This window comes from Pempheris klunzingeri, chromosome 23, assembly GCF_042242105.1.
Source record: "Pempheris klunzingeri isolate RE-2024b chromosome 23, fPemKlu1.hap1, whole genome shotgun sequence".
NCBI classification, from domain to species: domain Eukaryota; kingdom Metazoa; phylum Chordata; class Actinopteri; order Acropomatiformes; family Pempheridae; genus Pempheris; species Pempheris klunzingeri.
The window spans coordinates 2631229-2690183 of NC_092034.1; the positions used below are offsets into that span (position 1 = coordinate 2631229).

Genomic DNA, 58955 nt, shown 5'->3' on the forward strand with positions numbered 1-58955 from the left:
TAAGGGACACGGCAGAGCCAGTGTCGCCAACTATTTTCACTGGAAAGTAGCTTAAGCCTGCTCAAAAAGTTGCTAGATAACGTCAAATATCCAAGTAAGTAAAATAAATCTAATTAAACTTAAATGACACTAACTACCTCCAATCTGCCTCCAATGTCAAAGTCTTCTTATAAAAGAGGATCCACACAATAGAATAAACTCTTTTGTATTTTGGTTTTAGTTAAGTACTAATAGTTAACTTACATACAGGGAAAAAGCATTTTGAAGATAAGTGACTAAAGTGGTCTTAGAAATGCTCGTCAGATGATCCAAGAGCATCTGAACCTGGCTTCCCTCAGCCGCTATAAACCCTTTTGCCTTCAGAGGTGATTGAATGACCCATCGAACAAACTTGTTTCATTGATTGGTCAATTAGTCGATCAACAGAAAATGAATAAATCACAGGTTATTTTATTTCACAGGCAAACGGTGCCAAACATTCAGCTTCTCACGTGAGGATTTGATGTTTTTCTTTGTCGTAAATGAAACTAAACTGAATATCTTTGGATTTTGGACAATTTAAAAACATAATTTCAGGTTGTTTGAAAGTAGAACAAACATTTTTTTCACTGTTTTATTACATTTTATAGACTTAATTTATTAGTCGAGAAACTCCGGCCTTTGGAAGCTACAAAGACGGCGAACACATCCTTAAAAATCTCAATCAATCATCCATCAGTCTGTCTTTATTCGTATTGCACCAATTCATAACAAACGTTATCTTATCAAACAAACTAGCAGGTCTAGACCAAACTCTTTAATCAATAAAGACCCAATGATTCAAGAATCCCCGCACGAGCAAACATCAGATGAGAAAAAACTCCCCTTTAACGGGAAGAAACCTGCTCAGGGATGAAAAGTAACTATATTAATGTTAAAAGAAATGTGACGATAATGAAGATATGGATACTAATGATCAACTAATAAAGGATAATGACTAGTAAATCCATTTTTAACTGGCCAGTATTGTTATTGTTTTTCATGGCATCTCACTCTAAAAGGCGGAGAAAGCGCAGACACAAAGGCAGCTTCACCCCCCCATCATGTTTTCATGTGTGTGTATATAGTTATTCTGATTTCTAATTCTGTGTTTGACTCGATACGATGATTTCGGATACATGAGGGAAGATTTTGACAAGTGCTTCAGTGGATTTAATGATCCATTTTAATCCATTTTCCACCCAAGTCTTCATTACGGTCCTCAGATGTTCCAGCTAAAGAATGATGTCTCTAGTTTCTTGAATTATGTGACATGAATCACAACGGAGGGATCTGCCTTTTTTTTTTTTATTATACTTCTACATGTTTAAAGAAAATCAAGTATATTTACTAATGACGACTCTTTTATCAAACTCTATTTTAAAACATGTGTAACTGCTAAAGTCTCCTGACAAAGAAGCCGAAACCTTCGAGCAACGTTAGCAGCGGTTATGAGAGGCTTGGGGTGCATTCACACTATGAGCAGCTTGGCTAATGCTTCACTCTTCAGAGCAGTTGTGTTTAGCACTTCAGGCTCTGGTGGTGCTGTTTCTCGGGGTTTTTCATACAGTGTTTAGAAAAAATATGTATTTCTGTTACATTACTGAATTACTTTGATGGGTAGCAGGTCAATTTCGACAAAATTCAAGATATTTATGGCTTTATTATACTTTGGAAAAAGTCATCGGTGCTTTAATACATTTAATTTGCTAATTCAAACTCCTAAAAGACGTTGTAAAATGTATTTTCGAGGTTACAGTAAGGTAATTGCATTTTTAAAAGGCAGCAAACATTTCGCACCTGTGGTGTTGAGTCTAAAATATTTTATTGAGTATTGCTAGTTTCCTCCATTTTGCGTTCAAGCAACAGTTTAGAGTTAGACAAAATAATGAAAATAAACTTCACATCTGGACAGTAAATATGAAGGTGTTTAGCGTAGCTTAGCATAGAGTTTGGAAACAGGGGGACCAGTCGGAGGGCAACCAGCAGAGTTATTTTCATTTTTTTGTACCGATTAGATAAATAAAGTTATAACCTCTTCATTGGTTTGCTTTAGAGGTGCTTGTAGATGAATCTTGGTACTTTTTGACAGAGCCAGGCTCGCTGTTTTCCCCTGTTTCCAGTCTTCGTGCTAAGCTACGCCAACCATCTTGTAGCTTTAGGTATGTGCTTGGTGCGTAGATATGAGCGGGATGAACAAAGACAACAGTTGTGGAGTTTAGTACCAAAGTCTGTGCTCATGTCACTCTGAACCATCAGAGAAATTCCAAATATTACGTTACGTAACTGTAATTTAGCCTTTACTTTACTAAAAAGCTAGAGAGTTAATGAGCTTTTGGTGACTTTGTTAATCATTTAGCTCGTGATGTGAATGCAGGTTTTCCTTCCACTGAAGCGGCCGCTGTCCGAGCTAAAAGATGCCTTATTTCTGTAGGTTTTTATAGAGTTCGAGATTGACTGCAGAAGGGGGCGGGAGCTCGGGGGGGAAGACTGGTGATGAATGTTTCTCATAGTCGCTTGGTAACCGCTGTCCAAACTCATCAGGCAGGTACACGTACAATACATGCTCGCACAGGATTGGTGTTTGTTAGCTGTACATAGGGAGGTCCGTGTTTTATATCGATGATGTGCAATTCTCATGAAGGGAATGTTACTGAAACACTTTTTTTGCTGTCGTTTTCTATCACACGCTGGGTAAAACAAAACAAGGTTTGAAATGTTTGCGAGAATCACGAGGTGTATGAGATTTAGAGAAGAGTGATGGAGGGAAAATGTGGTTATCTTTGCCTTCGTAACATCTGAATAACTTCGCAGACGTCGAATCTGCACCTCAAACGACTAAAAACATTTCAAACTGTGACTGTTTTACGTCCAGTTGGGTGTTAACTATCAGGGTACCGGCTCGCTTGTTTCACTCTGTTGAAAAAATGCAGTTGATGTGTTTTTCTGTTCTTTTTGTATCAATGTCGATCAAAAGGGTGCGCTTGTTTTACCACCGGCCACGTCAGTTAAAATCCAACGACGCTGACCCTGAAACCAAACAAGCGCACCCTGTTTGCTGTTTTTCTTGACAGCGGGAAGGAATGTGTGTACAAACGAAAAAAAAGGGCCTGAAATGAACACTCGGCCGCCAGCAAAACACCTCAACGTTTGGCGTCCAGTTATTTTTAGCCTTTTTGGCAATTCAAAAACCCAGAACTTTATTGGCTTTAGTGGGGAAACCACTGCTGCTGCTGTAGCTTCTAATTGTTACAAAGCCATTTTTAAAAGTAGTTAACCAGCCCTGTAAAAACACCAACCAAAGATTTACCACTTTTTGAAATGCAGTTTATAAATATAAAACCAATAAAACAGAGAAAGCTTCATAGCTCAAGTGTCTGAAGAAGCTGGTCACTTGTATTTAACGTGTGTTTAACCATTGAGGTCAATAAAAGGTCGTGTAGGCAGAACTTCGTCTTCATATTTTGCACATTCGGAGCACTTTGGTCCCTGAGGAATTTCTTCAGCTGATAAAAATCTGTGTTTGTTGGCTGGAATGGCCGAAACGTTAGTTTCACGCCCTGCGAACTGAAACAACAAAGAGTTTAACATCATGTGGCTTCATGATGAACAAGTTTACAACCGACCGATGTTTTATTTATTGTTACTATCTTGAAACCGTGACCTGTGTATTATTCCTAATGACATGCTGCTCTGGCTCGTTCAACTGGAAGTAAAACAAATGTCTTTTAAACTTCACTGGCTCCTTTGGTCTTTTTCACAAGCCTCTCATTTTATTCAAATTAGAATTATATTTATATTTGAGGGTTAATAAGCAGAAAATACAAACGTTAAATGGAGAAAAAAAACAGTTGTTAGTAACATACTCGTGTTTGTCGATGACAACCTCAAGACCAGGATTAAGGAGTTTTGACTCAGTTCAGTCACATGCCTGCTTCTTTAAGTTCCTACAGCACCTTCAAATAGAGTTAACGTTGTTTAAAAATACATTTTCAGCTACAAACGTCATCTTGATTCGACGTCACAAGACAAGACGAGGGCCCGACCGGCCGCTGCTCGTTGATCATTTCAGTTTGAGACGTCTAAGATAATAAATTATATAACAAAGAGTTAAAAGTGTCAAACATTAGTAAGAAAACACAGTTAACATAAAGTGAAAAAAAAAGGAAATTTAAGCATCAACTCCACGCACCAATTACTTCCATGTTCACTGAGTGTTGATGAAGATCATGTGATATGATCAAAAGCTGCTAAATGGTTTTCAAGGTCAAGAATGAAAGTTTGAACCTCATTAAAATCGTTTTTCTTGACGTGCACATGAGCCTTTAAACCAGACAATGTGAATATTCAACAAGCGCCGATGTGTTTCAGCTCCCTCAGGATCTGTGGCTGTGGCTCACAGTCTCCTCACGAAGGTCAGAGTGAAGAATGATGGGACCCCATGTCTCTCCAGTTCATCTCTGATCTGGAAGAGAAAACACACAGTGGTGCTCATGAATAAGAGACCAGTGTATGTGTACTTATAGTTATTACTGTATCGCCCAACATGTTGGCAAACAAGGGTGCCTTTCATACAATGTGAATGCAAAGTAATCATAATATACATTTCTATTGCTTTAATTTAATAAATTCACGCTATTTTCAACTTTATAGTTCTGGATTTTGCATCTTATTTTGCATTTGAATGTATTTAGGTTGGTACGAACGTTTTAACTGGTCTAAACAAAGACTGTAATCTAATCCTTTGTAGCAACGTCACCTGATCACAGTAGGTCCACTAAAAGAGCTTGTTGGATCCACTGACAGGCTCAGAGTGTTATTCTAAGTGTGTGACAGCATCATGGAAAGGATCCCTACAGAGAGAGACCTGGAAGATCCTTTTGGTTTCACCACAAACAGCACACACACCAGACTACATTCACTAAAACAGTGAACTAATAAGAGCTAATGCGCTGCGATCCCTCCAAGGTCAGCATTGTCTTTCCTTTTCCTTTTGCTGACACATTTCGCCATCTTAAAGGCTGAAAAGAAATTAAAATCTGCACTTCAGCTTCTTGTGAAAACCCCGAATCGGACGTTACACCCAATAACTGGAACTGCTGCATATTTGAAGCGTCTCTGCGTGATTATCTGACTCCTCCACGGCTCTTCCACTGATTAGAGCAGAGGCAGACTGACCTGTTCTATGACTTGACTCCTGATGTCCTCGTCAGTCAGTGGAAACGAAGAGGAAATCCTCACCCTCAGACCTATTACGACTAGACACACGGTGACTCAGAGTTACCACGAAGAAAATGTTTTTTGTTAAAATGAGTCATGGAGGTGAAGGTCAGAGCAAGAAACAAACAAAAGCTGGTTTGTTTGGAAAGTCCGGGTGTGTTTCACCTGCAGATTGTTTTCTTTGTTTTGAAGACAAAGCATGCAGTCATGTATGTAATATGTTAGTGATGCAGTTGTAAAGGGAAGCTGTTCCTACTTTGATCGGGTGCTGCCGTTGTTGGACTTGTGGTTTCTGTGGTTGCAGTTGCATTTGATGACGGTTCTGCAAACAAAAGTCCAGACAACAGAGACAGATTGGACACGACGTTCATCAGACATCAATTTGAAACATGAACAGACAAAAAAAAAAAGAGCTCTGCTCACCGTTTCCGACGCTTACAATGACACAGCGCTGCTCCGAGTGATACTTAGTTGAACTGAGGGAACAAATAAAGAGCTTGATTACAAAATGCTTCCACAACTTTAAACTCAGTCGTCACAGTTGTACCTCTGATTACAAGACTCTGATTTGAAGACAAAACACTGACTTGTGAACTGCTTGGACGACAAAGCAGATGGGGTAGCTTCTTCCGTCTTCCTCCTCAGACGGCGTCCATCTCAGGACGAACCGTCCTCCTCCTGGTGCAGTCTGGTTTATGTTGTACGGCCCGCTGTGCAGCAGCTCAGAGACCCTTCAACGGGCAGATAAACACTTAAATAACCTTATTTAAAAGCCGTCCCTGCTTCCAAAAGGAGTAAATTTACTGGCAAACAAGCTCCATTTAAACTTAAAAGGGAATAAAACACGTCAGTGTCTTGTTTTAGCTTGTTTTTATTGCAGGTTGAAGACTTTATAATACATAAATGTAAACTGTTCTAAACTCTAAACTGTTTCTGTTTGCTTTCTTTTGACTCACGTGGAGATGTTTGCCTCTGCGTTCACGCTGATCTCCAGGCTCTGATTGACGGGGGTGTACAGCCGAGCTCTGTTGGCCGGGGTTGGGGGCAGGAACCTGGGCAGGTAGAGTCCTTCTGTGCAGGACGGCACCGCAGGATCCACTGCAACAATGAAGAAACCCCAAATGTTCTGCCTCCTACATGATCTCCTCTCACCTAAGAATCTTACTTTTTACAACAAGCCATGTTATAAGGTTACAATTAGCTCTAATCTCAGGCTGCCAAAACAAGAGATCTTACCCCTTACAACAAACTGGACGGGCAGTTTGCTGATGGCGTCGTTGGTGGTTTTCACCACCTGCGAACCGTCCGTTTGGGTCAGAGTGATGGTCTGAGTGGGAAAGTCCTCCACCACCAGCTGGACGGCGTACGGACCTTCAGCACTGCTGTTGGTGGGGCTGAAAGACAACGAACAAGCCTGCAAAAGGATTTTAACAAAAGGATGTTTGTTAGTCTTTTGCAGGGATAATTAGGAACTGGTAGCAACCATGGCCGGTAATGATCTGTTCTGGTCAAAACATGGCTACTCACTGGTGAGAGGTTCAGGACAGAGGGGGGGTCGCAGGGGTTACACTCCATCAGCGTTGTGTTTCCGTATCTGCATCTGACCTCGTCTCCGTCGGGGTCAAACGCCAACAGGTCGAAATCTCTCGGACAGTTTGAGGGAACTCTGAAAAAGAGAGACATAAACTTAAGCTTTTGCGGTTTGCTTTGGTCTGACTGAAACAGAGACGGTAGTAGTAGTAGTAGTCGTACCTGACGGCTGGCAGGACGGTGGTCTGTGGTGACCTGTTGGCTCGGCCGGTGTCTGACCGGTTCCTCGGGTCCACCAGAGTCACAGCTGTCCACGCTACGATGTCATTTACGATTAAGTCTATCCAGTTACCACCAATCAAGCTGAAGTGAAGGTGTATTGGAAAGTCAGTTTTTACTTTGGTGTGACATTTACAATAAACTCCAACAACATATATGCACTATAAAGTCTTTGGACTGCCGAGAGTCACTGACATCACATCCCATCAATGGCGAGATTTGAATTGAATCTCCACTGTATTCTATATTTTGAATTGTTTAATTACATTAACGTGTACTTCTTCACACACAGAAGCTGCTGGAGGACAAAGAGCCGGGGATCGAATCACCGACCTACCGATTGTTGGGCGACTACCTCTGAGCCACAGATATGTGGCAACATAAAACCAAAACAATGAGGTAAAAGAGGTTGAAAATCCACATAGAGCTGCCTTTGATTTCAACACTGAGAGTGACTCTTTTCATTTTAATTAATAGCTGAACAGACCCAAATTGTCACCGGGATGTGGTGAACTTTTACCTCAGCTGAAACGGAGCGCTGCTGGAAACCCGCTGGGTCGTGATTCCTTCTCTCTGACACCACTCTCCACTGCTCTCACTGTCGACCACGTTCAGCTCTACAGCACTCTGATTCCCACAGTTCACAGAGGAGCACATCCACGTGTACACACCAGTGCATAAGTGGAAGTTGAGCTTGTAGCGAAGGTCCACCTGCGGTCATGAAATAACTTAAACGACACTTAAACACCCACAGTACACAGCAGGTAGCTGTGTGCAGGCCAATAGTGTTGACTGATATGAAACAGGGTTTAAACTTAACTTTTTGATGCAAGAATGCAATTATTTAGTTTTCAGAAGTGTTGGAAATAGCATTTCACTTTGCAAGAAGAAGAGAAGACAAATTTCAAAAGATAATAAAAAAGATAATTCATTAAATGTGAACATTTTCAGAAGGTACTGTCGTTATTTAAAGGTTATTATGCTGTGATTTTACTGGTCCGGCCCACTGGAGATCAATTTGGGCTGCATGTGGCCCCTGAACCAAAATGAGTTTGACCCCCCTGCTTTACAGCATTATAACAATCTTCAAAGTGTGTTCTGTCAAAGTTACATCATTATTTTTTTAATTTCTGAAAGCTAAATATGTTTTTTTGGACAGAGACTTTAATATTAGATGTACATACCGTAACAGATCCATCGGTGCTATGCTCTCTTGGGTAATAGGTCATCACCGTCCCAAAGAAATGAGTCGCCTGGGATCTGCGTCCAAGCAGCAGCAGCAGCAGCAGCCGAGAGAGCGACATGCTGAATATGGCAGCCCGTCCACTCACAGACAGTAACTCACTCTTCTTTTCTCTCCGTCTGTCTGTCAGACAGTGAATCAGGAAGTGAGCTGGTATGAGGAAATCTCTCCCGTCACTGTACTGTGATGAGACAATGATCAACCAGTGCAAGCATCACTGCTGCACATAATATAATTATCTTGGCACAGATATTTTTTTTGCATTTACATTTTTATTTATCTTAACAAAAAGGCTCACTGGCAGCATTTTGAGTATTCATTTTAAATGACATAGGTTGGATATAAAGAAATGAAATAAATCCTCCAGTGGGGGGAATTCAGTTGTTGCAAGGACAACAATAAGTACAGATATAGGATAATGAGACAAATAAAATAGGAGAAGAATCAAAAATAGAAGCTTTTTAAGAGCATTTGGAGACAAAATCACAAGGTGAAGTGACACAAGTATATACATGAAATAAATAAATGGCTAAATCAAAATAACAACACAAACAAAAGTGGTACAACCTCACAACAATGAATGAAAATGAAATGAAAAGAAACCTTTCCAGTGCACACAAGAGTCTTAACCATGAATCTAAACAATCTCAAGATCATCAAGACATCTGGTGGAAGACCACAAAAGCATCAGTAAAATAACTCTTATAAGATTTATTCTTCATTATAATATATATAATAATTTTTTATTTCACGAGTGAAGTCCTAGTTTATAAACATAAGCGAAGACAGTGAAGGTAAAGCAGCCGACCATGCAGGTTTAAATTTGGCAGAGAGTGTTCATGGTGAACCAGCAGGGGGTCGCTGTTGTTGGAGATTACAGCTGCACACTACTCACAAGGCGTAGAGTGGCGCTTGATGGCAGCCCACGTCTCAGGAAATCATCTCTAATCTGGAGAGGAAAAAGGAAACAGTGGAGATGATTTCTCAAGTACGATGGCCAAGTGTTCAGTGGAGCTTAGTTTGAGCTCAAAATGAATAAAACACAGATGTTGATCCTTTTCTCTCCTTTATGCTTCAGAGCTTTTGCCAAGATTCACCTGCTCATTGTGGTTTAATAGAAACAGTGGCTGCTTCTTGTCTGTTCACCAACAAATCAGAGCCGTAGGGTCGGTAAAATGGGATTTGATCCCCACCGAGAAATGACAAAGAAAATTCTGCCAGATTTCTTTTGTTTGGCTGCTTCTTTTCCTGCATTTTCCACCTCTTCAGTTTATAGTTTATTTGCTGAGCTGAAAAATGTAAAAATGTTCTCTTTGCAATATTATCAACAGTTTTTTTAACCTCCAGAGTTTCCACTCAGGGTTTAGGTGGAAACTCAATGAGTTTTGACAATAAGTTTTAATGATGACTGCAGCTGCTTGTCTTTAGTGCAGTACTTACCAGTCTTATCAGTGCTGACTTTTACTTTTTATCTTAATTTAATTGCTATTATATTGCACTTCTTCATCAGAAGTGTTTAAAGATGCATACACTGTAACACCTTTTGGGCACCTGGCTGTGCCAAGGAGGTTATATTTTAGGTTTTTGACCAGGATTACCAAAAAACTCCTGGCCAATTTTTTATGATCCTTGATATAACGGTGAAACATGGGCCTAAGAACGACCCATTCAGTTTTGGAGCAGAACCGGATCCAACTCACTAGCAAGCAATTAATAACAGATCTGGACTAGCAGCCTTGGCAGAGGTCTGCGCTCTCTGGTTGTCTTCTGGTCTAATTAGGATGAGATAAGGAGGAGACTGACCTGTTGTACGACGGTATTCCTGATGTCATCCTCTGACAGTGGAGACGAAGAAGAAATCTTCATTCTCAGCGCTACAACAACTAAACATTACAAGGGTGGTCAGTCTCCAACAAGGTCTTCCTTTAAGAGATAGTTATATCGTGAAACATCAACATTTGTCACACTCACTTGAGCTCTGGACGGTTAGAGGTGATGGGGAAGGTGTAGTAGCTGGTGGTGGACTTGCTGTTGTAGTTGGTGCAGTGGTTGTCGAAGGAACAGCTGTAGTAGTTGTAGCTGGTGTTGTTGTTGTTGGTGTGGTGCTGGTTGTAGCTGGTGGGGTTGTTGTTGGTGTGGTGCTGGTTGTAGCTGGTGGGGTTGTTGTTGTTGGTGTGGTGCTGGTTGTAGCTGGTGGGGCTGTTGTTGGTGTGGTGCTGGTTGTAGCTGGTGGGGTTGTTGTTGTTGGTGTGGTGCTGGTTGTAGCTGGTGGGGTTGTTGTTGTTGGTGTGGTGCTGGTTGTAGCTGGTGGGGTTGTTGTTGGTGTGGTGCTGGTTGTAGCTGGTGGGGTAGTCGTTGGTGTGGTGCTGGTTGTAGCTGGTGGGGTAGTCGTTGGTGTGGTGCTGGTTGTAGCTGGTGGGGTTGTTGTTGGTGTGGTGCTGGTTCTAGCTGGTTGGGTTGTTGTTGGTGGTGTGGTGCTGGTTGTTGCTGGTGGAGTAGTTGTTGGTGTGGTGCTGGTTGTAACTGGTGGGGTTGTTGTTGGTGTGGTGCTGGTTGTAGCTGGTGGGGTTGTTGGTGTGGTGCTGGTTGTAGCTGGTTGGGTTGTTGGTGTGGTGCTGGTTGTAACTGGTTGGGTTGTTGTTGGTGTGGTGCTGGTTGTAGCTGGTGGGGTAGTTGTTGATGTGGTACTGGTTGTAGCTGGTGGGGTCGTTGGTGTGGTGCTGGTTGTAGCTACTGGTGTTGTTGGATGGATAGTTGTAGCTGGTGGTGTTGTTGTTGGATGGATGGTTGTAGCTGGTGTTGTTGTTGGATGGACGGTTGTAGCTGGTGTTGTAGTTGGATGGACGGTTGTAGCTGGTGTTGTAGTTGGGTGGACGGTTGTAGCTGGTGTTGTTGTTGTTGGATGGACGGTTGTAGCTGGTGTTGTAGTTGGGTGGACGGTTGTAGCTGGTGTTGTTGTTGTTGGATGGACGGTTGTAGCTGGTGTTGTTGTTGGATGGACGGTTGTAGCTGGTGTTGTAGTTGGGTGGACGGTTGTAGCTGGTGTTGTTGTTGGATGGACGGTTGTAGCTGGTGTTGTAGTTGGGTGGATGGTTGTAGCTGGTGTTGTTGTTGGATGGATGGTTGTAGCTGGTGTTGTAGTTGGGTGGATGGTTGTAGCTGGTGTTGTTGTTATTGGATGGACGGTTGTAGCTGGTGTTGTTGTTGGGTGGACGGTTGTAGCTGGTGTTGTAGTCGGGTGGACGGTTGTAGCTGGTGTTGTTGTCGGATGGACGGTTGTAGCTGGTGTTGTAGTCGGATGGACGGTTGTAGCTGGTGTTGTAGTTGGGTGGACGGTTGTAGCTGGTGTTGTTGTCGGATGGACGGTTGTAGCTGGTGTTGTAGTTGGGTGGACGGTTGTAGCTGGTGTTGTTGTCGGATGGACGGTTGTAGCTGGTGTTGTAGTTGGGTGGACGGTTGTAGCTGGTGTTGTTGTCGGATGGACGGTTGTAGCTGGTGTTGTAGTTGGGTGGACGGTTGTAGCTGGTGTTGTTGTCGGATGGACGGTTGTAGCTGGTGTTGTAGTTGGATGGACGGTTGTAGCTGGTGTTGTAGTTGGGTGGACGGTTGTAGCTGGTGTTGTTGTTGGGTGGACGGTTGTAGCTGGTGTTGTAGTTGGGTGGACGGTTGTAGCTGGTGTTGTAGTTGGATGGACGGTTGTAGCTGGTGTTGTTGTTGTTGGATGGACGGTTGTAGCTGGTGTTGTAGTTGGATGGACGGTTGTAGCTGGTGTTGTAGTTGGATGGACGGTTGTAGCTGGTGTTGTTGTTGGATGGACGGTTGTAGCTGGTGTTGTAGTTGGATGGACGGTTGTAGCTGGTGTTGTAGTTGGATGGACGGTTGTAGCTGGTGTTGTAGTTGGATGGACAGTTGTAGCTGGTGTTGTTGTTGTTGGATGGACGGTTGTAGCTGGTGTTGTAGTTGGGTGGACGGTTGTAGCTGGTGTTGTAGTTGGATGGACGGTTGTAGCTGGTGTTGTAGTTGGGTGGATGGTTGTAGTTGGTGTTGGGCCTGTAAACAGAGGTGAACACTGAAGATGACCAGTGAAGTGAAGGCAGTTTCAAACAGCAGGAAACAGTGAAGAGCTCCACTCACCGTCTCCAACAGTCACAATGAGGCAGCGCAGCTCCGAGTGGAACTTGACTGAACTGTGGAGGTAAAACATCACAGAAGCTCATTCACACGTTATTTGAAGTTATTTCAAGAAGGAAAGTCGATTCACAGCTTGTTGTTCTTAAGATAAGATAAGATCAGCTTCAGCAACAATACAAAAGCAAATACACAATTACAGAGAGGAATTAAATAAAAATCAAAATAAGGTTACAAAGTACAAAGTGTGAAGTGTCTAAGTGAAAGTGCAGAGAAACAGAGCCTCACAAATTAAATTAAATAAGTACAAAATGTAAACAAGAAGCGGATAAACAGCAAAGTGAAACTGAGGGTTGCCTATGTCGTATTTTAAGGTTTTTCAGAAAGTAAGGTCTTGTCTACTGCCGACACCTTCAAGTTTCTGGGATCCACAGTTTCTCTGGACCTGAAGTGGACTCAGCACATAGAGACTCTGTCCGGGAAAAGGCCCAGCAGAGGTTGTACTTCCTGTGACAGTTCAGGAAGTTTAACCACAACCACAGGACGGGCACAGACTGCAAAGGACAATCAGGTCTGCAGAGAGGATAACTGGGGCCGATCTGCCCTCCATCCAGGACTCGGACCTGTCCAGGGTCAGGAGGAGGGCAGGTAACATCTCTGCACATAAACTCTTTAAACTCCTCCCGTCCGGTAGGCACTACAGAGCTCTGTACGCCAAAACCACCAGACACAGAGACCGTTTGTTCCCCCAGACCGTCACCCTGATGGGCTCTCACTAGTCTAGAGACTCAGGAACCACTGTGCACTAGTTCTAAACTGACTTGAAGTCTAAATACATGGCTCAGCTTGCAGGTCCACCAGGGAGATGGTGCAGACGGTTGCACACACTGAAATGACCCATCTGATACAGAGGTGCTGATAAGGGGACTTAGCTAGCTGTTTCCAGTGTGTATGCTAAGCTAAGCTAGCCCCATGGAGTCATCACAGGCTACTTTAAGGACTTTCAGGAAACTTGTTCTTCCCAAAACTCTGAAAAACTTTAACCAGAAGAAATAAGATCCATCTATGTGTTTCCCATGTGTGTGTTTTTCCGTGTGACGTTTATGGGATGAGTGACTGACTTGTGAAGTGCCTGGACGACAAAGCAGATGGGGTGGCTTTCTCCATCTTCGTCGTCGGACGGCGTCCAGCTCAGGACGTATCGGCCTGCTACCGATTCAGTCCGTATGGTGTTGTGCGGTCCGCTGAACAGCAGCTCAGAGATCCTTTAACAAGCAGATGAGGAAATACCCTTGTGACAAACAGCAAAACTATTTTCCATGACAACATAATTGGAATACCATATTCAGTGTCTGACTTCTTTGTAATTCTGTTTCCTTCATGCTGATTCTTCTGTGTTGTTGTTGCATTAAACGCTCAAACCTTACAGTATCAGCCTTTAAAACTGTAAGGCTGTGAAACAACACAGCTGCTTACACACAATGTGCTGAAGGAAGTTTGAATGTTTTCCTTTGGCTTTGGATGCATATTCCTGTTATTATTCAACAAACTGTGTGTGTTCAGCTGCTTCTGTTGCTTGGTCATCAGTTACACACTAGTTTTTGTGCACCTGAAAGCCGTTTATGTGTGACTGATGTCTTAATGTGATGTGATGAGTATTTCTTACCTGAGAAATCATTAATCCGGCGTATTTTAATGCATTTGTTTTATTTTTTGACTCACGTGGAGATGCTTGCCTCTGCGTTCACGCTGATCTCCAGGGTCTGATCGGCGGGGGTGTACAGCCGAGCTCTGTTGGCCGGGGTTGGGGGCAGGAACCTGGGCAGGTAGAGTCCTTCTGTGCAGGACGGCACCGTAGGATCCACTGCAACGGTGAAGAAAAGCATTAGGATGGCTACAAACTACAGAGTACAACATCTCAGCACATGTAGGATTCCCATGAAATCACAGACATTCCTGTCGTCCTAAGAATCGTTAGTGGTCCTCTGATTTGTCCAGTTTTCCACTGATTCACGTTGGTGCAGAGATTCATGGCTCCCAGACAGAGAAGACTTTTCCACCAGTGTGAAGACGAAGACTCATTGATTATCAATTATTCTACTGTTTGATGGTTTTAAGAAGCAGTTCGATAATTATCTTAATGAAGTAATTTGACCCTTTTTAACATCATTTTCATTTATTTTATTGTTTAAAAAACAGATCAAGAATTTATGATCTTGCTTTTAGTCGATCGCACCTTTATTCTTATCTATTGGTACATTTTGCATCTTACATAGGTTATTTTTAAATACCTTTTTTTCATTTATTTATTTATTTTGCTGTATAAATAAAGTTTATTGTATGAATATATATTGTGTAAAATTAATTACCCTCTAAACATCAGCATGTTGAACAAAAGAACTGTCATTGCTATAATATTGATTAAATGTACACTGTTGCCCATAAAGTTGGAATGAAATGTTTTCACCTCTTCTCATGAAATGATTGTGACAATGTGATTTATTCTTGATAAATAAAGTTTATATCTTCTCAATTTTATTGATCAAACTCTTCCAAACATATCGCAGTGAAACTTAAACCACAATGAACCAAACTGTGGATTCAGACTTTAACTAAATTGGGGGTATTGAACAATTATTCCAACTTCATGGGCAACAGTGTGTAATATATTTATCTAGTTTTGGTTTGACCTCCTCAGATTACAATGATCTTACCCCTTAAAAGAAACTGGACGGGCAGTTTGCTGATGGCGTCGTTGGTGGTTTTCACCACCTGCGAACCGTCGGTTTGGGTCAGAGTGATGGTCTGAGTGGGAAAGTCCTCCACCACCAGCTGGACGGCGTACGGACCTTCAGCACTGCTGCTGGTGGGGCTGAAAGACAACGAACAAGCCTGCAAGAAGACAAAAGGGGACGTGAGGAAATATTGTCTGTCAGCTAATGGATAAATATGACAAAGGAAGACTGTGCTCCAGTCTAAGTCATGACCAGGTTTCTGTTTTGTTCTCTCAGGTCGGACAGTGTGGACTACTCACTGGTGAGAGGGTCAGGACAGAGGGGGGGTCGCAGGGGTTACACTCCGACAGCGCTGTGTTTCCGTATCTGCATCTGACCTCGTCTCCGTCGGGGTCAAACGCCAACAGGTCGAAATCTCTCGCACAGTTTGAGGGAACTCTGAGAGAGAAAAACGAGAAAACAATTGGTCATTTTGACATTATGTAACCCTGTCCACTGATTCCCATGTGAAGCATGACTCAGGCAGCTAACCTGGCTGCACACAGGTGCCATTATGTAACCTGACTCACCTGTTCCTCCAAGTTTTAACCCAGAAACCTGCAAAACAAACTTCCCCTTTAAAGATGTTTTCCTGCCAAGAAGTAACTTTTCTATCTACCTTTTCTAAGCATCATGAATTTAACTTACATACATCTCAGTTATATATAGAACAACTGGACAGGAATGTTTGTTATTGATTAAACCAGCAAATTAAATACCTTTTCATCACATATATTTGATTTGATGAGCGAGCAGGCGTACCTCAGGGCTGGCAGGACGGTGGTCTGAGGCGAGCTGTTGGCTCGGCTGGTGTCCGACCGTGTCCTCAGCTCCACCAGAGTCACAGCCTTCCATGATACGATGCCATTTACGAGATTGTCTACCCAGTTACCACCACTGATCCTGGGGTGGAAAGTAAGTTTTAACTCAACCTGTGTGTGCTCATATTAATAATGATAATTATAATAATAATAATATCTTTCAAAACTACTGTTGCTTCACAAACATCACATGAAACACAGTCAGCAGATAAAACTATTAGAAAGTATTAGAAAGTGAAAGTAACACCTGAAGCATCTGTATAAAAATGTTTTATTGGGAGGCGACAACCTAAATGTTTGAATTAACTTGTGTCTGGTGGAGATTCAGTGTGTTTTCTGTCCAGAGTTCACTTGAACTACAGACAGCTGCTCGGACAGACAGAAAATGAGGTTTTTCATGTCTTGCTTTGCCACTGTGGACTCACTGAAGCTCAAACGGAGCGCTGCTGGGAACCTGCCGGGTCATGATTCCCTCCGTCTGACACCACTCTCCATCGCTCTCACTGTGGACATCGTTCACCGCTATAGAAGTCTTAACCCCACAATCCCCGCTCTGGCAAGTCCACGGGTCTGTTCTGACACAAGAGTCGAAGTTCCGCTTGAAGCGAATGACCACCTGTGGAGTCACAGTAAAGACACGTTATGGCTTCAGTGGCTGGTTTGCTGGGGGAAAGCTTATATCACAATCCAGCCTCCATGCAGGGACAGCAAAGAACCTCATGGAAAGATATTCTACAATAATAATAACAATAATACTGATATTTTTTATTGTACTGTTTAGTTTAATCCCCTGTGTTGCATTGTTTTAAGACACTCATTTCTGCTTACCACTACATTAAACTTAAAGGGGTTAGGGTTCATTGAATGAAACTGAATTAAAGTGTTAAATTAAAATATGTTGAGACAGCTTTGTGGTGAGGAAAGTAAGTGAACTCATCACGGATGTCACTTGGTTCCTCTTATTGTGCACAGTAGTTTCCACTAATGCTACAAGCAGAGGTCTGTTTCTAATGAAGTCATTACTCTGCCTTTGGTTCGGTAAGGAGACATGAGCTTTATTTTAGTTTGATTTAGTAGAAATAAGGATTATTTCTTTGTATGAGTGCTGCTTACTTTACTTAACTTAAGGATTCAGAGTGTTTATTTGCATTTTTCATCTTATATATTTCAGTTTTCTTTCATTATTGTCAGTTTTCAGTGGTAGTTTGGTTAGTTTGGTTAAGTTTAGATACCAAAACTACTTCAGGAAAAGATCATGTTGGGTTTAAAATAATAAATCACATACAAATATAAAGGCCGGTCGTGTGAAACTGGTGTTGTTGACTAATGACACTTTGAACTGTGCTCAAGTTTCTGTTCTTTTCAGCTTTAACAACTTAAAATTAACTTTACTTATTTAGAGGCAGCTGGTTTCCTGCTGTTGTTTATTATTTAAAATGATAATTTACAGTTTCAGCTGCAGAGACTGCAGAGACTTTTTACTGTCACCCACAAACAATGTTATCATTTTTGATTGTTGAATAAAATGATGGCCGTACGTACCTCGACAGAGCCGGCTGCATTAGTGCCTTTTGGGTAGTAGGTCATCATTGTCCCATAGAAATGAGACGCCCGGGCGCTGCAGACCAGCAGCAGCAGCAGCAGCAGAGGGAGCGACATGCTGAACGTGTTAATCCCTCCACACATAAAGACGGTGAATCACATGTATGACACAGCCTCTCCTTCACTCTCTCTGTTATTTATCATGGGGAAGACAATTCAGGTTTACTTCAAACAATAATCCAGGAAGAGGCCTGGTATGAGGAAATGTGTCCTCCCTGGGTTAAAACATTATGATCACAGTTGATACATGGTTGAACGTAATTGTCTTAATCAATTAACCAGCAGAGCAGAGATGACATTGATTTGATTGAACTCTGAAGCAAACTGACTTTAGACTGTTTTATAAGTGGTAAAATTTTCTGTTTGAAAGAAATAGGGAGAGAAATGTGGAGGAATTTGTGCCCCAACAATGAACAATGACCCATTTGACTTTGCACCTGAGTGGATCCTTGTGTGAAAACCATCACTGTCTAATTTGACAGGTGAACGCTCCAGTTTTTAGCGGGTGTTCAAACGGAGCAACGAGGAAAATGCTGAGCTTGGCGAGAGAAAATGAAATAGGAGAAGTAACACGTCTGGAATGTTGTAAATGTTTTGTGCAGTAAGGTAAGACGAAGAATTATGACATTCTTGTGGCTTGTGCTTGGAATGAATGAGGAGGCTACTTTTCCTGATGCCATGCTGTTACGGGCCTATAAAACAAATTTTAGTATTTACACTGCACCCCTGTAAAGGACGCTTTGTAATAAAATGTAAACACAGCCCTGAGTGTGTGTGCAGAGTCTGTACTCACAGTATCAATACATTTGGAGTCTAAATGTGTCATCAAAGTAACTAGAATACATTGAGACTTTACTAAAAAGGATCACATACATAGTAAAGGACGCTTTGTATAAGTATTTGAATGCGGCCGTGACTTCCTTACCTCCTCTCCCACCTTAATAATTCCTGTTCAGTCTCTGCACACACATTGCTAATACATTTGGAGCATAAATGTGTCATCAAAGTTACCAAAATAAAATGAGACTTTATCAAAAATGGATCACATACATAGTAAAGGACGCTCTGTATTAGTATTTGAATGCGGCCCTGACTTTCTGACTTCCTCTCCCACATTAATGTGTGTTCGGTCTCTGCACACACACTATTGATAAATTTGGAGCCTAAATGTGTCATCAAAGTAATTAGAATAAAATGAAACTTTATAACGCACACAGTTAAGGAGGCTCTGTATTAGTATTTGAACACGGCCCTGACTTTCTGACCTCTTCTTCTACCTAAATAATGCATGTGTAGAGTCTGTACACACATTACTAATACATTTGGAGCCTAAGTGTGCCATCAAAGTTACTAAAATAAAATAAAACTAAACTAAAAAGGGTTAAGGGTAAAGGACGCTCTGTATTAGTGTTGGAATGCGGCCCTGCCTTTCTGACCTCTTCTTCTACCTAAATAATGTATGTGTAAAGTCTGTACGCACATTACTAATACATTTGGAGCCTAAGTGTGTCATCAAAGTTACTAAAATAAAATAAAACTAAACTAAAAAGGGTTAACGCACACAGTAAAGGACGCTCTGTATTAGTGTTGGAACGCGGCCCTGCCTGTCAAACGGTCCAACAGCTCAGACAGCGCCTTTGAGCCCGCCCATTCCCAACGGAGCTCTCCCATTGGCCGAGCGCGCTGTCAATCACAGCCGTGACTCAGATCGCCAGTCATGTGACGGATGTTTTTGTTGCTTCGCTTCCGTCTTCGGTGTCAAAAACCCCCAAACGGAGGAGCCTCGGGGCTGAAATCTCCACTGCGACCCGTCCAGGAATCTCTGCCGGGGGTCTGAGTGCTCCCCCACCGCAGCAAAGACTCTTCCCGAGGCCGTGCGGAGAGGCCCGGGGATGGCGGACGGGGAACGGTCGCCGCTGTTGTCCGAGCAGCACGACGGAACCAACGGCTTCTCTCCCGGGGGCAGCTCGCACGGATATCTGTCAAAACCACAGAGTATGTCCGCTGGTTTGCTTTCCCACCGTCACCCACAGCGACACTGACACACTTACGGCGTTTTTATAACAACATAATGGAGGATTTGAGCTTGAATTCAAGGCTGCGGAATGGCGTCAACTTATAAACAAACGTTAGCTAGCTTTGCTGTAGTTTGCATGCTAGCTAACATTAGCACTAGCTGCTAATGCTGAAGTTAACACACAAACTTTACACACGTTTTATGGCCTTGTTGATCAAGTTTATTAACGTTTTTAAGCTGCCATAAATGTCCCCAAATACACACTGTGGAGTTAGTAATGTGGGGCCTAAGTTTGTTGAGTAAATTGGCCTGTTTTATGTTAATAGAAGCTGATTTGGGATCATTGATAAGAGGTCAAAGTTCAGCCAGGCTTTTTATCTGCAGAAATTAAAGTAGACATTTGTTTCTGTAGTTCTCTTGATACATTAATCAATAGTTTTGATAAGATTAGTTTGTGTTGTAGATGGACAAAATGAGCAACTTTTTTTTTTGCTGTTTCAGATAAATCAATAAGGAATCAATCAATAAGCCCAGTCATGCTGCAGACTTTGAGTCTCACTGCTTGTTTGGTCGTCTTGTAATCTCTCCCTTCTCTTTTCTGACGTCCTGTGTCGTCTATTTTGCTGTTAAACTAAATCATCTACGTGCTTCCTTCCCTTGCTGTATTACACTTGATAAAGTCGGCCTCTGGGTGTGTAACGCACTGATAATGTCACGTCAACAGATAGAACTGTCATACCGTGTGTGATGACCAATGCAAGCAGATAGCTCGATAGTTTGTGTGCCACATTATCAACCGCAGCAGGACACAGACACAGAGGAACAACCCGTTTAGATCACTGTGTCAGCTTAACTGCTGCTCTAGAGCACACTTTCTTTTTCTGTTCCCCCTCTGTGTGCTGAATGCAGAACAAAGTGATGAAACTGGTGTATCAAGCATTATAGTTGTTGCATTGTGAGCCCACACACACTTGTAAAGGCCCCATATTCTGGTTATTTAAAGTTCAAACTTGTTTGGACAGGTTTACGTGGTTTAAAAAACCAGACAGATTTCAGATGAACAGAACAGCCGGTGGGCTTTTCTCTCGCCTAAGCATCTTCGTGCCACCGGGAGCTGGCGTTAGTGAGGTAAAAAACCGGTGGCGGACAGCCTGTTAAAGGGCTGGAGGAGGTCACATGATCAACAGATACCTTTGTGACATCATGAGAGGAGCTAAATCTAAACGGCGAGTTTTCACACAGTTATTTAAAGATGGAGCGGGAATAAAAAGGAGAAGATGGTCTTATCTGATCTCTTGGCGGCCTGTAGGGACACTGGGGGCACATATTTAAGAGAAAAAGACCTTAAAAAGTGCACTTAGCATAATATGGGGCCTTTAAACTGAGTTGGTTTAAAGTTGCAGATGATTTAAACAGTACTCATCAAATTATAAGACATTTGAGAAAACAGCGCCCTGCTCATTTTCCTTTAAGTTTATTACAGTTCATAAGTGGAGGTGGATATTGGATTTGTTTGGCTTGGATTTGTAATCTTGTTATCTTATTCTTTGCTCGGACAATCTCTAAATTTAACGAACAGCTGCTTGTGCTTCGTCAGCATGTAAGAAAAGCGAGATGGTGGGTTAGCTAAAGTCATTATAGCTCATCCTCTGGGAACCATGAGTGCTTGTAAAGGATTTTATAGCAGTCTATCCAGTAATATTTGAGATATTTCCGTGCTATAAAGCCACGGCGATAGCCTAGCCAAAGAATGAAGATATATTTCTCAAAGTTTTGATTAACAGTAAACTGTATCTAAACAGTTTCCTCCTGGTCGTCCGTCTCTCCAGGTTTGGCGCCGTTCCCCTGCTCGGTGGTCCCAAGTGAGCCTCCACCCCCTTACTCGCCGCAGGGCAGCCCGGACAGCAGCAGCGCTCCGGTCATCAGCTGCCGGGTCTGTCAGAGCGCCATATCTGTGGAGGGCAAGACGCACCAGCATGTGGTGAAGTGCAGCATCTGCAACGAAGCTACGGTGAGTCGCACGGCACGAGGCTTCTTTAGCGTCATGTCACAGGACGCTGGACCAGTGGATTTGACCTCTTGGCACCTAACCTAACCTTTCTTTCCTCCTTGTTTTATAGATTTGTTATATACAGTTTATATCTACTCATGTTTGTTGTTGCTGCTGCAGCAGTTCAGTTTTCCCATAGAAATATTCAACATTTTTCAACATTAGAAGCTGAATTATTTGCATTAATTCTTTTTTCAGGGTAGAAATATTAATCTTAAAGCAGTCAGAACCATAAAGAATCAGACTGTTGTACTGGGTGTCACATTTCACCAACCAGATGTTGGCAGTGGTTCGAATTTCACATCTGAATTGGTTCCTTATCCTCCTCCCTTCTGTGTCTCCATCCTTCTCTCTGTAGCCGATAAAAAACGCTCCTGTTGGGAAGAAGTATGTCCGCTGTCCGTGTAACTGCCTGCTGATTTGCAAAGTCACGTCGCAGAGGATCGCCTGTCCAAGACCATACTGGTGAGACGGAGAAACAGTGTGGGATTATCTTTCGCCCATCTCAGCTTTGGCTTGTGGTCACACCATCTGTGCAGAGGATCCACCAGCCGTTCAGCAAAGCACAGTCATGGGATGTGAGGCGTTCAGGAGCGGCTGTCGCCCTCCTTGTATAACTGGCACGAGGAATTCTTCTAATACTTTTGTTATTATTATTTGAGCTGCACCAGAGAAGGCGGGTTTTTGCAAAAATGAAGACATTTTATGAGCCTGAATCTAACGTTATTTATTATTTATTTTATGAGTGATTCATTTAACATTAAAATAATCATGTAATCCGTTGTTGACATAAAAGTACTGAAGCCCACAGTCAAACATTTGTTGTCCAAACATGAGCTACTGTAGATAAAAAAGTATTAAGGATCATCAGTTGACTTTTTTTTTCTTCCTGTCAGTAAACGCATCATCAACCTGGGACCAGTTCACATCGGGAGGGACAGTCCTGAACCACAACATCAGCCTGTTGGCGTCAGGATCATCTGTGGACACTGCTCCAACACGTTCCTGGTAACACACACACACACACACACACACACACACACACACACACACACACACACACACACACACACAAACACACAAACTGGTGCTGCAAATTTCCCTTCTATGTTATTTTATTCTAGTCAACAGTCATAGTTGTGTAACATGATTTGCTGATGAACCTTTCTGCGATTCATTAGGTTCAGATAACAGGAACACACACACACACACACACACACACTGATGTTTCACTTCCTCTTCCAGTGGACGGAGTTTTCAGACCGGACCTTGGCCCGATGTCCACACTGCAGAAAAGTGTAAGTTCCTCATGGAGTCCCTCAAAACTGTCCCACAAACGGTTTTATTTTAAATATTAAATGTTTGTCCTGTTTTTATTTGCAGCTCCTCCATCGGCAGGCGGTACCCGAGGAGGAGGAGCCTACTGTGCTTCCTGCTGTTTGTCGTCCTCGTCGCCTCCACGGCAGGACTCATAGTGAGCGTCTTTGTTTTATCACTAGATATATGTTGATATAATATACATGTACAGATATATAGATGTATAGCTTTATTGATATAGCTATATATAGGGATAGATGGATTTATAGATGTATAAATATGGGTTTATAGATATAGGTGTGTATATTTATATATATATATATTTAAAGATATACATATATATGTAGATGTAGAGATTTATTGATTTAGATTTATAGATGCATAAATATAGATTTATAGATGTGTGGATGTATAGATTTAGTGATATAACTATAATTTGTACAGCTATATCATAGTCATATAGATGAAGGGGTAGATAAATATAGATTTATAGATGTGTATATATATGGGTTTATAGATATAGGTCAATCAATAGATATAGGTGTATATAGGCATAGATATAGATTTACGGATGTATAGATTGATAAATGATAAAATGTATAGATTTGTTGGCACAGATGTATAGATATAAATGTATAGGTTTGTTGATTTGGATGTGGCATATGTTCATATATGTATAGATTTAGATGTATAGAGTTCAATATAGATACAGATGTAAAGATATCACTGTGTAGAAATAGACAGACTTATTGATAAATGTACAGATATCCTCCTTTGGCCCCTCAGCTTTATCTTCAGGCTGGTATTTATCGATAGATCTGGATGTCTATACTTGTAGATGTACAGATTTCTCTTCAGGTTGGTATATATTGATATGATATAGATGCCTATACTTGGATGTCGCAGCTCTAAAAACGTTTCTCGTGTCTCTGCGTCCAGGTGGGTACGTGGAAACCCGCCCAGCAGTCCAAAGGGATCTACGTTTCGTGGGTGATGCTGATCCTGCTGGTCCTGTTCACCATGGCGAGAACCATCTACTGGAGGTGTCTGAAAATCAGCGACCCCATATCCAGCATCACATAGAGGAGAGACAGAGAGAGGGTGAGAGAGAGGGTGAGAGAAAAGGAAGGCAGGTGAGAGAGCTAGTGGATGAAGAGAAGGAGGAAAGGAGGTGGCAGCAAAATCAGTTTGAGTCTCATCTATAAAATCACAGAGAGGACGGGAGGTAGATGTTAAAAATAAAACTCCACATTTGTGCTGAATTGGATTAACCATAAATCTGAGCTGCTAATTATCAAAAAAACTTGAACAACAACAAGCCTGAAGGTGCTATTTTCCAACTGGAGCTGCTGTGGTCCCAACTTTCTTCACTAAATGGGTGAATTTTGTCATTTTCGTTCCTCGAAATTATAAGACATCAGTGTCTCTTCCGGACAAAATGAAATAATGATTAATAAAGTAATACGCTTCAGGCAAACTGTTTGGATAGAGTCATGCAGTGAGGGAGGGGTTTTAGTTAGCCTTTAATCAGACTGAGCATTTCGGAGGGAACTTTTAAAATGAAGTTCTGTCCATTGTTTGACGTAACTCTTCATTCTGTGTCACTTTCTTTTGCTTTCTATGTGTATTTTCTGGAGTGTTCTTCCAAATCGAAGTAACCAAATCTCCACTGAATCTCACTTTACTGCTTTTAGAAAATAGAATGATTTAAAGGAATATTCTGGCATTTTGGGATGAGCAGATTGCGCTGGTTCGCTTATCTTGAAGACAGGAAACGGGGAGAAATGGCTCGCTGATTAACACAATTTTTAATCTGTACAAAAAACTGGAATATAAAAATAACAAGTTGTGCTTTTACAGGGTGCTATGTGTGGTATTATTTTGCATTTGTGGGTTTTGTTGCCTTTGGATGCTTCGCCATTTTCCTCTGTTTCCAGTCGTTATGCTATGCTAGGCTAGGCTAGGCTAAGCTAAGCTAAGCTAAGCCATGCACAGACATCAAAGTGGCGTTGATCTGAAAGCGAATACATGCATTTCCCAAAATGCTGAATGATTCCTTTAACAGGGGAAACATTTCATTTAAACAATGTTTGAAATGTGTTGAAAACATCTCATTAACTACATAAAGTCAAAGAGCACATATCATTTAAATCATTTTCACAAGGCACCACATATGTACATGTTTTGTTTTGGGGCATTATTCATTAAATGGAAAACTTCCAATAGGTTTACTGACACAAGCATTATTAGGATTAAGGGAACTTTGCTTCAGTCGGAGGAGAGTTTATGACAAGATATTATTTAAAACATGCTTTTAGTAAGTACAAAGACTAACAGGTGAAAGATGATAAAAACAATAGAGATAACTTGAACCGTGTGAGGAGGGAAATGCAGTCGAAGGGCGTTTATTATTAAGTATTTTAAGGCAGCCTAGTAGCACGTCAGCGTTCACAGCATCTCTCTCATAAAGGGCTTTGGCGGCATTTGATTTGATATACTTTTGTTTTGTGTTATTAGAAAATGATCCATATCAAAGAAATTTAGAGTTCTGGTTTGCAAAAATGAGAGTTAAGGTTCCAAACTGGACTGTAATCACTGAAAACACCAAAACATCAAGAGATTTCAGACGTAGACTCTTCATATTCCGCATAAATGCTTTTTAACCAAAACCGAAAAAGTGCAGTTTTACCTGTTTGAGTCGCTGATCGAAATCTCTTGACGTTTACACAGAGAACAACTTATTTATTGAGCTTCTCTCTCTTTCACTCACATCTGTCTTATTTGAATCGCACTGAATTGAGCTCACACACTAGTAGAAGCTGTCAGAGTGTCTCTTTTCTCTGTTCAAGTGTAAATATACTCAGTGGATGTTGATCATTTCGGACTGTACAGAATTATCAGAGCTGTTGCTTCCCTCTTGTGGCTGATTAATGTAAGTACCCGCTGACTGTGAAATATGTTGCACTACATTGTACTGATTTACTACTACTGTATGTTTTTGTCAATATTATTCCAGTGGATGGATTTTTTTTTTTTGTATATTGTGAAACAAAGTACTACTTTTAACAAGGTCTCCTGACTCAAATGTCTATTATTTCCTATTATTCTTCCTTCTCAGTTCACTGTGGGCCCTTGGTTGAATAGTAGATTAACTCCATGGATACCTGAAGGATATTTGGAAGCTTTAAAAATAACAAATAACTACGTTTGTTTTAATCTGTGAGCAGGCATATAGAGAGAATAATGTATATAAAATAAGAATAAAGTAATAAATAGGTAAGTTACCTTCATTCTGTATTTACTCTATATTATATTTACAGAGATATACCTACTATTTTCTCCATTATTAAAACATTAATGTGTTTTTCATGTTTGTATTTTGTTTGTATGTTCTTACCACTGAGAACCACTAGAGGTCAGCCTTCAGTCAGGCAGGGAGGCAGGGAGAGGACACCAGCAGCACCCACTACCTTTTATTCCAGTCTAAAGGTGACATTTTACGCTCATATTTCTATTTAGGGTCCTGCTAGAACATGTTTGCAAGCTTTAACGCTAAAAAAACACATTGTTAGTCTCATTCTGTGCATACGACACACTGTTCTTTTCACCTACTTCTATTTCAGCACTTAAAAGCACAATGTGTGCTCGAGCCGTCCACATCTTATTACCAGAGTTAGCGTTAGCCACCTAGCAATGGTGGATTCAGGTTTTCAGTGAGCAGAACTGTCAGCCTGCTGAAGGGCTGAAGGAGGTCATATGATCCACAGAGAGCCGAATCTAAACGGGGTGTTTCACACAGATTTACTGAAAGGTGGAGCAGCAGAAAAAGAGAGAGAAAGGTAATTTTTCACAGTTTGAGGGTCTCTAGACCCACCGGGGGGGCACCGATTTATGTTTAAAATACATTACAAGTGCATTTTGCATAATAAGTTCCCTTTAAGATCTTCTGTCCATATGTGGAACATGTCATACACCAATTTATCAACACACTACAACTACTTTATATTAATATCTGCTCTCAGGTTTTCCCTTTTGCTGCACAAGTGGTGGTGTTGGTCATGTGTTCAACTAGGTTGCCTTGAAATTTTGTGCACACATTCATGGCCTAAAGAGTATCAGTCCTAAGACTTTGGTGAGCCTCTGACAGTTTATCCAGCACAACCAATAAAACAACTGGCTGAACACTGAGATTTCAGTCTATGTAACATGCTAAAAGACTAAACACCAGCACATTAACACACGTCACTCATGTAAAAACACTTTTTATCTATGCCAAAACAGCTGTGGTGTCTCTACGGGGAAAAAGTTAATGGCTGTCTTACAGTATTTTAATGAAAATCACACACAGTTTCATTCATACTAATGTGCCACTGAAACTGTCTCAGATTTCGCCACTTCTGCTGTTTCAAGGAAGAAAATGCTGTCTGCTCTGCAAGAGACTGATTTCAAGTGATTGATCAACTGACCAATCACATGCTGTCTCCACACTCTCTACGGGGCTTTACCCTATGACGCCTGCTGTGGGGGACACGTCTCGAGCTGCGAACAGTGGACGCAGTGAGTAGGCCAAACCTTGCTGCTAGTGAGGAGGACCTTGTTTATTATCCAGGACATTTTCAAGATTAACTTTTGATGAAAAGTTGGAGTTAATCGGCAAAGGAAGACCTAAACTAGAGATTATTTTGGTGCAGAAAACCAGAGCTTTTGAGAGACATTTCAGCTCCAACAATTACACGTAATATCCTGAAACAAAAGCTTTACTGCCGGGATTGTTTGCAGTTTGGCACAAGAGAGTTGTTCCTGGGCTGAAGATGGATCCAATCTAATGATATTATTCATTAACAACATTGCTTGTTTGTGGTGTTGGTGTTCTGAAGTGTCTGTGGCTAATTGGTGACCAGTAAGTGACCCATGTTTCATTAGCAGAACTTATAGGCACATCTATCTTGTTTCTCAAGACTCTCGCCTGCTTCTCTCTCTTTTCCTCCCTCTCTCTCCCTCTCTCTTTCTATCCCCTGCCTCTCTCTCTCTCTCTCTCTCTCTCTCCCCCACCTTCTCCAGCTGCTGGCTCAGAGGGACGGGTACAGCGACACTCACTGTTTCTCCTGATTCGCCTTTCAGTCTCTCGCAGCTCAAATCCCGCTGAGCCACTAAGCCCTCGGAAATCCGAAACCCTCAAGTTCCGGAAACCCCTTGATTTCTGGAACGCCTGACATTCAGGAATACTGGAATACCCAACGACTTAATGTTTTATGGAGCGTATTGTTTCCTGCTTTTTATCCAGTATTAACATTGGTTGTCATTGATCTATTCCAAGCTTTGGTTTCATTTCAAAAAGGATTTACCTCCCTCCTCTTCTGGAGTTACTTTTGGATAACGATTTTTCTTCTTCAACATGGAAATACTTTAGATAATTAATAATTTGTGGATTTAAAAGTATACACTTCCCGACCAACAGATCAGACTGACTCAGAGACAGACACGTGTGCATGTGTATGAGTTAAGACACAGAGAAAGTGTGTACTGTCTATGTCTGTGTGTGTGTTTGACCATGCTAGAGGAAAAGAAGGCCCAGGGTTCTCTGCATCAGGGCTCAGCGGACGCAGGTCACCCAAAAATCAAGAAGATCAACAGCAGCACCCGTAACTTGGCCGTCAGTAAAACAAACCGCATCTCGAGCGGCGGGAACGCCATCGAACCTGCACGCCGGTGAGGACAGAATTCTGTCTTTTTTGTGTGTGTGTGTGTGTAAAGCAAACAAAGCATGCAACTCACCTTGTTTTAGTCTGCTTTTAACTGTTACAGCAGGAGGGTTGTGAGGATTTAAGATAACTAGGCCTGAGCGGTGGTCATGGCTGTATCTGCTGTCTGCCTGTATTTTCTTATTTGGCCACATTTGGGGCGTTTCTAAGCATCAACATTTGGGCAGTGGATGTGCAGCACTCACCAATATTCATCAGATACCAGATCGCAAGAACGTGTCCAGGAGGAAACTACAAAATGGCGGACACGGTACCGCTAACATTGTAAATATAAAAACCCAGATTCACTCTGGTTTTGGACCAAGCTTTGTCCTAAACCTAACCTGGTGTCACTGAGCTGAGGAGAAAGGTCAACTTTGAATATTATGTAGATAAATAATTGGTATTTTTGCAACTTTTATGTTGTAAAACATTTACTGTTGTTAAACACAAATCACTACTTGGCTTATGATCAAAACTTTGCCAACACAGACGATCATCAAGTAAGTGCAACAACACAAGACATAGTGAGCCGGCTCATATTCAACTAGTCCAACAACACCAAGGCCAGCTCAGCGTCTGTCTTACAGTTTTTTATTTTGCAAAGCTCTCCAATGAAAGCCAGCCTTAGATGTAGTCTTTATACTGATGATACCTAGCTATCTTCTTCTTATAGCTGTCTGTTCAGTGTTACCCACTTCTCAGAGGAGACTGAACCCAATCAACCCAAGTTACTCGGTGTTAGAGCAGGCGTTCAGGGTGCAGTATTAAATCAATGGTTCTGATTCTGTTATTTAACCATAATGTTCCTTTTCGGTCAGAACAGGCTAAAAACATGTCAGTTTGGTAAATGTTGGTAATGTCTTACAGTCTATGGTCTACGTTCTTCTATGTTCATGTGTGCATATGGAGCAATTAGCAAGTGTGAAATAGTGGTGTGGTATTAACCCAGGCCGGCCCTGCTGACCCTACAGCTAAAACAAGAGCACAACTGTGTCCACGAGTGCTGTGTGTGTATGTGTCGGTGCCTCACCGGTCCAAATCCACGGCTTTAAAAGTTTTCTTCAGCTATGAATATCATGCATACTGCCAGGGCACCACCAGGCACATGTTTCAGCTGGTGGCTGTACGTTATTTAACTTATTTAAGCTCCAGTTGAAGTTAATTAACCCAGGAGACAGCTGTGTTACACCTAAAAACAAGAGCAGATGACTGAGGCCTTCAGCTTCAGTCTGTTTGTTGGACGTCTTCTGTTTTCATTCATTCATGCTTTTAATTTCTAATTTACTTGATTTGGTTTGGATCACCATTTTTTCTTCCTTTCATTCATCCATCCATCCACCTTGCAGTCTTCCGTCTATCTTCTTGTTTAGATAAAAATAAAATCATTAAGTTCATTCATTAAATTCATTCCTCCATAAATCCATTCATTCATTGGCCACTAAAGTTGGAAAGCCATGTCAAAGCCACAGGTCCATTATGCCAGAGGTTGAACAACTTTTTGATCAAATTTTTATCATTTATTCAGTAGTTTTGAAGTTTTGACTAATGGAGCAGGGAAAAAAAAAAGAAGCTTTTGATAGTTTTCCTTGGACAGCCGAGACGCTGCCGAGGCGTGTTGTGTTAGTGAGTGTGCTACCATCCCATTCCCTGGGGCCATTATGGGCCTTGGCTGGGTTTTGATGGGATGATAGTATAAAGAGAAGTAAACACCAGAAGACTGTGTGTGTGTGTGTGTGTGTGTCTGAGTGTCTGAGTGCTATGTGAGCTAAAGTGGAAGGAAACATGTAGCGGAAGAGCGACGTTGGGGGCAAAGTTAGGTTTAAGCAATAAACTGAGATGTTAAAGGTGGATAGAAGAAAAGAGTAAGTGTGTGTGTGTGTGTGTGTGTGTGTGTGTGTGTGTGTGTGTGTGTGTGTGTGTGTGTGTGTGTGTGTGTGTGTTGGGGGGATTTCTATGCAAGGTGTCAAATAGCTTCGGTCTGAAGCAAGGCTTTGCTCTGAGCTCTCTGTTGCTGTGGATTTAGACGGCTGGATTTAGGAGTGTTCATATGTGTAAATCTGATTTACCTCCATGTCCTCCTTGTCTCTATTTTCAGGTTTCATCACAGCTCTGTCATGTGACGCTCGTATCACATTTTATATAAAGCCTGATTTAAAGCCACACACACATACGAGCTTTTTGGGGAGGCTCTATTCCTTGTTATGGCTCCATTATGATTTCTGTTCATGTGACAGCCTGGAGACCATATTTGAGCTTTTCATTTGGACCTGGAGTTAGTTTGGACCTACTTAGTTAGTCTAGTTAGTCAACCAGTCCTCAAGATGAAATAACGACATGTTAAGCTTTTTTTTTATTTGATTGTTGAGCTTTAGGCACAGAAACAGCTTTGTTCATCACTTTTTTAGTGTCCCCTGGAAAGACGCTGACCTTGTACTGCGACCTCTGCAGCAACACTGTGTCAGGCACACACACATTTAGCCTACACACTCCCCATATGACCAAACACCTCGTAAATTTTTGAGAGGGTTTCGGTTTTTGGAATTCGACAGGTGTGATTGCCACACATCGTGTGCGTGTTAGAAAGAGGTGGATTTAAAAGTATAGCTGCTGCTTTTTCCGACATTTAGTTTCCCTTCTCTCTACTTTTTGTCGATCATTTCTTCGTTTCTCTGTAATGCACACACACTCCTCCGTAAACTTCACACCCTTGTTTTTCAGTGTCCCGTTCTCCTCTTCCACCTGTCGACCGTTAACACTTTAACACGACGTTCCGCACAATCCTTCCTCCAGTCCCGCTAGTTTTATGGGTTCCACTGCTTCAAGTTTAGCATCACAGGTGATCCGGAGAAATATTGTTGTCATGTGCATCGTCAACTCCAACTCTTGCATAAAACCCTCTTAAAGCATTTAATAACACACGTTGTTTTGGTTACCTTTGGACAGAACTACAGTTTGAATGCAAGAAAGTTTCAGTGAGCTAAAACATAAACAGCAGACGTCAGGTTACATATATGGTTTTGTAAATGCGCTTCAGTACAGATTTGTGCTAAATGACACACTTATGAACTGTTAGCGTTGTGTGTTTGAACTGATCGGGTCAGTTTGCGTTGGACTCCATTAGCTCATCCAGTTGTGAAAAGAGTTTCTGGGTCGAGCAGCCAGCGTGGCCTCGAATCAGGTTCATCATGTGTGATAACTTCGGACGGGATGTCATAGTGCAAAGCCACAAGTCAGTGACATGGATTTTAAATTGCATGAGTGCAAGAAAAAAAAGGGATAAAGTAGATGGGCGAGACGAGAGATGATGAGAGGAAATGATGAAACTATTTCTGGAAGGAAGCATCTCAAGTTTAGAGTTTATCTGCACAGGTTCAAACCATAAAATCTATATTAGAGTAGTATAAGTAGGAAGAGGCACTTTTTTAAAACTGATATTTTTTCTTCATCATCTACAATGTGAAATACAATAATCATCGGCTCCTCTCTTTTATCTCCTCATTGCCTTCTTCGACTTGGTATATTTATATATTTTTCTCCTAAAATAGTAAAAGTCTTGTAGCTGGCTCACCCTATCAGGTGATACGTGGGGACAGGATGACACATACCTGAGTGGTGATGAAAACCCTCCTCAGCTATAAACGAAGCCGGCTGCGATGATGTAACTCGAACTACACATTCACGGGGAGCTACATGATTCAGTATCACTCTCATTTCCAGTTGTCCATCTCATTCGAGTTTGAAGTCGGACACACTCAAGTACTTTTACTTTACTTGAGTTTTTCTGTTCGTGCCACTTCTACATATTGAACTCTTTACTTCACTACATTCATCTGACACCTTTACTTACTATTTACTTTACAAATTAAGAGCTTTTAAAATGTGAAGTTTTGTTATAAACTATATATTTATGGTAGTTTACAGATTGACAGGAAATTAATTAGAGACTGTTTTCATAATCATTTACGTCATTTTCTATGCAAAAACATTTCCAGCCTCACAAATGTGAGGATTTGCTCCTTTTCCTTTGAACTATTTTAATAACCTTAATATATTTGTAATAATTTTTAGATTTGGACTGAAAACAGTCACTTTGGGCTCCGGGTCATTGTGACGCACAAATAATTAGCAGATTAAACCATAATGAGAATAATCATTAGTTGCAGTCCAATTTTAATTCTAAGCTATAAGAGGCCTATTACTATCTAGCTATATTACTATATACTATATGTGTGTGTGTGTGTGTGTATATATATATATATATATTATATACTAGCTATATTATTAGCTTAAAATCTTCCCAGTTTATGTGATTTTTTTTGATGTGAACATTTTAATCACCTGTCAGGCCAGATATTCTGATCACATCCCTCATTACTGCTTGTAGTCTTAACAGGTCCAAACATATCAGCATGCTGACGTTAGCTAGTGCGTAACAGTTAAACATGGCAGTACGTAGGTGCAGATATTAAGAAGAACTTATCTCAGCGTAAGAAGCAGCTTGTGTGTGTATCCTGTTTTTATTCAGTGATGCTTAAATCTCCACGTAGTAAACACTTGGGTTATAACTTGGCCAAGTTTGAGCTCGGAGCAGCTGGACACTCCTGAGCTGGAGCTGTGAGACTGGAGGCCAGGACCTGAGCCACATTTGAGACATAAAAATGAAGACTTGAAACTTAAGATGGACTTTCTGTGACTGCTTGACCTTTTTAAGGATATTCAACATATGTTAAAATCCAAGAATGACAAAAAAACAAATAAAATGAGCCTGACCTTGTACAGCTTGGATCTTAACTTGAACTTACCCCCAAAAGACTTCAAAACATCTCTACAGGAATTTATGAAATGTACAGTTTCTATCACTATCACATGTACATACTGCAGGGCTCTGAAACATACACAAAATGATGATATGTGGACGCCATTGCTATAAATATCTCATTACTTCTCTGAGCATGCAGTCCAAGGACAAGTGAGCTATTTCCCAAGTCAAGACTTGCATGCGTGTCATTTACATATACATATACACACACACACGCCGACATCCAGCCCTCGTGGTGCTGAGTGACTATAACTTTCTGTAAGAGCCACGGTGATTTATTTCTTTCAGCGCTTATTAGACCCTCTGCTCAGAGGATGGCTAAACTACACATGCATAGGGAGGCACGTCCATTATGTAGACTTCACAGTCACAAAGTCACTGAAACACCCAAGAAAACTACATTTGTTTCTCTATGTTCACACACATGCATCTGAAGGATACTGGAATGATATTTTATATTGTGTGCAGAGAGAAACAAAAAGCCTTGAAAGGGCTCATGTATTACATCTGTCTAAATAGTGAAAGATAAATGAATATTATGTCAGAAAGAAACATTTTTAAGAGAGAAGTAACATTTTCTGGAAGATGTATTTTAATCAGATTAGCTCCCTCGTCCTCCTCCTTAAAATCATCCGTGTAACATATCACAGTGCATTACTCCGCCAACGGCGCAGAGAGATTTATGACCCCGACATGTGCAGCGGCAGGGTTCGCCCAGTGTGGGTTACCGCGTGCCCTCCCTGTCCTCAGTGTGTGATCGTTTAAACCCATCTGTCTGTTGCTGGGCGTGTCGCAGAGGGCTCAGGGACTCCCACGAGCTGCTGAGGAAACCATATAACATGGACGCTGTCAGTCAAAGGAGGCACGACGGCTGAGGGTGGGCGATAATCAGGGGTTTGTCCCACCGCACATAACAACCAGGATAAAATCTACACCGTGTAGATAGATAGATAACTTTAATCTCAGGGGTGTGAATCAAGTTTGGCCATCCAAGCACAAGAGAAACCACTGGACTGTGACTTTTAAAAGAAATTAAACATGAAACACATGATATACACAAGATAAGATACGGGGTCAGGTTACCCCCGGGCAGAATTGTTGGGATCATTAGCGGGGATCTGACCTTGTGTTATTGGGTGGGGGAGGTAGATGCTGCAGATTCATGCGGGGACACACATGGATGCATTTGTCGAGTGTGTGTTAGTGTGTATGAGGCATGGATTAGCATTATTCATCATTACCATCACACTCATGACTCAATTAGTCTTAAATTACACAAGTTATTTCTAAAGGTGCCGTAGATAAGATAAGCTTGTACGGGGGATATCTGGGTGTTACTTTAGAGTAAGCCACGCACATTGATCTTGACATGAGGGGACTGATGGGACTTGTAGAATATGGTTAAAATAACCCCCAGGGGACTTCTCGTATGTCCAGACACAAAAAAAGACGTCACACTGTCAGGAAGCAAATAGTTAAAGGTGTAGCTACTAAAACATGTTTTATGTGTGCTGTGTGTGTGTGTGTGTGTGTGTGTGTGTGTGCTCCACGCTGAGGCCTCTGTCAGGGTAGCGATGACAGCCGAAAATAAAACGGAGGATCTTTTGGCTCGGCCTCCCCCTCCACGCACACAGAAACACACACTCATACATACATACACACTCGCTGGAGGCCGGAGCGCTGCCAGTCAGCTGTCGTGTCGTGGTCAGGTGTTAAGCCCTGTGGTCCTGGGGAGGGGATAAAGGGGATATATTATTAATTTGCTGCAATACCCAACAGAGAATGATCCTTTAATGAAAATATTCATCATCACCTTTTGATAAACTGTTGATTCAACAGTCGGTAAAGTCAGTAACTGTTTGTTATGCTGGTTCTGAGGACATCATATTGGGGAAGCAGGGACGTGATTGGCTGGCGTCGTTGGCCTCTAGGCTCAGCGAAATCCCTGCTGATTCATGTTTTTATTTGCAGGAGGAGGATTTATCGGCCTCTTTTTTAGGTTTCATGTAACGTTTATAGATTCAGGTGTAAATCAGAATAATGAGTTCAATCGAGAGGTGGACTGTTATCAATCAGATATAAGTCCCTTCTCCAAAAGGCAACGAGTACGTGTAGTAAGATTCAATGCAAACAATTATCATGTTCAATATCTAATTTTTCACTAAGAAGCTCATTAGAAGGTTTAATGTCATTTAAAACTATGAAATGTGTCTCTGTGTGTTTTCAGAGGAACAATAAACTTCCTCTTCATCTCCCAGGCTTTTTACTCCTAAATTTGCTTTATTTTTTTAAATTCTATTCTTCTTCTCCCCACACTTTATTTGTGTCTCAAGTACTTTGTAGTTACTGGGCGTATCAACATGTTCAGTGTATTCAGGTACTTTAAAATACTACCAGAGACCTAAATTAGGGTTAGGGGGTTCTTAACTGAATTCCTGTAAGTAGAGCGCCACTGTGTGGAGGAATAATGATGACACACTTATTCTTCTGAGGCTAAGGGTGAAAAAAATACACACCTGACAAGATGATAGCAGGAATAACAAATCAGGTTAACTTCTTCACATCATGTACACATAGTTCTATGTCAACTATTCATCATTTTCATTATTGATTCATCTGAAAAAAACAAGTACGTAATCAGTCATGTAATAAAAATGTCTTTCAGTTTCTGAGAACTCAGGATTAAATCAGCACTAGATGATTGTTTGAATAGTTTCTGATTCATTTTCTGGTCATTCAACTAATTGATTGATTGAGAACCGACAGATGATTTTAGCAGTTTGTCTCAAACAATCAAATCAATCAAGAAAACTGTTTGGTATCAGTAGGACTATTTATCTCAGTCAGTTTAGGGTTTACAGCAGGTTCCTGATGTCAGACAAGGGAACATAAGAAGAAGGAGTCAGGATCAAGAGGTGTTTTAATCCTCTGCTTGGTGCCACTTCACTACCAGTTCTATTGCAGTCTGTCTGTAGGAGATGATGTGACCTTAGATGAAGAAACGCCTCGGCCAAATCAAAGAATAAAAGACTCCAGAGAGCAGAACACTGACTGATTTCACCAAATGTACACACACACACATATATATATATCTCCTGTTGGCCTCCAAATAGAATCCAAACAAAACTTTACAGGGCTCATGACGTTCAGGTGTTACACACTTTTTAGGAAAACCAAAATGGATAAATGCAAATTCTGGTAACTCATTTCCTCATCAAAAGGCCACACTATGTAGATACGTAGCGTAACAGAACTGGCGCGAAACTCTGGGCGCCAAGCGAAGGGTTGGAACGTTGGCGTGATGACGTCGCGACCCTTGATTCGGTTTCAGCCCCTTTGATCTCTCGGGCCGTGCTTTTATTCTGAAGGCTTGACACGAAACTGGAAGTCGTTCCGATGTTCCGTGTAGCTGAGAAAAAAAATCCTTCCTGCTAGCAGACCGAAGATGTACTTGAGCGCACTAAAGCCCCAAGATACACGCAGATAGCGGAAGGTATGTAACAAAAACGGATGGTATAAAAACACGCATCGAAACGCCACGTACTCACAAGCGCTGTACTTGGTGTTTGTCAACCGGAAACCGTGTTTAGCGTTTGTTTACAACCGCACCGCCATGAAGGCTGATGGTAGCCTCTGCTAGCTGGAGCACCCAAGACTCCTTTAGCCAGTTTAGCTCTGTGAGCAGCCCGCAAAGTTCGTGACTAACACTAGAAACCAAACGCAGACCTTTAACCGCATTTTCAAGGTTGTGAGTTATTGTAAAAACAAACAAACGCGGGTTTAGCTGAGCCTGACCGAGCAGGACAGCTGTGCTCAGGCCTGTGAGTCCCATCAAAGAGCTCCCTTTTAAAACCGGATACATTGCGATGGTACAAAAGATGTCGCAAGTGTTGTGGTGACTTGACGCAGCTAAAAAGGGTTTTCTTCTTCCTTGGTGAAGTCAAGAGGTGGTAAGTCCTACACATTTTTGAAAATATCAATGATGCCAACGTGTCATGTTACTGTGTGACAACAGTAGCAGAGTTGGTGTGTTTAGTTTGGACACATTCCAGTGAATAATTTAATCCAATTAAACTTCACCATCACTGTAATCCGGTTTTCACTTTTCTGAAGTTCTTGTTCACTGTCAGATATAATCATATCACAACATCCTGTTCTTTAATAGATAATAGGCCTTTTTTATAGCAGACATTTTGACTTGTTATTGCACTAAAAGCAAACAAACTCTACCAACAGCTTTCTTCTAGTGAAGTGACCTATGACATATGTATTCAGTGCTTCACTTGGCATTGATGGCTACTGATAATAGCTCAGAAATATTCCAGGAAAGACGGTGACTTGCTATGCTGACTGCATACTTTTCCATTCTTCTGTCAGCTTCTGGTCATGTGTTCAGGTTTGACTGCTAACACTCTTTGCTGCAAACTACAGTTCTGTAATGAGGGGAACTATTAAGGGGGAATTTGGGATAAAGCCTTGGCAAGAATTAAAACCCAAAACAAGGGGCTGTGCTGGTGGGGCATGATGTTTCAGGTCCTGGTGACGCATGAAATATGAACCAGGAAGGTTGAAAGCTTATCAGATGCCAAAACATTGCACAGCCATTAATAATACTCGGAAACAGGATTTTATATTTGTAGGACTGTTCACGAAACCGTGGTAAATTGTAGAAATACAGCATTTTCTTACAAAGATGCATATTTTCATACAGTGAGTCAGCTTACTTGCAGAGGAGTTATGCTCCTTTGAACCAGTTTTGCCAGACTCTGACGTTGGATTTATGCTCATCTTTGTAAATGACAAGTTTGTCAAATGGGTTGAAAAACTTGGGAAATGGGTTTCTCTGCAGTTGGATATATGTGGAAGGGAAAGACATACAAGGCTTTTCCCGTGATTGTCGGATCCTTTAGGTTTCAGTGCATATGAAACAAATTTGTTAAAAATTGCTGTTGAGCATTGTTGGTGACCAAATTGCAGCTATGAGATGTTAAATTTTGCAGTGTGCTTTGTGTGTCTGCTGGTGCCAAATGGTTTCCAACAAAGATGAGCAAGGAAAGGAAATAAATGAGTTTGATCTGGACGTTTCCTGTTAACGGCAGCGATCTCGTTCTCCCTCTCTATCTGTGTTTTGTTGCTTTTGCCTCCTCTGTTCTGTCTTGCTAGTGAAGGTTAGGAAGTGCAATAGACAGAATGAATGTGTTTTCAACAGGAGCCATCAGAGTGGACAACTGAAGACCACACCTTCCAGATGATGGATTTTACCCATCCGAGAAGCTGAAGTCCATTCCTGTTCAAATAACCCCACCCTTTGTTTTTTTAACTTTTCAGCTATTCATTGCTATCGGACCGTTGTGTCCCTTCTCCTGCTCCAGGGTCCCTAACGAGCCCTCTGCTTGGAGGGCTCCCAGGGAGCTCACTCCTGATTGGCCAGCACACTGCCTCCTTGCGGCTGGCTCAACTGAAAGCCCAGCTTGCACTGACACAGATAAACAACGCTCTTGTTGTTAGCAGCCGAGCCTCAAGCTTTACAGCCAACTCCAACACACCTGCTCCCTACATACCTACGACACCCCCCTCCCCAACTGCTGCTGCCATCAGTCTCCTTAACCTTCTCAAGATCGCAAACACCATGTCCCATCCCCTGTATAACCCCTATGCCTCCGGAAACCAAAGTTCCGCCCAGGGGCAGTATGGACACTCCAGTATACAGGCAGAGAGGGACCCTCGGAGGAAATCCTCTCGTCTTGAAGCTGGGACCAGCTTCAGTTCCTCCGGAGCTTCCTCTGTGATTCCTGATGGGGGAATGTTCCCGCCGCTGATGTCTCAGTCAATGAGCTACAGGCCTGAACAGAGCAAGGCCATAATGGATCAAGACGTAGAGAGGTCCTTTGACATAAATATGAGCAGAGCCAGAGGGAAGGGGAGGCTACAAGGCACACCGATGTATCAGCCTGTGGACCAGGACACTTGCTTTAGCAGCATTCAGGGGGAGGAGTTTTGCCCCTCAAGTACGGGGATGGCCTCTTACCAAATGTCATCAACCCCTGCCCCTCTAGGACAAAGACATTCAGAAGTTGAAAGTGGCAAGAGCTCCATGGACTGGTTGAGCTACAAAAGGCCTCCTGCTGATAACTCTAAACTTTATTCATCATCGACTTTGTCAAACTATGCAAGCGGAAGTGATGGTATATTTAAAGCCCCCAGCAAAAGAGAAGGTGATATTCAGTCCATTCCAGGGTTAGGTGATTATGACTACCCAGTGCCGGACAAACCTGCAGCCTCTACAGACTCCAGTCGACCCAAGTATACGTCTGAATCAGCTGCTGAAATCCTTCTAAGCTTTGGACTTGAAAAAGAGGATTTGGAACATCTCTTCGCCTACCCTGAAGACGAGATCACTCCTGCTAACCTGCCATTCATCTTGCGCCAAATCCGCCTTCAGAAGACCAAGAGAGCTACAACTGTAGTGCAGTCAAAACCCTACCCTGAACCCCAGCCTACCAGAAGCATGAGTGGGATCAGCAGTCACAGTTTGAGTAGTTCTGGAGGGGCCTTTCTCCAGCCGAGTAAAGTGATTGATTATGGACATACTGGCAAGTACACTGGAGGGGTTGTGGAAGACATTGGAAGGACCAGTGATAGTAGAGCTGATAGTGGTGGGAGTGGAAATGTGCTGCTGATGGACACTTATGACAGTAGCAGACATGGTCGGGAACCATTGCAAAAAAATCCAACAGAAATGAAAAGCAGTGCCTCGGGTCCTTCACATCAGCAGGCAAGTTCTGTTCCCAGTTTTGGCTCTTCGTACAGTTCAGTACTGAGCTCTATGGCTCCCACAAGCAGCGATCAGACCAAACGATTGCAGACGGGACCAAATCAGACTTCCCAAACAATACCCAGCTCTTTCTCTCTACCAAAGAAAGACACCGACATCAGAGTTCTCAAGTCTGAAGCCTCTAAACCTGTTCTGTTTAAAGAAGCAGAGGCAGATCGCCAGCCAGCGGCGAAAAGCCAGCTACCCCATACTCTGATGCGAAGCGTGCATCCCAATCGACCTGGCCTTGTGCTCATCGGCAGCAATGACACCAGTCGCAGTAAAGACCAGAGTATAAGTAGAGGTCAAGGGCCAACGGTTCCAGAGCAGATGAAAAAGCAGCAGATGCAGAATCAGCCAATGCAGCAACAATTGGAGCAACAGATCCAGCAGAAGCAGCCGATTTCGACACCAATATTGCAGCAGGGTCAAGCAATGTGGCCTCCAGTTTTTTCTGCTGCGAGATCCGTTCTCCCTGATCCTCGCATCTCCGGCATCACCGACGCCTCACGTGCCACGCAACATCCGCTGTTTGTCCCTGGTGATCCTCGCAGCATTGTTTGTCTTCCACCTCTGCCTCAGCCTACCCTGAACCCGATGAACTTCATTCATGTGACCCCGGCACCTTCCAAGAGGAATCTGCCCACAAAGGAGTCCGTCTCCAAGGGTCTGCCAACACCGGGCATGCTGTGTGACTATGCGGCAGCCTCACCGAGAATCTTTCCACATACCTGTTCTCTGTGTAGCAAAGAATGTGCTCATATAAAGGTGAGTGGACGACTGCACTCTGTTCTCTCTCCCTGTAGGAAATTGTCTGTTTATTTCACAATCTTAAATATTTGTTACTTTTTACTGTAAACTACCAATTTGAATTGTTTTATTTTTTTAATTGGTCAAGAAGTACTGGAGGGCGACACATTCAGGCGTATTTGAAGTGATTTTATTTGAAATATTCTTTGTATAATAATGGACCCGTAATTACTACGGAATACTAGTAAGACGTCTCATATAAGCTGTGTGCCATGTTTCAAAAAACATGCTTGGATTGCAAACTTTGGGAAAAATTGTTCAACACTGTTAAATAATATTGATGCTCTCCAAACTAAATAATTTGTACTGAAATGTTTCATGGGTGCCAGTCACAGCTTAGAGTTTATTGTTATCTGCAACTTATTATTGTCATGATTTACGTGTGATATGATTGACTTAACATTGTGGTTAAATGAACGTGTAGTTTAGACAGATGAGGATGAATGTTGTTGATGTGTGATGGTCATTACCAGATGTACACTGGCAAGTGACGGTTACAGAATTTGATATAAAATTATGGGATGCGGCCAACTTTCGAGATGGTTACTGAAAATGGAACCACGGGATCAGACGGCGTGATGAGGAAGAATCTGCAAATCTGAAGAACAAGTTCATCACAGGACGATTGAAGATGCCTTTTTCCTTTTTGTCACCGTTTTTTGGTGCACGCCGTGTATCTTCAGTTTGAATTTTTTTGAAACAGTTGTTAGTGAATCTATTTTTTATATGTTTTTCCAATATAGGAGCGCTCCATAATGCATTTTGTTACTTTAATTCATTTCATATCTAATAGTAGTTTTGACTTTGTTGAAATACTGGTCATTATTATGGAGCCAACCTCCCCTCTTTTATTTTTGTTCCAAATACAACTTCAAGTTGTATGAACCAGAAAACCAGAGTGCCAGCAACTGTATTTTCCTCCTTTTGGGACACTGTCTTTCACATTTTTTGTCTAATTTTAAAGGAAGACACAGCAGCAGCTTCTCCTTTCCCCCCCCCATCTTTTTAATGTCTCCACTCCTGATGTCCCAGCTTGTGTTTTTTTTTTTTTTTTTCCCCCTCCTGTTCCTTGATAGTGATCTCTGCTGGGATGACCTTCACCGAACCTCAGAAAACTTCATGATACCACATAAGACTGAAGAACCAGACATCGCAGACAATCAAGAATCTGAGAAGAAGAACTTTTTGTTTTAGTTGTTTGTTAATGGCACTCTGTACTTGTTGATCTCAAATTCAAGAAATGTTTTGCCCATGTGATATTTCACATTTATTTTGTTACTACTATTTTGGCAAATACCAAAGCCTGTGTTCTGATGTTGCAGCCTCTCATTTGGGCTCAAGGTTGTTCCTGTTTTTTAGAAGAAGAAACCCAAAAATGTGTTGCTTGTACATCAGTTCATTTAATTTCAACAAACAAACTGTACATACAAGAACAAAGAAATGGAATTGGACAGTTGTGCATGAGAAATTCAAAAGACCAACGAGACACAAACTTTGGACATTTTTTTTCAGGCTATTGTAATGTTGAATAAAAGATATCTATGTTGCTAGACAATCACAAACATGGCAGCTGAGACTTTGCAGCTGGTAGCAGTTTTGTTGATACTGAGGCCCATCTAAATGCTTTGTTTTTGTTGTTCTGACTACTAGGATTGGCTCTCCCACCAGAACACCAATCTTCATCTTGAGAACTGTAAACTCCTCAGAAACCGGTGAGTGTTTTTCAACATTTCCCTATAGAGATCTTTTTAATGTGAGTTATTTTTTGATAATCATTGCCCTTTCTCCGAATATTTTGGGGGAATGCCCACCAGAGATGGGCAGCATAGAAGAGGTTCATAAATTCTTGGGAATCAGTTCTTCAAAGTACCTCCTGTGGTGTTCTGTAGTTATAGTTGCAAAATCTGTGCAATTCATCAATATCCTTTAATTAAGGTACATCACCTCAGCTTTATGCTTTATGACCACCTGCCTCGAAGCAGAAAGCTTTTCCTGTTTGCTGTACTAATAGATATGTTCGAATTGTTGTTTTTTTTCCACAGATACCCAGATTGGGATGGTCAGATAGCACTCGAGCCCAGGTAAATTTCTTAAATCGGGCAGACACTACAATATTCTTGATTTTGTGTTAACTCACATTACACATTTTCATTGGCCTTTATCAGACCAGAAGCTGCCACACACTGTACAGATCAATTGACAAGCCACGACTTGGAGCTCACACTCAGCAGAACCGCAGAAACTATAGTGGATTATGTGTATGACACTTACCATATTCAGACAAGACGGCTGCATCCTCAGTGACAAAAAGACAGGAAGATAGAGTTTCTCTGTTTCTGTTGTGCCCCACGGGACCTTCATTTCGACAAACTGCAACTTTCTTGACTTGAGCAAGCTGCAAGAAAGCCAGATAGTTGATTGTTAAGTAATAAGGTGTTATGGCCTCTCCCAAATTGTTCATCCAACAACAACCTATCTGCTAGGATTACCGCCCAAATCTGAAACTGTTTTGGGGCAGCCAGTTCCATTTGAATCCATACAGCGTCTGCCTGTCTTTAATTTTCAGAAACATGGCAAACACACCAGTTGTGAACTGGTACCCTGCTGATTGTTACACATTTTCCTTTCCTATCATTCACTTAGGCTTTTCTCATCCATTGCTCTCTTCAGGGCTGCAGTTGAAGATGCCAAGCCCCCACTCTCAACCTCTGCACAGACCTCCCAGCATCGTCACACGAAAACGGGGCATGGAAGCCGCTCCCATTCCCGTTCCTGCTCACCCAGCCCCCGTCGCCACCATGGCTTGGAGGGTAGAAGGGAGAAACCAAGGAGCGGATCACGATCACCACACAGCTCCAGATACAATCGGTCTGTCAGACATAAATTCTAATATAAGCAATAACATGGGTTAAAAGATGAGATTCCTCTCCAACCAGGTTGTGAAATGACTGAATATGTTCCTGCAGATCATTAAAACATCTGCATCAACATTAATTTTGGCCTCTGGATTCGTCAGTCACCCTTTGAGGAATCTAGACTTGCTGTGAATTATTTGATTAATTGTGTCATAAAATGATTTAATCTGCACTTGCATCAGGTCTCGGTCTCATTCTCGGTCCCCACGGTATGACCGCCCGGCCTCCTCCCGCTATCGATCACGTTCAAGGAGCTTTGAGAGACGCTCGTCGCCGAGGAGGAGAGTCGAGAAACGGTCCTCACCAAGGAGGAGTGATGAGAGACGGTTGCCACTAAGGAGGAATGATGATGGACGGCCGTCGCTGAGGAGGAGTGATGATGGACGGCCATCGCTGAGGAGGAATGATGAGGGATGGCCGTTGCTGAGAAGGAATGATGAGGGACGGCCACCACTGAGGAGGAGTGATGAGGGACGGCCGTTGCAAAGGAGGAAAGATGAGGGACGAGCACCACTGGGAAGGAGCCACGAGAGGCCGTTGCCACCAGGAAAGAGTGACGAGAGGTGGTTCCCACCAAGGAAGAGTAACGAGAGGCCATCATCAGAATTCACACAAGGTGCTTGAAGTACTTGATTTTGGCATTCAGAAATTCAAGCACTGGAATACCTTGAAAATCTTATAACTTAATAATAAGTTAATAAAACCTAAAACCCGGTCTCGCTGAGCTGCTGCTATCTGCACCCAGGTACAAACAGCTAGACGGCTGCTATTTGGTCTTTTACACCTGGTTGGGTCACGCTGTGTGAAGAACGATTGAATTCCTATTCAGACTAATGTGGGTGTGGTAGTTGAATGGTCTAGTTACAGGACTTTCACCTGGGAGAAGGGGATTAAAATCCAAAACCAACAGTAAAGTACATTATCTGTAAATTTAGTTAACTTATGTATTTCAGTTTTCTTTTATTAGTATCAGTTTTCAGTTACAGTTTGGTTAGGTTAAGGCACTAAAACTACTGGGTTAGATTTAAGAAAAGATCATGGTTTTGGATGAAATAATAAGTCAAATTCAAATATAAAAGGCAGTGTACATTAAAGATGCAATATCTTTGTTATAGTTATTAATGTTGACTGATAAGAGGATTGAAAATTTCAGTCATACCCCGAACCCAAATATATTGAGTTTACCACAGAAGATGAAGTAAACCAGCAAATATGCATTTATTTGAGGAGCTGGTGGCATTTTGTTGTAAAAAAAACCAAACAAACAACTCAACAAGTACATTTCTCAGAGAAAAGAACGTAACAAGCAAGGAGGGCGAAATCACATAAAATGATATTAAGTAACTTCTACATGTCTTCATATGACTATATGAGACTTTAACACTTTCTGTCTTCATCCCTCTAGCTGTCAAGTCTCTGTCAAAAGAGTCTGACCTGGAGGCCATGGTTAAAACTCTGGCACCTGCCTTACTAGTCGAGCTTGCCAAGATGAAGTCCTCCTCATCACCATCATCCTCCTCCTCATCTTCCAAAGGAGGAAAACCAGCCGCTTCTCCAGGAGGAAAGAGATTGCCTCCTACTGCCTCTTTTGCATCCTCTTCCTCAACAGCAAACAAGGCTGCGTTGATGACAAACCCCTTTAAAGCAAAGTCAAGCCTGCAGACGAGCGAGGCAAGTTCTTCCACAAAGATTAAGGTTGGTGTTTGTGTTGTAGGCTACTAGAAAAATGTGAGGGGTGAACGGCTTCTCTCTCCTACCTATACTCTGATCAGAGACTAAACTGAAAGCTATACTTTATTGACTGAAAGGACAGGTGACATTAAGGTTTCATTGGACACTTTAAGCACAGGTGCATTTGTACTTTCTGACCAGTCCGTTCATCATGGCCAACTCTATTTGGTCTAAGTTTGTGTTTTTCTCTCTGTCTTGTCTCAGTCTGGTAAATCTTCACCTCCAACCATGGTGAAACTAGAAGGGATTCATTGTTCTCTGTCTCACAATGATGTGATGGCTGCTGTGGAGAACTTTGGAAAAACCAAGTCAGTTGTACTGTTTCGATCCAAACAGGAGGTATGTATAGAGAGAGTGAGAATGTTATTTGGTTTTCCCATGACCATCTGTTGGTTTTATTTTGTTATTTGGTATGATGCTTTTATCCAAAGCATCTTTTTAACGTTAAAATCTTTTTTGTTCAGTCTGTAAAATGGGCATCACAGTTTGCCAGAGCCCAAGGTGACGTCTTCAAGTCGCTTGATTTGTGCAACTAATTGTCCAAAGCACAAAGATTCTAAATTTGTTGTTGTTAAAATAATCAAAACAATTGCTTGATAATGAAAATTGTCTCAGTTAAACAAACTGATTAAAGGCTTCAGCATTGAATGTATTAAAGATGTTTGTAATTTGCTTGCACATCTCAACACAACTAGACAGATAGAAAATGCTGATCCTGTGTGGTTTGTAATCATTGGTACCTTTTGGCTTTATAAATAGGTGAGCTGTTAATATTTCGTGTGTTAATGTAGTGAGTAGATTGTCCAGACATTTGTAGTAAAGCAAAGACGTGTGTCCATCTCTGTGTGCACATGAAGGCACTGGTGTGTTTTGAGAAAGAGGAAGATGCTAAGAAACTGAAGAGCGTGAAGAGCCTCAAGGTGAAGGGAATGACAGTCACAGTTGCCAGAGAAAAGGTATTACATGAATTGTCTGTATTTATATATTTATATATACTGTGGCCACACTGTCGGTTGTCGGAGAAGCTAAAATAACAAATCTCAACTTCTTTACAGGGGATTGTTTCAAAGGAGCAAAAGAAGCCTTTTCAGAAGTAAGATATGTTTCACACCCTTATTTTTAAGAGTCTGATTGAGACACAGGAGATGAACATACTAAGAAACACCTGTGCAATTTATTATGGTCCAAAAATATTAGATTCATATTTTTATTATATATAAAATGAGACTTTAAATATTTCAACTGTACAGGTATTATGAACCTGATGTTGTGTCGATTCTTTGTATGTTAAATTCATATTTCAAAACAAACTTTCGGATACATGGAATAAAAGTCATCCCAGGAATTCAGCCTTTGAAGGACAGAACTAACTTGTAGTTAGGAACATATAAAAACATCTGTGCCCTTGACATTTCTCAGTTTTCCCCTGCTTGACCCATGTAACTCACTTCTGTTCACAGAAAACCTGCCAAACCTGCCACATCCAGTGTTTCCAAACCTCAAACCTCTAAATCCACAATCACCACTACAACTAAAAAGGTACACCCTACACCTAAAATGCCTTTGCTCAAAGGGCCGTTACCGCCTGGAGCCAAAAAAGCTACAAATGGCCAACGTACCAATCAGAAAATAGCAGCTAAAGGCTCAGTTAAAGTCCCAGCGGCTGTCGCTAGAGCAAAACTCTTGGTGTCCAAAGTGAAAAATGTGCCAACCAAGCAGATAGCTAAAACAGTAAAAACAGGAAATTTGCCTGCAAAGGTTGCTTTTAAAAAGGCCATGGTTAAGCAAAAAACATCTCTGGGATTTAAGACCACGGCTCCAAAGAAACCCCAAACTCCAGCAGGCAAGTCAGCTGCAACAGGAAAGGTTGTAGAAACAGCTACAAGAGCTGTGAGTGGAGAAGAAGAATCTGAAACCAGTGTTAAAGAAGCTGTGGTGGTGCTGAAAGACACAGCTGAGGCTGTTGAACCTCAGCATCGAGCAAAGCTTGACAAAGCCGATGTTGGTGAACCAATGGAGCTTGATGAAGCAGGAGTTCCAGTGACAGAGCCCATGGAAGTTGGAAGTTGTGCTGAGGGCAAAGGTGCGAAAACGACAACTACTATAGAGGCTGCACCAGAAAATTCAGCTGACAAACCCAGTGAGAGTGAACCACCAACCAGTACAGTTGAGACCCAGCCAACAGAAACCTCTGAAACTGTCAAAGCTTTACCTCGTGTCCAGCAAAGCACCCTGTCAGAACCAGAGTCCACCGCACAAGGACCAGAGGAAGGAAGCCCAGCTGAAGCTGCTGTGGAGGCGAAAACAAAGGGGAAAGGTATGTTGGAAACCTTTTCAATGGATGGATGGCAAAGCGTGATAAAATGCGATAAAATCATGAAATAAAGTGTGTAAAGGAGGAAGGGGAGATGATGGTGATCTTTCAAAATGTCGATATTAATCTCAAGTAAATTGTGTCTCTCTGTGACTGTAGTTAAGTCACAAACGGATGCAGCATCAGCCGAGGACGCCTCTGTCGGCAGTGTCTCGGCTGTATTGACTGAGGTAGCGACATCTGTCACAACTGAGCCAACAACTGCAGCAGCGTCATCAACTTCAGCTACCAACCGAATTGTTGAGGAAATGGTAGAAAAGCACCAGGATTCAAATAAAACCTGTAAGGAACCCAAGAAAGAGACTGTCTGTCACAGATGTCTGCATGCGATCACAGTTTTACCGTCTATCTCTGTCTCTCTTTCACAGTTTGCCTTGAAAAGAAAACCGACTTCTCACCAAAAGTAGGTTTCCTCAAATCATTTGAACTATTACAGTGTATATACTAATAATTTAACCAAGGAGGTTGCTCTGTAAGAAGAGAACAAGATCTACTTCAATGTCAGGAGCTACTGTCAAAGAGCTTCTCCAGGTTCTGGCCATTTAGGGAGATTCACTGTATTTCTAGAACTGACAGTAGTAGTGCTGACAGCCATCTTGCTTAAATATACTGTAACTTCACTTGGCTTGTTGCAGTTCTCTCTCTGTTTGTTGATTTTGTCTCGTCGCTTTCCTCGTCTCTCCCTCCCCTCTGTCTTTTCACTCTCTTTGTTCATGATTGTCTTTTTACCTTAGGCTCCAGACTCCAGTGGTGAAACTCAGGTGGCGGAGAAATCCAACACTTTCTCACCAGACTCTCTTAATGAGGGCATAGCTTGGTACGCATATGTCCTTTTTAAGCAATTTGGGGTATAAAATGGGGTTTAAAAAGGTTTGTGGAAGCAATTTGCCTCTTTATCCTCAAATCTAAACTGACCAACTCGCTAAATGCTACTGTAAAACCAGAGCCATTTTGAATCACCCTGCTTTCATTGGCAACTAACAATCATTTTCTGTTTTTGATTTTAGTTTGAAGAGCCTAAAAGAGCCTCTACAAGATTCTAGTGAGATCACAATAAACTTTGTACCGCACAACATCAGCGTAGAAACCGAGCCCTCAGCTGTGGAATGTCCAACCCATCCTCCTCCTCCTGGACTTACAGATAATGGGTCACAATGTGCTTTTCAAACCAGTGGCCCTGGTGGACTCACTGTTTCTGAGACCATCATAGGAGAGCCAACTGCCACTGCTGCAAGTGACATAGCAACGGAGGACAAAGAGAAACCAGGATCTGAGATCGCTATGGATGCCACTGTTGTTCCAGAGGCAAATGAATGTGTAGAGAAAGGAAAGGGGGTAGAGGGGTCACTAATAACTCTGATCCCTACTGCTGATGTGACCTCTACCCTTGCCCCCTCGGCCACAGCACCTACACCTGAAGGAAACGTTGCAGAACTTCCTCAAATTAATGAGGACATTTTCAAGGTCCTCACAGCGGCAGTTCGCCAGCACAGACTCACCCGAGGGAACAGTTCACAGCGCGGGGAGAGAGAAGTAAGGCCTTGCTTTAAATCTCACTCAGCATTTGCCAATAGCTTGTTTTGTCAGTGCCAAAATATTAATTCAACCTTTCAATGGTTTCAAACACGTGTCCTTTAGATCCCCAGAAAAAGCAACACAAGATCTGGATCAGCAACGACTGAAGACGCATCACAAAGAATGGTGAACAGCTGTTTTTTTTTTTATTCCCACAAACCAAATAATCTATTATCTACTTGTGCCTTACTTTCACATTTCATCTACACAGGAAGTTGCTCAACCCTGGTATGATTTTTGCAGAAGTTACAATAAGTTGTAACAGTTCTCCCAAATCTTTTTCACCATTCTGTCTTTGTTCTCCATCCAGGGTCAGGAGGATTTCACCGATGACACTCTTTCTTCAGACGCCTACCTTTTTGATGATCACAATTTCAACATGGATGACTTTATCACTGTTGATGAAGTTGGTGAGGAAGAGGGAGATACCAGCCCTAGGTCTCATCGCTTCTCCTCATCCAAGCTGTCGTCCAGGGCGACGAGAGGGAGGCGCGGCTCAGCGGTATCGTCCGCTAGCAAACGGACCTCAACAAGGACTTTGAAGTCTAAGGGTTCAGCCTCTTCATCGCTCTCATCCAAGTCAACCAAAGGTTCAAGCTCTTTGTCATCAAAAAAGTCCAAGGAGTCATCTGAGACCACCAGATCTCCCACCAAACCCTCGTCCTCTGCCAGTGTCAGTAAGGCCTGCTCCCCTTCTTCTCGACTGTCAAGTGAAACCCACTCCTCCCCTGGTCACAAAACACAACAGAACAGGATAAAATCTCCATCCAGACCATCAAATACGACCTTGTCTAGTTGTCGTTCCCGCTCATCCTCCACTGCACATGAAAGGACAAAGATAACATCAGCAGCAACGGCTGAGGCATCAAAAGAGACTCATCCAGAGCAGCTCAGAGGAAAAGCAAAAGACACAGAGAGCGTAGTGGCAAAGTCTGACCACAAAGTGTCAGCAGAGGGCATTGCTGCAAAAACTGTTGAGTCAGAGACAAAAATAGACACATCATCAGAGATGCATCCTCCTTCACAGGGACATGGTTTAGATTTGAGCCAAGCCCAAAGTGTGGAGATTGATTCAAATGTCCACACACTACAAGACCAGAGGAAAAGCAAAGAGGAGGGGACAGAGGATGATGACTGCACTGAGGTGGAAAAGGCAGATGGTGAGAATTACCAAATCCTCGATTCACTCGATGATCAAACAGATGAACAGATGGATGATGGAGGTCAAGTCAGCAGCTCTGAAACCCAGCTAACTGGACCTGAGAAAGGCCGGACATTACATGAGCAAAGCAATCAGGTCAAGGACAGTGTGGACGATGAAGACAAAGCCCGACCAGTGGGGTACAGTGAAATGGAAATGGGTGATTCTTTCCGAGTGTTGGACAGTATTACCGAAGACCAAGCAGCAACGGGTCAAGTTGATGGTTCTACAGTAAAACAACCGTCTGAGGAAAACAATCAAGTCGTGGACAAATGTGAAACTACAGTTAAAGATGTGCTGGATAAAAGTCAAGAGACAAATCAAGATAATCTCCAAGCTCCAGTGGGCAATGGGGATGAGGAGAAGAAGCTACAAAAAGAGGAAGAGGTTAAAGACAAAATGCCTTCAGCAGAATCCTGCAAAGCCTCCAAAGATGTGGAAAATCCTGATGGCCAAATCCAAAATGAAGACCAGCCTCTTCAAGACCCTGACAGTGATGTTACTGAACAAGAAACCTTTGAGATACTGGATTCAATTGATGATCAGATTGCAGATGACAACCAAAACCCTGAAACTCCCAGTGAGCAGATATCTAAAGAAGACATTGGGCCCATAGAGGAAGAGGACACATATCAGATAATTGATTCTGTGGAGGATCAGCCAACAACTACAAATATAAAGTCAGAGGCTGACAACACAGAAAAAAGAACGAAGAAAGAGGAGATGACTGCCAGAAAAGATGGTAGACCATCAAAGAGGAGTGGCCCCACAACCACTTCATCTGAAAGTGAAGAGAAATCACCAAAGAAACAAGACAAGACGGTTAAAAAATATGGGACACGGACGAAGAAGGACACGACTGTAGGAGCTTGTAAAGAAGACAAACAGGTCTCTGAAGAAATGGAATATAAAATAGTAGATTCTGTCGAAGACACACCAATTCAAGATGTCGGCACCACAGAAAGGTCTGGTCGAAGAAGGAGCACAAGAGGACGGAAAGAGGATAAAATTACATCGAATCCCACAGAAACATCTGAAAAACCAGAAGAGGCGACATACAAGATTTTAGACTCTGTGGAGGACGAGACTGCTGATAATGAACCGACCATTACGACCAGATCTACCAGAGGAAAAAGGGAAAGAACAACGAAGAAAGATGCTACGACTGAGGCAACAAAAAAAGAGGACACACCAATGAGAAGGAGGCCCACTCCTGCCAGAGAGTCACAGGAACGAAACAGGGACAAAACACCACAGAAAGAAGAGAAAGTCCCTCCAAAAGACAGCACACCAACAAAGAAGAGTGACATTGTTGTAAAAGAGGTAACCAAGGAAGATGCTGCCTGTCCAATGATTGATTCTGTGGTGGACAAAGTTGTTGATCGACCCGCTACAGGAGGAAAAAGAAAGCGGGGAAGACCAAAGAAAGCAGTTAAAACAGTAAAGAAGGGTGAAAAAGTGGCTGAAGAAGAAGAGGTGACGTATCAGATTCTTGATTCTGTGGAGGACGAAGCAGTTGATGATCTTCCCCCCACAGGCCAGTCTGAGAGTGAGAGAAAAGAGAACCTGTCTAAGAACAATGACGAGCCCAAAAATGAGGACGAGGAGGACGAGCCTATGTATCAGATCGTAGATTCTCTGGAAGAGGATGAAGTTCAAGAGGAGCAAAAGGCATCGGCTGAAAAAGAAGACACACCAACATGTGGTACCGCAGTTATGGAAGTGTCTGACAAAGTGGTGGTCAAGGAGGAAACTCTTTATAAGGTAGTTGATGATTTAGAGGAGGTGAATGAAGGTCCATCTGCTGCAGAAGGTTCTGGTACAGGAAACAATGACGGTCCTTCCAAAACAGGTAATAAAGACGACAAATCGACCCCTAAACTGCAGAGTGATGCTGCCAAACTCGAAAAGGAGATCAAACAAACGTGCACTATGGTCAACCTGGATGAAGTGAGCGAGGAGGAGGAGGATTACCCTGACGACACGGCAGAGGAGGAAGAACTGAAGAAGCGACAAGCTGCTGCAAAGGAGAAGCAGTTTACCAGGGTGCAGGAGGAGAGGAGGTCCAGGGAGAGGGAGGAGAGGACCAAGGAAAGAGAAGAGTGGGAGAGGGAGCGAAGTAGCCGGAGCAGCAGCAGCAGCAGCAGAGGAAGAGGCAACAGGGGAGGGACGAGGAGGAATCGGGAGAGGGGGAGTAAAAATGAGGAACGGGTTGAGGTTGATGCCAATGAGCTGGTGACTCTGGATGAGGTGGGAGCAGATGAGAGCGGAGAGGACAGAGTGCCGGAGAGCAGAGAGTTGGACAGGGAGATCTCGGAGGGAGAGCTGCAAGCACTCGTCACTTTGGACGAGTTCGTGGAAGAAGAGGATGGAAAGGCGGAGCAGAGCACGCTGGAGACCCGCCCACTCAGCCAGGAGGACGAATCAGTGGACTCCCTAAACCCAGAGGTAAAAGTCAAGATTCACATCCATGTCTTGTTTTCTTCCTTTGGGGGAATTATGGTGAAGTCAATACGCTCTACAAGTACAGAAACACTGATGAAGGTCTCTTGTGTCTGTTTTTAGACTTTGGTGACTTTAGATGAAGCTGGAGATGATGATGAGGAGGAGAAACCAGATGAAGAGCAAGCTGAGAAAGCGTCAAGATCCGCCAAACGCAAACACGATGATGACACAGGTGCGTGGTATCTGGTTGGAGAACCACAAGGTGGATCATCGATCTTTGGCCTAAGATGTTCTGGTACCACGTACACTGCTATTGAACTTCAGACATGTTGTTCAAAGCAGATCAGGCAGCCTGTTCCTCCCATTCGAGTGTTGAAGTCCTCCAGCAGAACTATGGAGTTTCCGGATGGTACCCCCTCCAATGGCCCTTTGCCATTACACAGTTTTAGCACTACTCACCTCGACTCGACGCGACTCTGTTTCGGTTGTTTTCCATTACAATTGCGTACCACCTCAACAAGGTGGCCTAAAACTCCAGTGGCCTAATTTGGATGCAGCACAAACACAAACACAACTAAGGACATGGAGCGTTTGGTTTGCGTGTATCCGTTTACTTCGTTCACTGAAATAATAAAAACGCACGGTCGTTGTTTCCAGGGTTTTAAAAACGGCGGGTTTGATTCTTGTGAACGAGTCGCTCTCTTGACTCATCCAGTGACGTCACTCCCTGATTGGCCAATCAGTGGCCTGCAGTCTGTTGACGTCACATTTTCGGCTCGACTCAGCTCGGCCGAGTAGGTACTAAAAAAAGTAGCTGGTACCAGGTACTATCACCTGGTGGAAAACCCTAAAAGTCGAGCCGAGTAGGTGCTAGTGGCAAAGCACCACAAGATGCCACCCAGAGAGTCCAAGATGGCCGTATAGTCCAAACTGCTGTCAGGAGTGTAAGCACCTGCCACAGTCAGAGACTTCCCCGCTTGCATAGAGGCAGTCCTCTTTGTCACTGGGGAGAACACGGAGGCTTGTGAGTAGTCCCACAACCTCCCCAAGCTTCTCATTGTATGTAGAGGTGAGTGCAACCTTATCTGGTTAGCCCTTCTCAACCTGTCGCACCAGCTTGGGTTCCTCCCATGTCAGAGAGGGGACACTGCACGTCCCTAGAGTCAATCTCCACAAAGCCCCCTTCTATGTTAAGATGGTGATTCACTGGGAGAGTTTTCTGTTAATGTTTGTCTCACTTTTGTTTTTTGTCCTGTTTTTAGAAGAAAGTATGAACTTTGTGACAGTAGACGAGGTGGGAGATGTGGAAGAGGAGGAGAAAAAGGAAGTGGTAACACCCAGGACACAAGGCCAAGCTAAGAAGAAAACCAGACAGGCTCCTGGTAACACTCACACACCTAGAACTCTAGACTTTGGGTATTTTGCAGTGTCCTTTTTCGTCGGGTCGCTAAACCAATTCATTGTCTTTGACAGCAGTGAGAAAATCTACCAGAGGGACAAAAGTGAGCACCAAAGAAGAACGAGGGGAAAAGGAACCAGGTGGTGTTGATGCACTGCCTCCCTCTTCCCTCGACGCTTCCTCGTCATTGGACAAAGATCCAACCACGCTGCCAAGTGACGGCCGGCAGGACGTCCAGAAGACAGAGGAGGAAACGGTGAACCGAGCTGACGTCAGTGCTGCCTCTGCTGGGCAGGAGCCTCCGTCAGGGAGCCCTGAAGACCAGACAGAGGAGGGATGTGTGGAGGAAGGGGAGGAGGAGAAGGAGCGATGGAGCAGGGCGGACATCAGAGGTACAGAGAGCTGAGAGACTAACGAGAGTTATAGATTCTAGAGGATTTAAATGACACTGACTGTTTTGTCCTTGTGCTCTGTAGCTGTGAGTAAACTGAGGAGGGAGCCTGTCGGACCTGAGGCAAAGCGATCTCGTTCTCAGTCTCCTTGTGTCGCTGCTGACTTCAAACTGCTGCCGTTCAAACCCAACAACCCCCTCGGTGGGTCACACACACACTAACACACACTAACACGCTCCCATTTTATTTGAAAAGGACAAGGACACTTTTCTTCTTCTGTCTGACTTTCATCGTCTCCCCTCTCAGGTCAGGAGTTTGTGGTCCCCAAATCAGGGTATTTCTGTAACCTCTGCTCTGTTTTCTACCTGAACGAGAGCACCGCCAAGGAGCTGCACTGCAGCAGCAAGAGACACTACGACAACCTGCAGGTACACACACACACACACACACACACACACACACACACTCAGTGAAACACACACTTGGCCTCACATTGTTTGTGTTCTCTTTTTCCAGAAACATCAGCAGAAACTCCAACAGAAACTGTCCAGACAAGCTTCTCAAGGCTCCGTTTCTGGTTGATCCCGACTTCACTCACTGACTTTTTTCCATGTAAATAATATTATATATCAACTGTAACATCTGATCAATATATTTCCATGTTTTGCTCTGCTGGGATTCAAACTCCCTCCAACTCTACAGTTTTGGTGCCTTGCTCTGCCCACAGTTGCATATGACCCCTGCATTATATCAGTTTAGAACCTGAAAAGATGTTTCGTGACTGCGCCTGAGCTTTGCTGAGCAGAAAGTGTATTGAACAGCTGCTGCTGCAGACCTGTGGATTGATGATGAGGCTGTAACCTTCCTCTCATTAATACACAAAACAAACATGTTTTCTACTCACATGTTTCTACTAACATGTTTTTGTTTGTTTCACGTCTGACTGGAGCTCTTTTCTCACCTCATTTAATGGCTTGATAATCAGCACCACGAACTGTTGATCTCAGTGCGCTCAACTTCGATAATTTGCATTTACTTTTACTGTTTTGTTTTTTTTAAATGTCTGCAAATTTTTTTATTTAAACTTATTTTCTGTGGCTCAGATTTGGAAAGAAATCTACTTGATTGTTTCAGGGCACAAAATGGGAACTTTAGCGCTGATCCACTAAACCAACCTCAGTTTAAGCTTTCAGAGTTGCTGTTAATGGAAGATGGTCCTTTTCACCATGTTAACACTTACTGGGGAAAGATGGCAGGAGCAGGAGGTGGAGGAGGCATCCAACAGGAGGTGATGGGGTTAATGGTGTGCTCTTAATAACTCAGTCCTGTTTAGGTAAGAGCAGTGTAATCCTATTACGTAATTAAATGTAATGATGTTTTGACTAGTAAACAAAAAATTATCAGTAAAATGCCAAATCAAGAGCCAGAGAAATGACAACTTACACTGTTGAGCACTGTTTCATCTGTTAAAACAAGAAAAATGGGAGCTCATTAACTTAGAATTGACGTATGAGGATCAGACGAGCGTCAGCGGCCCCGTTAGCTTTATTAGCCGTTAGCTATGCTATGCTAAGAGCTAATTCCCGTCGCTTTGAGAACAAATGTCTCAGTTTACACTAGCAAGTATATTGGCTCTGACTGACAATGTTTTGCACACATTAATTCCTCTTAATGATTTACTTACCTGTCGAAGTCCGTCCACATCGGACATTATGTTTCGGGGTGTTTGTGTTTCTTTGCATCTGAATTGACACCTGATATTAAGAGAAAATCCTTTTGACATGTTGTTAGACATGAAGTCAGGTACCAGGTCGCTTGGTGCCGTTTCTTTTAACAAGGGTCCAATGTGTTATATTTGTTGTACAGTTTTTGTTTTTACTGAGTGTCTCACATGATTTCTGCTCACGGCTCATTAACAGTGAGATGAATAAATTGTAATTATTTTTAAAGCTTTCCTCGTGTTGTGGAGCTCAATGTTTGTATGAACAGCAGAGTGGATGTAATGTGGAGGCTTTAAGCACCAGTGGAGGAGGAAACATTCAGATCCTTCATGTTCATTAGAAGAAAACGTTTATTGGATAACTTCCTCTAAAGATAACTTCCTCTCACCTTCCTTTGGACTCTGATGCGGTGCTACCGAACGTTGCTTTAATAAATATAAATAAATATTATTTTTAAAAAAGGCCGAAGAAATAAAAAGCAGAAGTAACTTGGATAAAAAAATACAGGAAGAAGACAGGTTTAAAAGATATTGGTGTCAACACAGTATTAAAAAGAGGAACATGCCCAGGCAAAGCCCCAGGAAGGAGGAATGAGGAGATGAAAGATGAGAATACTAATTTTGGCCAGTGAAATTATAATGGTGTAATATTGCAGACCAATGTGAATGGTTAGTGGGTGGGGAACAGGTGGAGCCTTTAGGGAACATTAGCAGGTGTACTGACCCGTGGAGTGGAGTGTAAAATAAAAAGACAAGTGTTGTGCTAAAAGAAATCCAATGTGCAAACTGCTATTACTGATTTAAACACTGTAACCACATGCATAATGAAGAATCACTGGAATCACTGGAAAAATGCTGGAGTGTGATGTGTTAATTATATTGTAGCAACGTAGGACAGGATAAAAGGGATTTTAATCAAGAATGGATAGTTACTGGAGTGGAAAGTGGAAAGTTCCCAGAATCCCAACTCTGAGGATGTGAGTGTTTAGGTATCAAGTTAACTAATGAATTATAATGTTACAGGATAAATCGATTGGTCATCTGATGTAGGGAAAGCAGGTGGAGCCCTTAGAGAATATAAGCTGGTGTATTGTATGTGAGAGCTCAGAGCTCTCTGGCTGTGTGTAATGTGCAGACAGACTGTTCTCCCTTTGCTGCTGGCAGTAAAGGTTTTGTGCTGCTCTGAACTCTGACTCCTGAAGACTACGTGAGCTCGACTGCAGAGGCTGCCTTTCCAGTTTTTCTGACTGATTGACCACTGCTAAAAATATCCTTAAATCTGGCCCAGTGGCCTTGAACCAGTGTCAGTGTCACATCAGGAGCTCAGAGCTCTCTGGCTGTGCACAGAGAGTTCTCTCTTTACTGCTGCCATTAAAGACTCTGACTCCTGGTGACTTCTTGACCTCTACTCAGAAGTTACTTTTTCTTTCCTCATTTTTTTGGGCTTAACTACAAACCTAACTGGACACTGCTAAACAACTCAGAATCATGATGACCTCAAGATTATTAAAAATACATTCACGTCAATGTATGTTATTTTGTTTGAATTACATTTCTTATAGTATATGTTTGTTATAAGATAAGGTATTCCTTTATTAGTCCCACATTCAGCGCTACAGCAGCTAGTGGGCAGCAGAAGTATTCAACAGATAGATAGATAGATCATTTTATTTAATCCTTTAAGCGAAGTTGTGAAGCTGGTACATCTGAATTACAATAAGAACTCTGAAAAATAAAATTAGAAAGAGGAGAATCAAAAAAACAGGGTAGATATACAAGATACATGATTATGATGATAATGGTAATTATATTATATTATATATCACTTTCTCTAATAGTATAAGGTGTATGTACTAGACATAATAGGTATAGTAATAATATAGTATCAAAATATATAGATTATATATAATGAATATAAATGAAATATGAAATGATATAATAGATATTAGCATATATACACACATATATATAAATGCATGTATGTGCATACATACACCTATGTATATATTTTATATAT

The 58955-nt window shown here is 42.3% G+C and overlaps 3 protein-coding genes across 3 annotated transcripts; 2 read left to right on the forward strand and 1 right to left on the reverse strand.

Moving 5' to 3' along the window:
- Window positions 1-3936: 3936 nt before the first annotated feature.
- Window positions 3937-7704, reverse strand: LOC139223212 (uncharacterized). The gene is made up of 10 exons (XM_070855186.1): window positions 7568-7704; window positions 6991-7131; window positions 6766-6904; window positions 6475-6652; window positions 6195-6336; window positions 5826-5969; window positions 5662-5714; window positions 5495-5560; window positions 5197-5276; window positions 3937-4483 (listed from the first exon to the last, which is right to left on the reverse strand). The coding sequence occupies exons 1-10, from the start codon at window positions 7702-7704 to the stop codon at window positions 4415-4417; spliced, it is 1149 nt and encodes a 382-aa protein (XP_070711287.1). The 3' UTR covers window positions 3937-4414.
- An 11623-nt stretch (window positions 7705-19327) lies between these two features.
- LOC139223056 (type I phosphatidylinositol 4,5-bisphosphate 4-phosphatase-A-like) lies at window positions 19328-26362 on the forward strand. Its single transcript, XM_070854987.1, has 7 exons — window positions 19328-19610; window positions 21462-21643; window positions 22041-22147; window positions 22579-22690; window positions 22928-22980; window positions 23066-23156; window positions 23939-26362. Exons 1-7 carry the CDS (start codon window positions 19508-19510, stop codon window positions 24080-24082), a joined length of 792 nt encoding a protein of 263 aa, XP_070711088.1. The 5' UTR covers window positions 19328-19507; the 3' UTR covers window positions 24083-26362.
- Window positions 26363-36976: 10614 nt separating this feature from the next.
- LOC139222933 (zinc finger protein 638-like) lies at window positions 36977-57161 on the forward strand. Its single transcript, XM_070854842.1, has 23 exons — window positions 36977-37055; window positions 38891-41144; window positions 42837-42898; window positions 43229-43267; window positions 43857-44054; window positions 44284-44717; window positions 45507-45796; window positions 46037-46171; window positions 46690-46788; window positions 46888-46925; window positions 47293-48149; window positions 48306-48488; window positions 48575-48609; window positions 48941-49023; window positions 49214-49739; window positions 49845-49907; window positions 50092-53430; window positions 53548-53659; window positions 54690-54809; window positions 54901-55218; window positions 55303-55419; window positions 55525-55646; window positions 55735-57161. Exons 2-23 carry the CDS (start codon window positions 39192-39194, stop codon window positions 55798-55800), a joined length of 9189 nt encoding a protein of 3062 aa, XP_070710943.1. The 5' UTR covers window positions 36977-37055; window positions 38891-39191; the 3' UTR covers window positions 55801-57161.
- The last annotated feature ends 1794 nt before the right edge of the window (window positions 57162-58955 follow it).

Coding starts and splice junctions, on each gene's coding strand:
- LOC139223212 (XM_070855186.1), bottom strand. CDS start 7,704: ATGTGCTCCTCTGTGAACTGTGGGAATCAGAGTGCTGTAGAGCTGAAC. Junction 6,905..6,990: donor ACCGTCCTGCCAGCCGTCAG/GTACGACTACTA, acceptor TCTCTTTTTCAG/AGTTCCCTCAAACTGTCCGA. Junction 5,561..5,661: donor CATTGTAAGCGTCGGAAACG/GTGAGCAGAGCT, acceptor TTTTGTTTGCAG/AACCGTCATCAAATGCAACT.
- LOC139223056 (XM_070854987.1), top strand. CDS start 19,508: ATGGCGGACGGGGAACGGTCGCCGCTGTTGTCCGAGCAGCACGACGGA. Junction 21,644..22,040: donor GCATCTGCAACGAAGCTACG/GTGAGTCGCACG, acceptor TTCTCTCTGTAG/CCGATAAAAAACGCTCCTGT. Junction 22,981..23,065: donor TGTCCACACTGCAGAAAAGT/GTAAGTTCCTCA, acceptor TTTTATTTGCAG/CTCCTCCATCGGCAGGCGGT.
- LOC139222933 (XM_070854842.1), top strand. CDS start 39,192: ATGTCCCATCCCCTGTATAACCCCTATGCCTCCGGAAACCAAAGTTCC. Junction 46,926..47,292: donor CAAAAGAAGCCTTTTCAGAA/GTAAGATATGTT, acceptor TTCTGTTCACAG/AAAACCTGCCAAACCTGCCA. Junction 48,610..48,940: donor AAACCGACTTCTCACCAAAA/GTAGGTTTCCTC, acceptor TTTTTACCTTAG/GCTCCAGACTCCAGTGGTGA.